This window comes from Psammomys obesus, unplaced genomic scaffold (assembly GCF_907164565.1).
Source record: "Psammomys obesus unplaced genomic scaffold, mPsaObe1.curated_primary_1811, whole genome shotgun sequence".
NCBI lineage: Eukaryota > Metazoa > Chordata > Mammalia > Rodentia > Muridae > Psammomys > Psammomys obesus.
In genome coordinates, this window is record NW_026591086.1 from 6,434,209 (window position 1) to 6,506,297 (window position 72,089).

The following is a 72,089-nucleotide window of genomic DNA, read 5'->3' on the forward strand; positions in this document are numbered from 1 at the left end:
CAAGTGCAGAACATGACCAAGGCCTATTCATCAGTCATCTCTTCTCTAGCCAGCAGAATGCCAGCAAAACACAATAATTCTTGTAGGACCCCTTTAAATAAAGATGTAAAGATATCAACATGTGTTCTTGTGGAAGAATTGGCCTGCCTTGTGTTGCTCCTACAGCATCCTAAAAGTTTAATATGGGCCTTCTGAGAGAGGACTCATAAGGTCTAAGGTCTTGCCAAAAGAATTTCCGATAGAGGTCCATCACTACTCTTCTTGGGTCTGTTTTTAGAATTTGTGTTTTCTAAATAGAATCTAGATATTTCTGGGTGACATATAAGAGTTTGAGGGGAGTTTTGTCTCCTCATTTGGCCTCATCTCCCCATGTCCCTCATGTCTGTTCTTCATGATGGTAATGACCTCCCTGGCTTTCTTTGCACAAATGTGACTCATCCCTAAGACACCAACTGAACTCTTTTGTTTTTCTAATCTGTCAAGGTTACATCATTTTGGTCTTACCCCTGAACTCTTTTCTGATTTTTACATTCCTTGAAAATTATAAGTTTCTTTCTCTCTGTTTGTATCTAGTACTGGAGCAATAATAGGATATACTGCTTGGATACATAAATCACTTTGAGTAACGTAACATTTTGCTTTCACAACAGCCACCAAACCTGAGATTTGCTGATAATACATGAGAATCCATGCAGGGTTCCCAGAAACAAAAGAGTTAAATTTAGACAGAATATAATATTCCTAAGGGCCACATACGGAGAGACTCAAAAAGAAGAGGCAATGGCCAAAAAGATTTCAGCGGTGCACACCAGAGCCAAAAGTCTCACTCTCTTGGGGGGACTTTCCTGAGGAGTCAGCGGTTTTAACAACTTCACCTACAATCTGAAGTCACAGTAAGTGAGTACTTGGAAAGTCTGGGTTGCATAGACCTTGTTGTGTAGCTTTTCCTCTCAATCGAAACACTCTCTTCTGGAGGGAGAAAGGAGCTTCATTAGATGCGGGAAGCAAATGAAGCTCACAGGACTCAGGAAGCCCCAGAATTACAAGATTCACAGCGCATCTCCCCAAGGCTATAAAAGGAATGAATAGTTGTGGGGAGAGGGGGAGGAGACTCTGGCCAGTTGAGCTGCCTGAAAGTCATACAGAAAGCTCCACCTTTAGTGAGTTGTCACCCATGCCTGATGGACCTTTTGGGGATGCAGGTGCCTTTCCGTCACCCATGCTCTTGTTATACTGCTTCACCACATCCCTGTAAGTAATCCCAATAACCCTACCGATTCACTAACACAGATGTGGATAGATTTATTTCTTTGAGATGTCATTAGAGCCCTGTCTGAAGCGAGTAAGTGTTTATTCATGTCCTTCCAGGAAAAAGTCATACCACAGCACTTTTCATTCTGTGCCCTAATATCCAGCCTTGAATGACATGCACTTACATGTTGGTAAATCTTGTTTGCGTAGACTAAGTAGAAGGCTAAGAGCTACCTTTTCTTTTTATAGAAATGATGTGAATTTAAGATGTTAAAAATCTGAGCAAGTAGTACATATCAGTTAAAAGTTTGCTGATGACTTTAACAGCTTTCAAAACTAGAATCTGAGGGCCAGAGGGATGTCACAGTAGTTAAGTTCATGGTGCTCCTCCAGAGGACACACGTTTGGTTCCCAGCACCTGCATCTGGCAGTTCACAACTGCCTGCAACTGCAGCTCTATAGTATCTAAAACCCACTTCTGACCTCTGAGCGTACCCACAGGCATGTGCTAAACACTCACACATACAACAAAAAATTTAAAAATGAACTAGACTTTTATAAAACAACTGTCTGGCTCTGGCTGTTTCGTCCATGTGTATCTTCTAATGACTGACACACAAGGATGACAGTGGACAGGACTGCTGGGAGCTGATTACTGTGTGTCTCAATTTCTAAGTACTCGTGTATTCAACATGGCAGCATAGCACCAACTTTACAGGGAATAGGCTGTTATCAAAGTTGGATGGTGAAAGCAAAAAGAAAATAAATTAGCCCCACACTGCAACCTGATGAGACATAGAAACCCCTCTAATACACTTGCTGAGGCTTCACACTTCCCTTTAAACTAGAATCAGGCTTAGCACCGAATGCCCTTACTCACTGAACTGTTTTCATCCCAAGATGAAATTTTAATAACATTTGTATTTTGTTTTCTTTTTTTTTTTCTCTTCCTTGTGATAATCAGTAGGAAACAGTCACAAGGCTCTTCATGCTCATGTTTAAGCACAGGAGAGACATAGCCCTCTCTGTGTTCCTAGTCTACCTCAGGTCACTGCCACTTGGGTTTTCTCTCTTCTTCTATGTAAGTCTATATTCCCAAGTTGGTAGTGCCTTGAGGACAAGGGTAGATTGGAACATCTGTTTCCCTTCACAATCCAAGCAGAACTCAGGCAGCACCAAGGTGAATTTCTTCTATTTCCAACCACACTTCGGGGAGCCAGTGGAAATACTGAAATATCTTTGGCTGTCATTAGCTTCGTATATAAAAAGAAAGTAGAAATAGTACCTGGTATGGTGGCACATGCCTGTAATCCTAGCACTCAAGAGGCCGAGGCCTGAAGGCAGTGAGTTAGAGGTCAGGTTGGGTTACACAATGGGAATCAGTATCAAAACAATACACACACACATACACACACACACACACACACACACACACACACACGGCGGGGGGGAAGAGGATCAGACAGAAAGACAGACAGACACACACACACACGACTCAAAGTTTGCAACACTTCTATTTCTATTAGCTTACCAAATGTAACTGCTTTAAGAAATAACCCTATACCTCTTGTAAATAAGGATAAAGAGTAATACCTATAGCATATGTATCTTTGAGAAATTAATTATGAATAAAGAAAGGTTTTTAACCAAATGGAAGTAAGTGTTAGGTATCATTAGCTTAGGATATTTTTCAGTTTTCATTTTAACATAACCATTCAAAAACAGATGTCTGAGTTCTCATAGACATTACCCTGGAATCCACTAAAATTACTAAGATGTCACTGAAGGAAGCCAAGCAGCATAGTCATTGTCTGAGTACTGCAATGTCATCCAAGATAAAATCCTAAGAACTGTGTCTAATTAAAAGAGTAAATCATGTTAGAGCATCTTTGAGTTATAACAGAAGCCTTGGCTCTAGCAGCCCTCTGTTAGCAGTGTTCCTTAAAGCAACACCGGGCATCTGTCTCCAAGAAAAGACCTTCACTGTTAGACTGCAGTCAAAAGCAGGCTGCAGAGACCTCACCCATGATCACACAGCTGGTGTGTCTGTCACAAAGTGATGTTGCCTTGATGTTGAAGAGAAGGGCAGTTTATCCTCATTCCTGGAACACTGCTCGCTTTTCATTGCATTTATTTGCATGTGTCTCAGAAGCCATAGGGTGGCTTTTGCCATCACTGAACAGTTGCCATTTGTATATATCTCTTTGTTGTATGTGTATGTATCTGTTCTACTCTGGCAGATGAAATCTCTCTAACACTCCATCTCTAAAGCTGGATGGACTTACACATGCAAATAAATGTGCATGAAAAATCCACCCAAGCAAGCTGGCATGGTGGGTACTGACTCCCACCTCTGTGACTACTCCTGACTCCTTCCTGTTCGTTCTGTTCACTTCAGCCAATTCTTATCAAGTTTTAGGGCTCAGGCTGCCCTAAAACTTCTCTCCCTCAGCCTCTGCTTTGTTTCAGTCACAATTTTAGGTTGGCCTCTGGCACTGCAGAGCTTTCATAAAGTCTGAGAGCTTGCAGTGACTCCAGAGACACAGCCCCTCAGTCTGTTCTCCTAAATTCTCCATTAGGGAAAGCCAACTTTAAGTGATAGGGAAATAATCTTTAATAAGGGCTAGAAATATTCCCTCTTTTCGAGTTCCAATCAGGAAATAAAAACAGCCAGCTCATATCAAAATTGATCATTACTTACTCATTTGTATGAACTAGGACTGCAATTTCTTAATTTACTAGGTCTCATTACTTACCTCCTTCAGAAATGTTTTATACAAATTACACATAGTTTAAAGTATCAAATAACAGTAAAGTATTTCTAACAAAAGACATGAACCTCTGCCCTATACGTTCCTCCTCTTCGTTCCCTTTTATTATTTACTGCACAATCAAAACTTTTAGGGTTTTTTTTTTTTTTCACTTTCAGCTCAGCCCTTATCCCTAAGTAAATTGCTACTACTTCCACCTCTACTCCAGATAATTTTAGGAATTATTTATTAAATTTCAATTAAGAAAAAGACTCTCCCTTTCACCTCCTTGCACCTTCCCCTCCCCCAATTGTTATAATGCAACTGGAAAGTCGACAGCAAAGATAATCAATAAAGAAAAAAAAAAGTAGAAAAGGGAAACCCTTAATCGCATACACATTCAGTGAAACCCTGAGCAACATACAAAAATTTATTTTCATTTCATGCACGTCTGTCTATATGTGTGCACGCGAGTGCAGTACTCACAGAGATCAGGAGAGGCTTTCAAGCCCCTAAATCTGGAGTTATTGGCAATTGTGGGAGTCACCATGTAGGTGCTGGGAACCCAACTTAGATCCTTTGGAATAGCAGCAAGTGCTCTTAACTCTGAGCCATTTCTACAGCTCCACAAACAGCATCTAAAAGTCATGTTAGAGTTTTTAAAAAATATCATGTCCATAAAGAACCTAATTCAAAGAAAATCCAATCAAAACCAGTTCAAAACTGACTAAGATGTTTGAATTTTCAAGCTGCTATTTAGCATAAGGTGTTATAACAATACGAAATGCGCTGAAGTATTTATGTAGAGATGTGGATTAAACACAATTAAAGTTTACTCTGAAGCATTAAATCCAGACAGGGAGACAAGTAATATTCTGTTGGATAGATCTGGATGAGAATATCACTGCCTTCTAAAATAAAATGTCCTTATCCCTTCTGGGACCTTTTTTTTGGGGGGGGGGAGTTCAGAAAAACAGATACAGTAAGGCCTAATGGAAGAGAAAATCTGTGCACCTGGGAACACTTATAGAATCTGCCCTGCCCTGGCAATTTTTTTTGAGGATGAGCAGAGAATATGCACTGTCCAAGAAGCCAGGGGAAGAGAACCCTGTTTCTAAGATTTCTGTAAATATTTAGCTATTTTCTACTTATTTAAACTCATCGAGTTTTCTTTTCTTTGGTTATCAAAGCAACACATTTCATTTACATCTAAACCAATATTAGTACATTTACTCTGTATTTTTGTTATGAAGGTTTAGGGAGTCACCTACTGACATAGCATCCGAGTAAGAGAGAATACACACATATACATATATATGTATGCTAGGTTTTACTTTTATGGAGTCCTTCTGTCCAGTTGATGAAAATCTTAGCATAGGTGAAATGTGACTAATGGACAGATGGACTCATTTGTCTTTTGCATTTTGTGATGGTGGCTCAATATGGAGGAATTAAATATCTTCATTCTGTTGCATTTGAGGTTGTCTTTTCCTCATTTCTGCCTGTTCCAAGAAACAGTAGGCTGTGGTTAGGGTTAGGATTACGATTTGTGTTAGGGTTCTGTTTAGGATTAGGATTAAGGTTAGGTTTAACATTAGGATTTGAGTTAGGATTGGATTAGAGTTATGGCTATGGTTCTTATCTCTTGAATTCAGGGTTAAAGTTAAGATTTGAGTTTTATTTTAAGGTAAGCATTAGGGTTAGGTGCAGGATAGAGTTAGGGCTATGTGACTTTTGCACCTCAAGACTAGGGCTAAGACTAGGGATAAGGGTTATAGTTATTTTAGTTCTGGAACTCAGGGTTAGGATTAAGGTCCAAGTTAAGGATAAGGTTAGGTTGGCCATAAAATTGGCCTGAATTCTGAAATTCTGGAATTCAGGATTAGAGTTCATGCCTGGATTTTGGTTAGGTTTGTATTCTATTAGGTTTAGGGTTAGGGTTTTTGTTAGCTTTGGGTTTGGTTTGATGTTATGATTTGCCTTATTGTTTGTACTAAATTAGGATTACAGTTATTGTAAGGGTTAGGTGAGTTCTAAATCTCATGGTTATGTGACATTTGTAACTCAGATTAGGGTTAGAGTTGTTGTTAGGGTTTCGTTGGGGTTAGGGTTGGCATTAGATGAAGTCTGAGACTGAAGGTGATGGTTAGAGGTAAGGTTTGGTTAGCTGATATCCTGTAACCTGCAACCCAAGGTTAGGCTTAGGGTTAGGATATTGGTTTCTGTTAGCATTAGGGTTAGGTGACCTCTGGAACTCAGGTTTAGGGTTAGGGTTAGGTGGAAAGTTAGGGTTAGGATTGTAGTTAAACTGAATATTAGGATTGGGGTTAGATTTGGATCAGGATTAGGGTTGGGTTACTTTTGCAATTCAGGGTTAAGAGTAAGTTTAGGGCTGGGCTTGGCGTTAGGACTAGGTTTAGGTTTAGGTTTGGGGTTAGATTAGGGTTAGGTTTAGGGTTAGATGTCTTCTGGAACAGATGGTTAGTGTTAGGGTTAAGGTTAGTGATAGTTTTACACTTATGGTTATTGTTGAAATAATGTTAGGGTTAGGGTTGGGCTGGGGGTTAAGATTAGGTTTAGGTTTTGGTTTAGATTTTTTTTTTGTTAGATTTTGGTTAAGGTGTCTTCTGAAACAGGCTTAGCATTAGTGTTAGGTTAGGGTTAGAAATAGTCATAGATTTGGCATAGACTTATGGGTTATGATAATGGTTATGGCTATGGTTAGGGTTGAAATGAGGTTGGGGCTGGGGTTAAATTTAGGATTAAGTGTTAGTTATTTCCAGAATTAGTCAATGTCTCCTTCAGAGTGAACACGAGAGGCCTTTCAGGGAAGATTGAATTCATGTCTAGGCACTTTTTTTTTTTTCATGAACTTGACATTCTGTAGTTCTGAATCAGGGTTTTAAGGGAAAGGAACTGCAAACTCAGGATGTGCCTTGTCTCTTTGCTCCCCACCCTTAGGTTTGACATCAAGATGCTGGTGCTATGGATGTGAGGGGCATTCTTTAAATGTGGACGGCAGTATGATTCATCTCAAACCATTTACCCTTTTCAAGAGAAAAGCGGTGACTTTTGTTTTCTGGAGTCCTTCCAGAATGGCAGTTAACCATTGACATCTATCTTTCCTCTAGGCTTGACTCTAACAAGCTAGAGAAAATTTGAGGATGATATTGATATCTTACCCCTTTGTGGAGACTACAAGTGGTGTAAGGAAAGGCTGCTATCTACTGTCAATTGCCTCCCAGATAGCTACTTTCAGGACGAGCGCTTCTATCCCCAGGGTGACACCCCTAGGGCATTTCATGGCCCTGGGAATTGTGGTCACATCAGTCAGCTCAGGCCTAGGGTAGGTAACGGTTGCAATTATAACTTTGGTTTGAGCTCTGTTCAGATTTCTGTTTTCTCATTTGTCAGCGGTGAGCTGGCATTTCCTACCTGTGATCACAGAAGGCGGGGCAGTCCTGTGGATGGAAAGTGAGACTGAGAATGAAGTATATTCATTTTATTCACACAAGTCTGAATTTGGCTGTGTGTGTGTGTGTGTGTGTGTGTGTGTGTGTGTGTGTGCTGTGCTGGGCACACACATGTGTGTTTTGCCTCATCAAAACTGTATGTCAGCATCATAGGACTGATGTAAAGCATGCTCCTGAGGGCTAGACTTCTGAGTTTGAGAAGCTGATTGTACCACTGATTGGTAGTGTCTTGGTGCACTAATTTGACTTGTTTTGCTATCATTTTTCTTAAGCTAGCAATTGAAAATAATGATTAATTTGTAGAGTCATTTTTATGTTACCTAAAATAATGCAAATGAAGTGTTTAGAGTAAAGTCCTACATGAAGCATATGCTCAGAAAACGTGTTTGTTCCCAAGGCAAATCTCTGATAACCTAAAGTAAGCAGTTTTGGCTTCTGAATTCACTTACGTAAGATTCTGTAAGACAGTTCTTACAAGTTTCTCCCCAGATAGCATCCCTGTATTCCCAAGAACCTTTCTATACCTTTTGTCTGTGAAGGCCCCTGAAACCTTTAAGTTGTCTATATCTCCTTTTCCTAACAATCAATATCCATTACCCATAGCTTGGGATTACAGATGTCCTGGTCAAAGACATTAACGGACTCTGTCAAGCCCACAGCACAGCTGTTTCCTTACAGAAAGGCTCCTGCGTCTTCTAAAAGCCTGACCTTTGGTTAGAGAGTGATCAAGAAGTTCTCAATGACCCTGAGAATCTGATCGATATATCTCATTCTTTGGCTGTGATTAGCAGAGGGACATCAGTTGTCACCAACAATCAACCCCAAGTCAGATAAACCACGCAAATGTCCAGCTTTTCCTCCCATTGACCATTCATTATACATCCTTGGGATGAGGGCAGAGGGGGCTCTGCAGGCTTTTATAGCATCAGAGGGCTATGCTAACTAGCTGGCCTTCATGAAAAATAAATGAGCTGATAGTATACAGTAAAAAAAAAAAAAAGAAAAAAAAATCAAATAAATAACTTCATCTCCATTTTCCCCTCCTTCTCCCCTATGCAAGTCTGTGTTATTGGGATATGTTATGTTCCAGTGTCAAGAACTTCAGAGCTGAGCATGAGTCCCTTCCTTTTCTAGCTGGATGTCAAAGGTGTCACTCTGCAACTATTTCTGTGTCTGTTTGATTTAGGTGTATATCTTCCCTTTGACCTATAATCTCTGCAGATAAGGAAATGGGGGCAGGAAAGAAAAATCCCACCCATTTCCGTTTCTAAGGATTGAGAATGACGTTAGCAAATTTTTTGGTAAGTTTATTTCAAGTCATCACTTTGAAAGTCTGGTGATGTCTGGGTAAAGGCTCACTCTCCTGAAATTTCGCTAGCTATGTCGCCATCTTGTGTTCCTTCTGTGAACTTCATTGCCGGAAACCATTCTCTCTGTGAGAAATGTTGAAAAGGTAGCTTTTCGGTTTCAGCATCTCTAACGTGGTTTTTGAATTCTGTAGTTAAAAGAAAAAAAAAAAGAGCAGGTTTTTGTGGTTCTTTGAGTCATGAAGATATTGTCACTGATCACTTCTATAGTTCATTTTGTAGCACCATCACTCTATTGCCGACAAAACTGACATGAAAATATATTTGAGATTCCTTAGCACCACAACCTTCGGAAAATAATCGTAGATTGTGCCTCGAGTGTCTGAGTGTTTGAGGGGTGTCTGGTCATTCCTCACAGTCCCCTCTGTGACCACACATTTCCTCAGTGTGCAGTCACTGCTGTGTCTGATCCTGTTTCAAGCATGAGTTGCCAGGTGTCTGCGTAGTTTAGAGGTCAGTGATCGGGACCGTGTTTTGCCTAAACCCTAGGAACCATGGCCTGTATGCAAGCTGTGTGCCGGGAGCCAAAGCTATCTACTGAAGCCAAAGCCAAGTGATAAGCAAAGGTCATTTAGTGGAGACCTAAAGCTATTTAGTTGAAGAGTTACCTAGGACCCGAAATCATGGGTGATAGATTGTGAGAACATTTCTCTGTTAGTTTTAGAGCATCCGTGGGATAGCTTAAGAAAACATCCTTGCAGTATCTTGCAGGTGCAATATTTAACCCATGGAAGCACTCTTCCTATCTCCTGCAGCAGTAAATTAACCTTCCCCCCTTTCCTGCCCTCTCCTTATATAAGTTGGGTAAAAATTTCTAATAAATGGAAGCCTTGATCAGATGAACAGACTTGGCTTTCATTCCTGCATCTCTTGTCCCCCCTGCCCCCCATTCCTTCCAATCTCTCCACCATAGGAACCCCGTTGAAACCCCGAGGGGCGGGGCAGCTGTGGAGTGTGGTCATTGTTCAGCTGGCTTTCAGATCTTACTCTCCACGCTCAGGCTCCAGTTTCTGATCACACACTGAAGGGTATATGGATGGATGACAGAGGCATTTCATATTTGGATTAATCTCAGGGTTTCTCTCCATCCAGTGATTTCATTTCACAAAAGTGCGTCTCTGTTCCTTTTTTTTTTTTTATGTGCTACGGGCTTTGACATTCGCACAGGTAGATATCTTGGATTTCTCCTACTGTCCGTTGAAGGGCAGTTAAAAGTTGTAGGGTGAGAGGTGAAGCTTAACAGCAGAATGTGTGTCTTGTCTGAGTTAGACGACCAGTCCGGAGTTAAAAATAGCAATAAACTTAGAGACGGAATTGGTTGAAAGACACTGAGACATTGCAAGAGACAGACCCAGAAGCTTCAGCTTCCTCTGCTTTCTCATAAATATGTCCCTTCTAGGACAAATGGGGTATGGTCCATCAGCAGAGGACAGGATAGTATGCCCAAACACAACATCCCAGAGTGTATGAGAGCAGTAGCGTTTGGAAGACTAGATGAAGTCACTGAGATCTGAATGATCAGTGTGGACAGTCTTTGAGAACTACAGGGAAAACATAAAAGGACTTGCCTTTTAGAAGGCACTGAGTTTATCTGAAGAAATAATATGCAGATTAGATGTTTAGAGAGATTGTCTAGTGGGGAAATAATGAAGCCGGAGCTTGGGGAAGTGGAGACTAAGACAGAATAATAGTTGTGGTAGGCTTTTTGGAAGAGCTATTGGATAGACAGCAAAGAAAACTAGAAAAACCAGGAGGGTGATCCTCTTATAAGGTACTTAGATTATACCAAAATGTGTGTGCTGTTCACCCACATGGGTAATTTTCAGAAGAATCTGGAAGTGTACTTTTCTATCAATTTGGGGTGTCCGATTATTGTCTGGTGTAGTGGGATTGAAAGAGATCAGGCTGGCCCTACTCTGAGCTGCTCTGTGCTGTATGAAATATAAGCTCAGGTTGTGCCTGGTCAGAGTGGCTCCATTTTATAAATCCACAGGCTTTATCCTAAGTTACTCCATTTTGAGTATAAGAAAGAGCCAAGAAAAAGTGACTCTACAGTCTGTTTACAAATGTAAGGCCAACCACACCAGCACAGAGGGAGGCATAGACTGGATATTTTTGCCAAGCACTGAGGACACCTGAAGATGTATATGATAATATGATCAACACTGGACCAGGCACTTATCAGTCATATCAGATGGACCTTCCCTCCCCTTATCTTAGGCCATAAAAGGAACAACCAAAGACCAAAGCATCTCAGACAAGCTGGTTACCTAGTCACTTGTTATGAACCTCATTCAGGGAAAAAAAAAATGACACAGCAAAGGACTCTTGCCTTGGTCCTCAATCCTGAGTTCAGTTTCTTCTGCCCATGACATTCAGTCCACTTCAAGCTGACCCTTGTAGCCTTCTGTACCTACATTTGACATCTCATCTGACGTGAACAGCTTTGCACCTGTGCTTAGACATCTCATCTGGCCTGTACAGACTTTTCCTGGACACCTGTATTAGCTGCACGTCTCTCTTAGAACACTGCTTCTGTTCCTTGCAACCTCATGAACCCTTTCTTTGACATTCTGTAAAATACATAACAGTATAGTACTGTGTATGATTTACAAGTTAATATTAATGATTAAAATAGAATGAAAGAGCCTGTGACTGTCAATGGCAAGGGCAGCTATTAAGCAAAATCACAGCCAATGAAATTGAAGTAGCATATGAATTTGCTGCTATTTGATGAATTCTGAAGTTGTGAAAAGATACAAATATGTTTATACTCTTCACACAATACACACAGAGCTCCATTTATTGAGCTACATCAACAGGTAACATTTTTTTTTAAAGACAAACTCTCCATATGTAGCTGAGACAGCCTTGAGCTCACTCCACAGCTTAGGCTCTCTTCAAACTTTCTAGTTCCTTGCCATTTTCTACCAGGTGTTGGGATCTCCTCTTAATACTTGTAATCCTCCTCCTCCTGCTCTTCCTCATCCTTTCTCTTCCCTTCTTATTCTCTCCCTGACCTGATCTGTCTTCTTCCTCCCTACTCCTTTCCTCCCCTCCCTTCCCCATAAGCTGCAGCCCCAGGCCAATATTCTTTCTTAAAGAGGCCACTTTGGTTAAAACCCCAGATGGAGCATCTTAGCCAGAGTCCTCCTTCCTGATTAGCTTCCTTAGGTGTACAGATTTTAGTATGTTTATCCTATATTATATGTCTAATATCCACTTATGAGTGAGTATATACCCTGTGTGTCTTTCTGCTTCTGGGATACCTCACTCAGGATGATCTTTTCCAGTTTCCACCACTTACCTGCAAATTTCATGGTTTCCTTGCTTTTTATTGCTGAGTAATATTCCATTGTGTAGATGTACCACAATTTCTGTATCCATTCCTCAACTGTGGGGTATCTGGGCTGTTTCTAGGTTCTGGCTATTACAAATAAAGCTGCTACAAACATGGTTGAGCATATTTCCTTGTTGAATACTTGAGCATCTTTTGGATATGTGCCTAGGAGTGGTACAGCTGGATCTTGAGGAAGCGCTGTTCCTGAGGACTCTGGCTAAGATGCTCAATACCCATTCAGAAAGACAAAGAAGATGGACATCGGAGGAGGGAGAAAACAGGGAACAGGACAGGAGCCCACCACAGAGGGCCTCTGAAAGGCTCTACCCTGCAGGGTATTGAGGCAGATGCTGAGACTCATAGCCAAACTTTGGGCAGAGTACAGGGAATCTTATGAAAGAAGTGGGAGATAGTAAGACCTGGAGAAGACAGATGCTCCACAAAGACAGTGACAGATCCAAAAAGTCTGGGCACAGGGGTCTTTTCTGAAACTGATACTCCAGCTAAAGACCACTCATGGAGATGTCCTGGAACCCCTGCACAGAGGTAGCCTATGGCAGTTCAGTGTCCAAGTGGGCTCCATAGTAATGGGGACTGTCTCTGACAGGAACTGATTGGCCTGCTCTTTGATCACCTCCCCCTGAGGGGGGAGCAGCCTTACCAGGCCACAGAAGAAGACAATGCAGCCACTCCTGATGAGACCTGATAGACCAGGATTGGAGGGAAAAGGAGGAGAACCTCCCTTATCAGTGGACTGGGAGAGGGACACGGGTGGGGAAGAGGAAGGGTAGGATTGGGAGGAGAGGAGGGAGGGAGGTACAGGGGGGATACAAAGTGAATAAAGTGTAATTAATAAAAAAGAAAAAAGAAAAAAACCCGAATAGGATGCTCTGGAAAGCTGATTTGTGTGATGTGCTGAGTCACCAGGGTTCTCACTGGCTCCTTCAGGAGGATAAACTGTAATAGTGCAGCGATAGAAACACCACCAAGGACAGCGAGGTCTGTTCCCCTCTGGCTTTTATTTCATTCAATCAGAAAAAAAAAAAAAAATTTAGCTTTTGAGATCTTTATTTCAGTATGAGGAAAAAAAAATAGCTTCCATAGGTTTAAGAGTTCCCAACAAGAAAACAGAGGCTGTGAGAGAGTGCCCCCACCCACAGACGTCTGTATAAAGAAGCAACCCCACTCACGGCAACAAAGGCACAGGTCTGCAGTGATCTGCAGAACGGAAATAGACACTAAGCTCTTCCGTCATGTTTCCGGAGGGCCCAGAGACCTCTCCTGCACCAAGACGAAGAGAACTTTAAAGTCTCTGTCACCTTCTGAGCTTCTTATAGAATTTTAGAAAGGCAGACCCAGAAACCAAAAACCCCTGCAACCTTAGTAATATATGATACACTTTCTGTCTATTCTGTAGTCAAGAAGGCCGTTCTTTTCTTCCCTCAACTTGTAATCATCTACCACAACTCTCTACCCTGTCCTGACCTCCCTGGCACTTCAACAGGAGATGATTTCATTTCAAGCAGATGTTAGTGATTTAGCTTGCAAATCAAAGCAGGTGCACTGTCTGTTTCTTTGTTTTGAACTTTCTGTTTGTTTGTTTGTTTGTAGTTCTGGGGGCTGAACCAGGGTGCCTTCTACTCTGCTCCACCTCTGAGCTCATCCCTAATGTCCCTAGTGCATTTTTAAAATTTCATGCTTTTGTTAGAGTTCTCACCGAGCCTCCCAGTCTTGATGTGATCTCTCTCTACAGCCCACATAGACCCTGAACCTGTGATCTCCCTCCCTCACCCTCCAGGGATCACAGGCCCCAGGCCACCACACCTGGCCTGAGAGTAAGCGCTTTTATGACCCTCATGAAGTGACAAATCACTAGCCTTGTTTGTGAGGCTCTAAATGACCTATGCCCAGGTTTTGATTCTTATGAAAGTAACAAGATTAATATGGTGTAGGAAATTACTAGAGCAGAGAGACTTCCTATTTGGATATTAAGCTAAAGCCCGTTAAGAAATTCATATACATTTCTGGAACTTATGTCTGTGCTATTGGTTGCGGATTCTATTACTCAATATTTAACAGAAAGAAGCTATTTCTCTTGAACATTTTCCATGCATGTGAAGAATATTTGGAGACCAAGATCTGTTGAGCAGACATCAAGGATGTGACGACCTGAACTGAGGATCTTCAGCCTAGTCTTGCGCAGCCGCTTTGGATGTCCAGCTTCAAATTCTAAACAGAAGCATATGGTGAAAGGTGAGTTGTTTTCCATAAAAATCTGTAAACCTCTGCTTCAGTCCCTTGTATCTATTTGGACTTAGCCTCACTGATTCTGTTTTACTACTTTAAAATTACATAATTACTATTATTGTGTATAAGAGAAAATGTGTGAGTGTCTGTATGAGAGTGTGTATGTGTGTGTGTGAGAGTGCATGTGTATGTTTGTGTGTGTGTGTGTATGTGTGTGTGTGCATGTCTGTGCATGCACACCACAGTAGAATGTACTTAGCTGTCAGGGGACAACTTTTGGGACTTGGTTCTCTCATTTCACCATGGGATCCTGGGATCAAACTCAGGTGGTTGGGTTTGCGCAGTGGGTACCTCACCCGCTGAACCCTCTCACTGTGTTCATTGTATTGCTTTTTATTCACACCTCTTAGATGGTAGCCGTGGTTGTTTATGCTTTAAAGTAAATGGGCTGATCATATCCAAACGAAGGTGATTTCATTCATGCCAGGAGGCTAGATAGCATGCTTGCTGGCGGGAGTGTCTCCACTCACTGCTCTCTTTCCCCACAGGGGAGTTGGGGGAGGGGAGTTATTAGAACATGCTCTTCTTTCTCCAACCTAGCATGCCTATACTGGCTAGAATTCTCTTCCAAAATATTCTGTGGACAAAAATAGAGCATCCACCACACTGCAGAAACGTCACAAAAACAAGTGAAAGAGAGAAAGCAGAAGCTCAAAAATATAGGCAAAAACTAGTTGTTCTTTTTCTCTTACAAAAAATAGAGGTTTTTTTCCCCCAATATAAACATAAATATTCAAATGGGCCAGTGGCTCTCATCTGCGGCTGTCTGTTGACTTGGTAAGAAAAATCTTTAGTAATGGAGCAATTTGGTAAACAGTGCCATTTTGCCCTTTAAAGTATATCAAAGAATCCGAAAGCGTGGGTATGGCCAATAAAATCTGAAAGAAAACTGTCAGTTATTTCTAGAACATCTTGTGAGTCTGACACTGTTAATTCTTAGCTTGCTCCTTCCACAAAGCTTACAATTCTTAGTGTAAATATGCATTGTGGAGCACCCTATAAAAATTTCAGAGTGTCCGTCAAGACAATTTCGATCATCCTATCTTCTGGTAAGTGCAGAGGATGTCTCTAGCCAGTGAATGGGTAGGTAAGGGACACTGAAGAGTGGCAGCATTTGAAAAATTAAATAGGGGGCCACTTTCTGTGACAGGAACTTACCACATTATTACTTTGCTTGGGATCTGCAATTCTTCTTGAGTCCTTGCTGACATATTTCTGTGACACATAAGGTATGTTTTATCAGGAATGGAATTAGTTCTTTCTAGCAGCACACACATATGCATGCATGCACACGGGCACACGCACCCAGGGCAGACCACTTCTTGCTCTATGGGGAAATCATCTAAAGCACATTATGAATCATTAATGGGAGACTGAGGATGGTCGCACTTAGGGAAGGTCTCATGAGAAGCCACTAGCTTTGGTACAGCGTGTGAAACTCCTAGAACATGTTGTGTGAGAGAGTTTTCAAACATCCAGAAACCCTCTAGACACATCTTTGATAGGGGCCACACAGCTTCTGCCGGGAACGCAGTGAAAATTTGCTTCTGTTAGGCGCAGTATGAGGTCCTTTCTGTGATACTGAAGAATCCCAGACAGAACTATCTCTGATCACAGCCTCTCTCGGTCATCCATTTAGGGAGAACAGCTGGTTTTAAACTGCAGCTCTGAGAATCTTAATGAGTACATACATCTTCCATCTCTGAGTATGAAGTACCTTCATGTGCAACTTTGAAGATGCACATGGATGTGGGGAATTACTAGAGATTATGTACTAATTCTGTGTTTTCACCATCTTGGTTAATGGGGAGTCCAGAACTGTGGAGCTGATCAAGGCCTCAGTGAAAACTGTCGTTGTGTTTCTACCCCTTAAAAATGGGGCCATGATTGGGGTGATGTGAGGAAGATATTCATTAAAACAAACAAACAAACAAAAAACAGACCTTAAATAACAACAACAACAACAAAAAAGTCAATAATTACAGTGACTAATGCCAGCAAGACTACTTCCGGACAAACACCCAAAAGACCCTCAGCCCTAACATGTAAGTTCTCGGATATCCATGTGGAATATTGCACTACTCACAATAACAAGAATGTGGGGTAAGCCTAGATGCCCTTCAACAGACAGTTGAGGTAATGTAAACACAGTAATATATACAATGGAATGTTATTCAGGCCATAGAGAAAAATAAAACTGGCAGGAAGGTGGATGGATCTGGAAATTATTCCATTAAGTGAATTAACCCAGACTCTGAAGGACAAATATCTCAACTGTCTCTCCAGTGTGGAGCCTGGCTTTTAACTTTGCATTTGTGTGTAGCTTTATATCGCAAAACTAGAAAGAGTTCTTGAGAAGGGAGAAGTGGGTTTTTAAGGAAAGAGGTGAGAGTAGACAGACGGTAATATACTATTAGGGGTAAAAGGGAAGTAGTTTTTTTATTATTATTTTAAATCACAGTTAATGGTGTTTGTGACTACCCATGACCATTTTAAACAAAGGGTGTCTCCTGTGTGCAGGCTCGTTTTATCCTCTCCTGCTCTACCCCACCAGGCTAAGCACGTGCTGATACCAGAGCGAGTTAGTTGTAGTTCACCCTAATATCTGGGTGATATCACTGGGCCTTTTCAAGGAACCAGTAGTAGTTAAGTGACAGCAAAATTAAATGTATCTAAATGGACACAACCAACCAAGAGGAAGGACATACCAGTGTGATGTAGTGAGGACTTGAAAAACTGGAAGGTAGGCGCTCCAAGGACTCCGCAGTGCTCTGTGATGAAAGATATTGTTAATCTGCAACTAGTGCTCAAGAAAGGATCACTCTAAGCCCACAGAATGTATTCCTATCCTGGGACAAAGACCTAGTAAATGTGCAAATAAGGAAAGATGCAGAAACAGTAATCTTCCCTGGATTGCTGTCTTACAAATGAGTATATCTAAGATTTCTTCTTTAAAGAACACACATGAGAGATGATGGGATCTTCTTAGTATGCTGTGGTATGAATAACACCAGACGAGTCTGGTCGCCTCCAGATCTCAAAAGTCCCGTTGGAGTTCTGAAAGGCCAGAGTCACTTACATTGTTTTGAACGTGGAAGCTCTTTGGGTGCTTCCAAACTGCCTATGAATATACAGGTGTGCCCTTCTTTAATATACTTTATGTTAACTCCTTAGGAGACAGTGAAACAGCTAAAAGGCATGGCCCAGCAGAAGCAAGACGTTGGACAGGAATTTCTTCCAAAGAGAAAAATCTAGGAATCATTAATAATACATACATATATATATGATACACATATATATATATATCACCGTATATTATATACACATACACATGTATCAGATTATAAGAATAAGTAAAGCACATCAACATACACAAGACAGTTCATTAACTGTCACAAGTGAAAGTATCTCACATGTAGGGGATGGATATCTGTCAAGATTGGATCACTCCTTGTCTGATGCTCATTGGGAAAGTACCCTTTATTCTCTACTCCCTGTGTTTCTCTGGAAGAGCTGTAAAAGAGGAAATGGAACACTGACACATTCTGTGGGAATAGGCAAGTGATTATACTTAAACCACACCCAACATTTTTAAGTGATGTATAGCTTGTACCTTGTAACAATTCAAATTACAATATCTCAGCAAGAAACCAATATTTATATTTTATGAACGAGGTGTATGGTTCTCAACAAATAGCAAAGTTTGAGAACTACAGGGATAAGAATGTGGCTATGAACAGGCGTGTAAAAGTTTGATTTGGTTTTCTTACCTGAGTTTTAGTACTAGACTCAAACCACCCAGCATTGATATGTTCTGTGTCTACATAGTTGGTATGTTCTTAGTGATAGCTTCCTTTGACTAGGAATATGCAGACATACCTTTGATGTTGCTTCATCTTGATGCATTTCTGGTAACGAATTAATAATGTAACAAGTCCAACACCAATTATAACCATGACAAGCACGATGGCCATGATGGAGACATCTACACCATAAAAACAAATTAACAGGCTTTCAACTGAGTACCTACTTTAGGACTGTAGAAGGCTAACAATGGTTGCCACTTCATTTTTTTCCCTAAAGGACTTTAGCTTTCCTTCCTCTGATATGATACAAATTACAGGTTAAGTTATAACGATCAATTCTAAGATTCTATGATGCTTGAGGAAAATAATAGTCAGCAAGAAGATGTCTGCTGGTTAGTTATTAACCAGCTATAGGAAAGGCCCCATTGTGTTTTGGATTTCAGAAGTCATTAACCACAGATGGCTAGAAGATACATTAATTCTAAAAGGCAAATATGATAAATTTAGTTTGGGTCTCCCAACATGTGAAATAGTAAGATAGACTCATAAAAATCCAAGTAGAAACACAACAAGTATATGGCAGAAGGGATGTGTGTGTGTGTGTGTGTGTGTGAGGCTTAGGATGTATGTGAGTATTATATTCTAAACTGCTTACTGGTAAGGTTTAAGGCTTCTCCCCAGTCTGTAATTAGCGGTTCTTCCTTACACTCACACTCAGGTTTCTGATCATCCACCTGGAAGAGCAGTCAATAATGCCTTGTTATTGTTACTGAATGAATGATAGAAGCTATGTTTCACAGCTCACCTATGTTAATGCTAGTTTTACATCAGACCCATACATCCATATTTATATCCATGTAAATTCTAGTATTTGAAAGAGCGTTTGATATAAATCTTAATAAATTTTTAACTGATCACACTCGGTTTAGGGAAAATGTTCCACCCAAATCTGATAGTATTGACCAGTGTTTAGTTTAAAATAAATTTACAATTTGTGTGTTTTTCTAAAAGCTAATGTTTTTACAAACGAATGTTGATACTGGCATCATTTAATTGTAAGTGATATTAGGAAAAAATTAAACCTTAAACTTCGTGTTTAAGCTTCATATGTATGTACATAAATGAGTTTCTAAATTACCAATTTTACAACAGATTATTTACATGCAATATTGGTGACGTCTATTTGTAAATATCTGGGTTGGCTCTTTGCACTGATTTTATTGGTTATACATAAAATGTAAATAAAATATATCACTCTTTATAAAGATCAGCATACTTCCACACAGGTGTATGGGAAGGCTAAAAACGGTTGGTAAGGCACTATTTGAAGAGGCAATGAAATCTTACAGAGTTTTCATCACACTGGGAGGAGCAACTGGTTGAATTGTAGGCCTTTTCTATTTGTACACATTCTCCATGGCTGCAAACCTAGAGAGGAAGCAACAGGCATGGATTAGAGTGATGCAACTTAGGAGATGTGATTTTACACAGTGACATATAAAATTATACATTCCTCCTTCTGCGGCTTAATTGCATGTTTGATACAGCACTAGGGCAGGTTGCTTTCACACCCATAACACCCATGTCAATCTTTCTGTGAGGATCACAAGCCAGCTAAGGTGTAATGCTGAAAAAGTCTTGCTTTGATTTTGCCATCTTTATTTAGCTAGAAGTTATAACCACAAAGAGTTGCAATCCCTCTATGCCAATAGATGGACTAGCCTTCCCTCCCCCATCATACTCTCTTGCGTCTCTCCTCTGTTCTCCCTTCCTGTTTTTGTAATTCTCCAGTCATCTACCTTTACTCCTCTTCTTTTGCAGCTATGAGTACTGTACTTTAGCTAGGCAGATGGGAACCAAGAAGCTTTATTTTGTGTTTACATAGGAATTCTGTCTTTTTCTTTTTTCTTTTTTTTTTTTAAAGGCTTTTATGTACTCTCATGTTTGCTGAAAAGTTATTCATACTAATAAAGATATTGATTCAACCTACCTATGCTGGACAAAAACATGTGCCAGACATACAACTGAGTATAATTTAGCTGGAAAATGAATAAAAGGATGTCATTTGTGGCATCTTTAATAAGTGTGGGAGACAGGTTATGTGAGATAAGCCAGACACAGAGACAGATAAGAAACTCTCAATCATGTGTGAAAGATTAAAACATTGACCTTAAGGAAGCAGAGAACTGAATTGTGGCTTCCAGGTGCTGGTGGGTTGCCAGGGAAAGGAGAAAGGGAACTCTAGTTAATAGGTTTAAATTTTCAATTAACCAGGAAGAATAGTTTCCAGTGGTTCACAGTATAGTAGAACGATTGTAATTAACAACAGTTTACTGAGTACTTTAACATAGTTGGTAGAAAGGATTCTGAGCATTCTCAACATGAAGAAATGGTCACAGATTAAAGTGGTGTCTATCTTAGTTACTCAGATTTGGTTGTTGCTCATTCTACACATGGGCTAGAGGATTATAAGTAGGCACAATAACTATAGATCATAATTGTTAAAATCCGGAAGATACATTAAAAAGCCTTTCTTGTTTCCTCTCTGTTAAAAAAATAAATATTTCAAATCCAGCTGAAGTATGAGCAGTCACACTGCACTACTCACTGGCTTCCAGGAAAGCATTTCTGTTGGGAATGCTGTGTGTGTGTGTGTGTGTGTGTGTGTGTGTGTGTGTGTGAGTGACAATCTCAGGTATGCTTGTCTGTGGGCCGTGGGAACCCAGCCTAATTACTGAAAACCTAGGACCCCGCCAGTAAATGCGGTTGAATGAATAAAATAAACAAAGAGTGATTGTTGACATCAGTTACAGTAATCCGTGTAGAAGTTATATGATTTCATTAGATGCCTATTTTGAGATACCAATTAAATGTGTTTATAGCAATTACTTATAATTTAGTGTGACTGCAATTGAGCAAGAACAACATTACCTTATTATTTCTTTCCTGTCCCTCAATAATTACCAGAAAAGTTGCCATTGCTTTTTGTTTGTTTGTTTTTGCTTCCTCATATAGAAACAAACCCCCTTTGAAACCAATAACAGCAATGGATGGTGTTTGAGACCCTGAACCAAGACATTTTAATCATATACAAAGTTTTTCTCGTACCATTCCCTCTGCACATTTTGTTCCAGGATTAACCAGGCCAATGTCTTTAGAATTATGGTGTGAAAACACAGTTTTGCATTTGACGGTTGCATTCTGCTTCGGGTTCTTAAGGTTATAGGCTTTATCCTCTCCGAGAAGTGATGAGTGCTGGCCTCCCAGACAGTAGATCTTCCCACATTTGAGATCTCTGAAGGAAAAGTGAAATGGTCTCAGATTTAGGACTGGTAACCAAAGCAACCGTCAGAACAGAGACAATCAGCTTGGCCACTTTCCTCTAAACCCTCTTTATCAGCAGATCCAAGGGCCGGAGTAGGCTGAGATCTCTCTCAGGCATTCAAAGTTCCGACTCTAGGAACTGATACGAATAAATACAGTATGCAGAATAATCACTGATTTCCCAGGTCTCAAAACTCAGTATTCATAAAAGTTCACAAAGAATATTTGTTAGTAATTTGAACCAGCATGACTTGAATGGGAAAAGTAAAAGTGCTCTTATGTTTTGACATTAACTAATTCTGGGATCTGGGGTTGCTGTCCTTTCAGCATCTACCTTGCAGTCAGACAGCAAGCGAAGGTTTCTGAGAGGGAAGTGAGGGGATTCCTTTTGCACACAGTGTGTATGGAAACAAAGGCGAACTGGACTGAAGGTTTTGGAGTTGTTCTTTTCAGTCCAACTCCTGTTTTGTCACATGGGCTGTGTGGAATGAATGTCAGCTTACAGACCTGGAAGGGAGCTTAGATCAGCCTCACCTCCAACGTTCTTTACTCTATGAGCACCTGTCTTTAAGTGCCTTCACTGCTTTCCTTCCCTCTTTCGTTTTTCCACTTTAAAACACATTTTTCATTCCAGTTTGTCCTCTTTTGGTAGCACTCTTCTCCTCCCTTTCTTTCCTCCAGTCTAACCCTTCTTTGTTCTTTCTACTCCAGGACCCACAAAGATTTTCATTCAACCAATGAAGCCAGGGGTCTGTACTCTCCACTCTCCTCATAATTCTCAGCAAAATCAGGTTAAAAGGCATCAGAACAGAAGCCCTTTTGAGTTTTCAATAAACTTTCATAGGGATCTATTTCCATTAGGCACTTACTTCTCTTCACAAGGAACAAATGTGTTTCCCCTTTTTTTGCAGTATCCAAATCTGTTGCCTTTTTTATTCATCCTGTAGCAAAAATTGTGACTCTCTTGTGCTCCTGGAGGTGACAATTACATGATAAAATTTTTTAAAAAGGCGTGAATATTGAGAATTACAGTTAAGCTTGCTGAATCATACCACAAAATGGTGCAATAGAACAGAATCAATAAATCATTAGTATTGATTGATGCAGGACAGTAGTTTAAGTAGGAATAGAGATCTGTAAGAACAATACATGCACACCAGCTCTAAAACAGAGCCAATCATTTATATTGGAGGTAAAATCAGCAATAGAGGTTGCAGCCAAAGAAATGCTAGGTGAAACCTTGAATGTCACAAATTATATTATCTCCAACTGTACCCTAAATTCTTAGAAGATAGTAACAGAGAAGTATGGACTGTCATCTTAATCATTCATTCCTGGGGCTATCTCTCACCATCACTGAACAACTCTGAGCACTGATCAACCCGAGTGGGACACTGCCCCATAAAGCAGTAGCCTTCTCCATTCTTGCAAGGAAACCCATTGGCTTGGAACTGGTCCTTAGGACACTCAGGAGAGTATCCAGTACACACTTCAGGAAAATCACATTCATTTTTTGCTTGTCTGCATAAGGTCCCTTCTTTCTTTATCTGTTGAGGAAGAACAAATATTGGAGTCTTTAATGTGTGAGTTGCTGAAGCTGAGTATATTAGGCAGAAGGTTGAATTAATTAACTTATTTCTAAGAGACTGGCTTAGAGCTTCCTTTCCAGTGCTAAGAATTATAAATTTTAGATGCCATGACTCTTATATGATGCTGAGGATGAGAAGACAGTAGGCTATTTTTAAGGATTTGTTTGTTTTATGTATATGAGTGTTGTGCCTGCATGTATTCATTTCTGGTGTCCACAGAGGCCAGAAGTTGGCATCAGATCCCTGCAGCTGGAGTTACAGGCAGTTGTAATCTGCTACATGGGTGCGGGGAACCTAGCCTGGGTCTTCTGCAAAAGCAGCCAGTGATTTTAACTACTAAGCTTGTTCTCCAGCCTGAGAAGGTGGTTTTGAAAACTGATATCACACAAGCCTTAAGGAGGTCTGACCTGGACACAACATGGTGAAATGTGCAGGTGTTCTCATTGACATCGCTTTTCTTCATCCCTTGCGCTGGAGAAATCACTCCAGTGAATCCCTACCCATGGGGTACATAGCACAGAATCTCTGCCACCCACAGATCAGACTTTACAACATACGCTGTAACAGTCCCCTGATTCTCATTGCTCAGGGGAGTGCACAGCCACATTCTCTGAAATGTGTGGGGTCCCTAGAAAGAGTTGAAGATATGAAGATTCGCAAGCTTGCAATTCAGTGGGGCCAAATGTCAGTTAAACCTGTGGAGTTTCTGGTCTTTTTTTTTCCCCTACTCCAATGCCTAGACATCTAGTATTTATATATAATCTGCTCTCCTTTAGATAAATTATATTTGGGGATGTATAAATTTCCCTCCCCATCCTCTTGAGGTTAAACAGATTACAAGAATAGCGCTGGTCATGTGATTTCACTCCTACAAACATCAAATGAGGCTCAGCATGTTCTCTTTTCCCAGGCCAGAGAGAGCACCACCTGGTTCAAACACCAGAACGTTTCAGATTAAACACTTTTGGGTCTTTAGAAGAGACACTCCGTCCCCCGGAAGCAGCAGTGCAGGGGCCAGAGGGTGCCTTGTTGGTCCACACACCTAAACGGAGAACACAGGGATCCTTGGGATCCAAGGGCCTCACCTGACATGATTCACAGCACCCTCCTTCCACACAAGTGGACCCAGGCTTCAGGACGCATCTGTGTGCATCACAGCAAGGATTAGTGCATTCCTGGGAAGACGAAAATGTAAACATTACGAATGGGTTTGTGTGTTGGCTCCTTTTTGATGAGGTAATTATTTGTGCTCCTTCAAGAGCTCCGTAGAAACGCAGGGTCCTTGGCTTTGGCATACAGCTGGTGCTGGGGACTCCTGCTGTGTTGCCTTCTGCCTCACTCCTTCTGTACTTTCCAGCTTATGCACTCTCATTGCATAAGCAGGAATAGAGTCCACAGACAATGACCTCCCAGCCTTCTCATGACTTCATACCCTGTTGCTTCCCTGTGCTAGCGTCTGACGTGAGATAATGCAGTTTCTAAAATCTGACCTTACCTCTGGCTTGGGATGCCAAGCATTTCAACCTGAACTTTCCAACCCCCTCCTCCCTCCAACACATCATTATAGCACAACAATAAGACAGTCACTCAGGAGTGTTGCCTACTCCGGGCGCAGTTGTCTGTCTGTATCTGATCGGCCAAGGCCTCCACACATTTGAACAGAGGGCAAATGGATCCTAGTCCAAAGCCGAAAGCCTTTTCTAATTTCATCTGAGACTTTGAAGACTGGTCTCAGGCTGTCTGGATGAGTCAGCCCCACCCTCGTTATAGACTCTTTCAGTTGCTGTCCTAGTAGAGAACTTTACACTGTACTGCATCTAGAGCTCAGCAGGTTGGTGGGCGTGTAAATTGCATCGGCACTGGAGACTTACTATGCTTCATATTTTAACAGATTCCCCAGAGGTTTACACTGCCCTTGTTCATTTGCGTCATAAGTAGCGGAGGATGCATATTTATTTGATGAGTTTTGAAAGAAATGGCTTATAAAAGCAGACCAAGAATTACCTGAAAATTTACATCTAAGGCCTTTTCTAAGTGCTCTGCACTTCAATAAGTATATGAACAATTCGAAAGTTTTTTGTTCCTTTCGTAAAGAAGAGTTTTCTATAATGACAACTGCCCAGCAATGATATAGACAAGCTTCCCAAGGCTCTAAGTATAACTTGATTGACTAGGAGATGATTCCTAGGATGGCCACCACGTACTGTGTGTGGCTGAGGGATCAGACTTAAGAGTACTTTTCACAAGTCAAGACCGTTACTGTATAAGCCAAGCAAATGAAATGCTTCCTGATCTCCAGCAAGATCATCACACATGACTGGAGATTTCATAAGAAGGCTTGAAATGAGGACTGTTCCACAGCTGGGCTTTAAATGGATGATGAAATCAGCTTAATACGGTTTCAGTGAGAGTATGATCATCTGCTGAGATTCCAGCTGAGCACCCTCTTTGTTAAAGATGACATCATTTGCAAATACCTGAGCTGGCCCACAGTCACACTCTTCTCCTTCATCCACCTTCTTATTTCCACAGAACGGATAATCATTGAGTTCGTCAGAAAGTGGATTGTTGAATATGCACTCTGGTTTCTGATTCTTCATATATTGCTGGTATTGGGCTAGACTACATTTGCTGAATTTTATTGCAGGGATGCTAGAGATGAGATGAAGTGAACATAAAGATTTGTCACATAAGTGGAACTGTAAAAGATTAATGAGGAATAGGAAAATAAATACAAATGCTAACTGTCAGAGCAGAGCCATGGCCAAGTTCCTTATTACTTCATAGTTGTGTTCCAGAGACACAACCAATGAATGTTGTTTCAGTGAAACACTCTGGTTATGTGTCTTTCAACAAATCCTTCCTGAACATGCTAGTTAGTTAGTTGTCTCTGCTTCCTGTTCCTGTTTACCCTCTAATGTGTCCCACTTATGTAAAAGTAAAATTATATTTATTTTATGTTATAGGTATTTTGTCTGTACATATACCTATGTGCAGTGACTGTAGAGGCCAAAAGGTACTGGATTCCCAGGAACTAGAGTTAAGGATGGTTAAGGATGGTTGAAAGGCTTTGTGTAGATGCTGGCAATTGAATCTCAATCCTCTGCAAGAGCAACAAGTGCTCCTAACAACCAAGCCATCTCCCCAGTCCCTACTGTAAACCAGAATTATAATATCATGTATTCCTTGTAATATAAACACATAACAATATAAATCTGGTTTACCATCTCCGAAAGATGACAAACTTTGCAACCAAGTCAAAGAGGCCATTACGTTCAATTCTTTAAGAATAACCATGAGTTAACACAGTGCCTAGTATGGCATAGTTCCCTACCATGCTTGTAGAAATAAACCCCATAATATTTAAAACAACCTGATGACTTATAAATACCCCTTTTAAACCAACATTCCACTCCCCTTTCTCTTCCTTTGATTGATTCCCTTCAATGCTTAAATACAGAAGGCCTTTTAGAGACTTGAGTCCATCCAATGGGGTTGGTATGACCCTGAGAATATTACTACCTTGAAATCAGTTGCTGAGTCCTATTCTGTGACAGCCACTGCACTTTGAGCTTTAGCTATTTTCCATCATTTTAAAAATATCTATTTGCTTTCAAATTGTTGATGTGTGGGTATGTGTACAGGCATGCATAGAGCCCAGAAGAAGACCTCAGATCCTCCTGGAGCTGGAGTCGCAGGTGCTTGTGAGCCTCCCAATATAGATGCTACTAAACTTAGGTCCTCTGTGAGAGCAGTATGTGCTTGGAGCCACACAGCCATCTCTCCAGCTTCAACATTGTATCACTGAGTCAATCCGCATACGCAAGAAACCACTAACAATAACATTTTTCTTATTCTTCTTGCTACAAAGGAGTCTGAAGATGCACAGGAATGAGGTCTTGACCACAAGAGGCAACTCACTCACTGTATGTTGTGGAGTAATCTCTGTTGTCTGCTTGCAAAGGAAAATGTGTTTTCTCCAAAGGAGTCTCACTGGCTACATTGACCTCACTTAAGAGTAGGCTCCAAGACTCGCACTAAATGGCTGACAGAAAACAAAGTAAATGGTATTTTTGTGTCATATGGCTTTACTTGGCTATTTTTTGTTTGTTTGTTTTACTGGTCTTTTATCTGTATATCACGGTTTCCCATGTTGTGTTTTTTATGGGTTTGGGAGTTTTGTTTGTATGTCTGTGTTTCTTGTGTTTCTCCTCTATTTTTGCCTGTTTTCTAAAGGGAGAGTAAAGAAATAGGGTAGTTTTGGGTGCATGGGAAGGAAGTGTGTGGGGTAGGGAGAGGGGAAACTGTGACCAGAATATATTATACAAAAAAATTTCAAAAAAACATATGAAAATAAATGTATTATCTACATTCTCAGAGCCTCACCTTTCACTGCTGCTCATTACACATTTTCCCAAAGGACAGGTACATGGAAAGTCATCATGCTCCATGCCCAGGCTATGTCCCAGCTGATGCGCCATTCTGTTTCCAATTATATTTACATCTGGCAGAAGATCCTGTTTGGGGGAGGAGGGAAACAATGGAGATGTATGTAAGACATCCCAAAGTAGTACATGGGTATCACTTGAAATCGGTCCTTGAAAGGCTCTTTTTCTGAATCTTAGTATGGATTTGGGAAATCTATACTAATTATATCTCATCTATACCTCAGCCCATGACTATAACTTATAATAAAGTAGGGAAAATGGCTTTTTAAATATTTCTAACTTTATAATTTTTTAGTGTACAGCATACTCCTATCTGTTGTGTTAGTACTCATTTATCCAACTATGTAAAATCCATTAACTAATATTATTCTACCTGACTGTAGGATTCCTCCAAAACCTATATTTTGGAGTTGTAAGCCCCACAGACTTCAGTGTTTATGCCGGGGGGGGGGGCAAGGTCCCCAGCAGTGGTGTCAGTGTCCTAAGCAAGCAGGCTCAGGAGAAACATCTCTCTACAATGGGAGACAGTGAGAAGCTGGGAACCCTCACCAGATACAAGTGGATCAGGTTCTTGGACTCCTCAGCTTTCAGAATTGTGAGAAATACATTTCTGTGGTTTACAACCTACTCAGTTTCTGGTATTTTGTTACAGAAGTCCCTGGTTAGATTAAAGACCAATACCCCACACAATTTTATAAGTGGTGTTGACATCATCTCTGAGCTAGATATTCCAAAAAAGAGGTTTGCTGTTGTTTTCAATCAATCCTGACATATTGAGCAAACAATTTTATAATTCTTTTTTTAAAAAAATTTTATTAATTACACTTTATTTACTTTGTATTCCCCCTATAGTTCCCTTGGCTCAGTGGTTAAGAGCATTGCCTGCTCTTCCAAAGGATCGGGGTTCAATTCCCAGTACCCACATGGCAGCTTACAACTGTCCATTTCCAAGGGATCAGACACATTCATACTAATGCACATAATGCACATAAAATAAAATTTTATAATTCTTATGGAGATTGCTTGTGCTATGAAAAAAAAAACCTCTGAAATCAGAAATATAAAATCCAGGGTAGAATTGGTTGCTGCCTTGTCTCATGGATCTAGTTCATGCTTTAACCCCTGTATTCATAAAACATAAATCCAAAGCAGGATAGGTCATCTGGTTATTATAAAGTTAACAGAACACCTTTATTTTGTTTATTTTATTTTCCTCATATGAAGCTTCAAATGCTTCTTGGTTTGGCTAAAATATGATATTTGAAGTAGTGATAGCTTCAACGGGGGTAAAGTGAATTTGCATGCAGAACTTACATCATTCATATTCTAAAGGCGAATCTATAGTCAGAGAAGTGACTACAAAATAATAAGTGGGCGAGGTTATTCCAACAAACACTAGCTTTTAAGCTTGGGTCTCAACAAAACTAAGCTGGGGACAGCAGCAACCAAGGAAAGACAGCAAGACACAAACCTTCATGTTTTCAGGTATGTCTCCAGCAGAGTTACATGAGTAGCCTTTCCTGGAAGCTTTGAGGCTAAAAGAGAGGCCATCCAAGCAAGGAGAGATGATAGTGCATGGGTCCTCTCCTAACTGAGCATGATTGCCAAGCCTGTCTTCATATTACACGTTAAGTGGCTTGTACTTAATGGTTAAGTAAACCTGAAATGTCTTGGACCTTACTTGTCCTAATAAATAGTCATACTTAATACACAAAAGAGTTACAGCTATGGACTACATTGCTGTGGTTTCATTCCTGTATATAGATCTTTGAACTGTGGTTTAACTTTATTGTTCACTCACAGTTTTTCGGAAGACACTTTTTTTGTATTTTTTTTTCATTTGCTAAAAAGAATATAGATCTCTTTGTGACATACATTTGGAAATAGAGGTTAACTACAGATCACGTGTGGCTTTTCAATGCGATTCAGATAAATATAAATATACAACATTTGTTCAAATATTTGGATTAAACGGTACGATGTTGGGATGACAGCCCACCTTGACAACACTGCATGAATGAAGCGGGTGGCACATTTCTCCTGGGTAAGCAATTCCTTGCATAGGCGTGTAGAGCCACTTCCCACTACGAACAAGATAGAAGCAAGAATACTTATTCTCAATCTGACTGAACGGTTTAATTAACACAAATCCAAGTGGCACTGAATCATCACAGTGGCAACCCCTTTGCTCCTGAGACAATCCTCTTAGCTCTGGACAAGTGGAAGGCCCAGTTGTCACTGGGATCAGTTTAAACCTAGAGGCACTGAGAAAGCCAAAAGTGCTCTTAGAATGAAATCAGAAAACAAATGATGCATTTTTTTCCTAAGAAAAACAAATTTAAAGAGGAAGAACCTTGTTTTTATTGATTCTTCTCTACTTTATGCTGGATAAAACTTTTAAATGTCAAAAACAGACAAAAACTGCAAGTTAATTAAACTTTAAGGTGTTTGGGAGGGAAATACAGTACAGCAGATGCACTCAGAATCATGATTATTTGATTATGGTTGATAACACTTAAAATATCATTCATAGAAGGTCAGAGAGGGGCAATGGTAGTTCTAATCCAACATTTAAATGAATCCATGTGTAAAAATAAGACTATTCCCATGTTCCCTAAAAGGATAAATGTCTACATTGTAGGGATCTAATTTTAACTAGAGTTGGGCCTTTGTAAACAGAACTGCCATGAGTTAGAAGACAACACTTCTAATATCAGGAAATTCAAATACAAGAAAGGAGGTGAACTGAAGAGACCCCTTTCATCCTTTCTTTCTTTCTTTCTTTCTTTCTTTCTTTCTTTCTTTCTTTCTTTTTTTTTTTTTTTTTTTTTTTTTTTTTTTTTTTTTTGGTATTTTGAGAGATGGTTTCTCTGTGTCGGTTTGGTGTTCCTTGATTTTTTCCTCTGTAGACCAGGCTGAACTTGAACTCATAGAGATCCACCTGCCTCTGTCTCCTGGGATTAAAAAAGGCATTTGCCACCACTGCCAGGCTAGCCTTTTATTTCGTTATTTGAGAAGATACACCATGTTTCTATCTCTGTGTTCTATGTGTAAGTGTTTGCCTGTGCTTCTTAGAGCTTAGCATTCTGGACTTGCCAGCCTCTGAAGACCTTGGAAGAACATGAGAAATGTGAAGAACTAGGGAGGGTCAAGCTAGAGGCTGACTTCTCTCAAAGAACTCCGAAATTAAAGATAACACGATGACAATGCCATGTGTCTTGTCTATCTGCTTCTAAATCTTTGTGATTATAGACAGAAGATGTCTGGTACCCCAATGCATGGGAAGTCCCAGACATCATGCCCGGGTTGCAGTGAGCAGCTGTCCTCTTTAAGCCCCTGTTTGTAAACAACTTACTGAACTGAAAGTTACCCATAAAATAAGAAAAAAAATTCTTTACTAAAATAAAACGTTGTACATTGCACCTATTTAGGTAGTACTAGATGTCCTAAAATTCTCACATGGCTTTGTGAGTTAAATCGGTAGGAATAGCTGCTAGCCGTCAAGCCTGACAACACGAGTTCGATTCCCCAGGGCACACTTGGTGAAAGGAGAACATTTACTCTTGCAAATTGTCCTATGACTTCCACAGGTGCACCATGACTCATATACATATACATATACATCACAAATAATAAATACACATTTAAACACTAATGCATAAGTAGGGGCCTCTGTCTTGCTTTCCATGAACTTTATGGTAATATTTTACAATGCGTCATCCCCCCATAACTTTTGGTCATAATGGTGTATGTCTAAGCCCAAGACAGGCAAACTTACACACCTGAAAAGAAATGTTGTGGACCCATGAAGATGAAAATGAATAGTCTGGATCTCTCTCATCAATCTACTAAGTGACTAGACTGGACTCCTCACAGGCTTTAGGAACAGCTTGCTTCTGAGCTCAGGCTGAAAGCTTAACTCTAGCTAACCCTGAAAAGAGGATTCCCAGACTGGGTTTGCAGAACTCTGGAGATTTTATTGTCGTTAGAGGCAGAGAGCAGGTGCTTCTCTGACAGTGACATCAGCAGCATCAGAGGAGATACTTAAATCTACTGCTGTTCTCATGTAGCTCTCCAGCAGTGTGATGTCACTTATGAAAACAAAGGCATTTATCCCACGGTCTGTGCTTTTCATTCCTATATATACTTAATCACTTTCTTCTGAGATAAGTATAATGCTAGATATTTTGAGCAGAAGAATTAATAATTAAGTGAATCCTCTTGAACTTTTATTTACAAATAAAGAAACTAGAGTAGGTTAAAGTTATCAGGGCAGATTATCCAGAAATGGTGGAATCTTGGAGAGGGTCTGGCCCTGGGTGGTGATAAGAAATATCTATGGATCCTCAACTTAACCTTGCTTCTACAAATTTTCAATTCTGCATAAGAATATATATATATATATATATATATATATATATATATATATATATATAGACTTAGTATTAGCCAAAATATTATTAAATGTTTTACTTGAGACTTTTGCTGTACCCACAATTAACACTTTTTCCTGTATAATAACAAAAGTAAATAATTTTAAATGTTTTATGTCGTTTATTTTGTTTTACTTTCTTTTTTCATTGGCGTGTGTGTGTGTGTGTGTGTGTGTGTGTGTGTGTGTGTGTGGTTTATTTGCACAAGTGTATACACATGTGCGTGCCCATGTGTGGCCATGAGAGAACAGAAGGGAATGTCAGGGGTCCAGCTCTATCATGCTTTATTCCCTTAAGACAGAGTTTCCAATTGAGCCTGACACTGGGCTGGTGGACAGTAAGTCCCTATGGTCCTCCTGTCTCTTTCTGACTCACATTGCTGGGGCAACTGGCCCATGAATGGCCACACCTAACTTTTTACATAAGTACTTGGGATCCAAGTACTCATATTTTCATAGTGAGCATTCTCACCCACCAAAGCCATCTCCTGAGCCCTATTTGTTTTTTTTTTTTAAATAATCTGCCAGATGTGTGAAGAAAGATGGAATAATCACATACCTCAGTAAAATCGCATGATCAAAATCCTTCCTTTTTCTGAGAACTGTTTCTTGCCAAGTTGAAAAACTCAATAAGGTAGTTTCTAGACTTGACACTATTTCTATCTGGTCTCTAGCTGACCATATTTCAAGGCCAGCCAATGTCACGTGAATATTCAAGGTTTTAAAAATCTGTTCGAAGAAGCAATAATTTTCACAAAATCAAATTGTTAGAAGGTTCTTTCATTATTACTTGTATTCCCTTATATTGAAAAAGAAGCCATTCAAACTTGTTATGTAACGCATACCTAGCACACTTCTTGTTTTATAAATTGATATTCTTAGCAATAATGCAGAGTATTATATAGAACACTGGGGGAATTTTCATGAACTCCAATAAAGAAACTAATATGGTAAAACTATGTTTGAAAAGATCATAATTTCAGCATAGAGATGGAAACAATAAGTATGAATGAAAATACTATAAAAATTATAGCCTTTCATGAGCACATTAGAAGGCTACAAATAATCAGGGCAAGAATCCTGCTGGCTCAACAGGAATTATCCAAATTGAAATACAAAGCACTGAAAGAATGAAGAAAAAAAAAAAAAAAACGAGATCTAACACTGTGGCAAAGAGCTAAAATAATATGCACATTCTGTATGACCTAGCATTCCAACTTCTTAATTATTTATATAAAACAAATGAGTATGCACAGTTGTTTAAAGCAGTTAGCAAAAATGCAATTAGCAAAATGTCTTTCAGCCGTTGAATGAACCCGTGCACTGCCACTAATCTAGAAGGGCCACTCCTCCCAGCATCTTCCTCTGCATCTTCTTACTCAACTCATGGAGCAAGGATGTGTTAGAGTGGTTCAGCAAGGGAAGATGTGACCACCCAGAATTTGTCGTAGTAACGGTTCTTATTCATGAATGCTTAGATACGCTAACAGTCTTAATAGATTATAGTAAAGTTGTCTCTGACTTCAATGACAAAGCATAGACAATAAATGACAGCATCATTTTTTTTTTTTTGTTATACATAGGGACAGAACACTGATTTTGAAATAGTGTGGTCTAATACTTACTTACTTGGTTCTCCAATTGTCCATGCATTGTTTCTTAATTTTTGCGTGATCAGAGGTTTTTAAATTGTTATTACTTATTATTTTTGTGGTGTGGTGTGGTGTGGTGCTGTTTGTGTGTGTGTGTGTGTGTGTGTGTGTGTGTGTGTGTGTGTAGTTAGTGAGACGCTTCCCTGGTTCTAATGTAGTACACATCTTCTTTTGCTGAATTACTAACACATTCTAGGTCTATTCATCAATCATGGAGACACAAAAGAAGATGCTGGTTTGAAATTTACTTAGAAATTAAGTGTAATTTACTTAGCAAACCAAAACTTCGGTACTGTGGTTTGTTGCTGTGATTGTTTTGAAGACATTTTTACTAACTAGTTGACCTGATAGGTCTGCAGTTGGTGCTATTTCAATGTCACAGCTATTATTACGGTTCTTTCAAAGACCTTTTCATCCATTTATATTTTCAGGTTGAAAATATAAATATAATATATAAATATAATTCAAATTATATCCAAACTTACCATGTTGACAAAATTGACCATTCCCCAAATTCTTTTTCTTAGCTTGTTTTGGGGTTTACCGTTCCTGCGGTACTGAAAGCATAATTATGGCATTTGTTATTTATTAACATTGAAAAAAAAAGTCCAGCAAAAACTTCACTTACTATGAGATATTGTAGAAAACAAAACAAAACCAAACAAACAACAAAACAAACAAACAAACAAAAACCCACCACAAATAGACAGCAATGGAAGAGAATTCTCTTTCCAGTTAGCTAAAATCTAAACAAATTATGAAGACATGGTAGTTTCTAGAAAATAACTAGACACAATGGTCCCTGAAGCTGTGCTCTGGCTTAGCACTGCTTTAAGGTTTTCTTTTGAATTTTGGTTTTGGTTATCTCCTTTTCAAATTATAATACATTACATTTATTTGTTTTTGTAAGCAACTGCTTAGTATTCTTCAGAGCTCATTTCTATTCCCAGGCCACTGTTAAAGTTATACTGCAGTCATCCTATTGCTAGCATCAGCAAGTTTACTCCTCATGATCCCTGACTACCTGGAGGTAACAAATCAAAAAAAGATACACAGTCAACGCAGACCCTATGAACTACAGGGGGACAGGAAAGTGGCCATCCCTTCCCTCCTGGTGGGAGCTCAGAAGGCCAACTAGACTTGACTGCTCTGACTTAGATTCTGTTCTTATAACTGCGTTTCTTATACTAGTCATTACTGAAATGTGTTGAACAATAGGGAATAATCCTCTGTGCCAGCACACACATGCTCATGTTTTGTTCATTCTAAAACTCTGTGCCAAGAATGCCCTTCTGGAAGTCTCTGGAATTCTTTTCTATAGTCCACAAGTGTCTTCCTCTTCACTGAACTGAACACTTGCTTTTCATCTTTCTGGGCACCTGGTCCATATGTACTGACCAGTTTCTCTTTCAAGGCGTTTCTTTACATCTTGATTTCTACTACCATCTACTACTGTTTCCTTTTTTCCCGCAATACCTTTAAATTCTAGAGAGGAAACATGATTCCTAATTCTCAGTTGAGGTAGGGGAGATGTCTAAAATACTTTGTAGAGAGAAAGCCTGAGGCTGTCTGGGAAACCATGAAGTTAAAGTTTGCAACCCAAGGAGAATAGAGGACATTGACGGGTATGAGCCTTGTACCTTTACTCCCAAACTTTTACTCAGTGTTTGCTGTTACCCAACACTCATACACAAGGGTCTTTCTTTTCACTTGAAGTCGTTAGGTCTGTTGTACCACATGTACATAAGTATGATTTCTTTCCCACAATCCTTTAACTGTCACTGCCAGATATTTTGTGCCAAATTTGAGCATAACAATATTTTTTACTGATATTTTAAATGTAGTATCCTAATTTTCTATGGCTTATAGCAAATGAGATATAAATTAGACAGTTAACCTAGGTCTTTTCTTCAACTGATTTGAAAAATATATTCCCTCCTTATCTTTACTGTTCTGAATTTTTCTTATATTGCTATCTGATTTAATAGCTCTTTATTTCTGGAAGACTCTTTAGGATTGCTTCTCAAATACTATCAAATACATCTGGTTACCTGCATGCTTGTTCATCCAGTTTTTAAATGTCCATTGCCTCATTCATAGCTTGCATTCTTTACTTCTCTGATTTCCATGCTTCATTCTCTGATTCACATATTCTCTCTTAATGTGTGTTTAATGTCTGTTTAATTCACTTGAAGATAAACACTTTTTTCTTTTACAAATGTTATGGGAGTTTTCCCAGAAACCTATCACTTTATGTAGTCTCTCTTTTACCATTCTATTCATTTTACTTTATTCATTTTCTTATTTTCAATGACTTTAAATTTATGCATCTCTTATATAGTGTAACTGAAGTATCATTGGCTGATTGACAGTTCTTGGAGACCTAACCCATCTTCTATTACATTGGTTGGCTGCCTCATGAGGTCTGTTTTTATCTAGCGTGTTGAGATGGTTTTGTTGGGAAATTTCTACTTGGGTTCTAGCTTGTTTACCAGATCTCCAAGCAGTTCTTTATTTTGAAAGTTTTGCTTAGCACACCAGTAACTGAATATTTGTGCTGGCATGTCTGTTGTGGAGCACAACACGAGCCTGGGGTCTGTCTTCCCATGATTGCTGTTTTCCCTGCTCTGGCTACAGGAAGTTCTCTCTATCTTCTGGGATCTTTGTGGAGCTCATGAGTAGAGGCAGCACTGAGAAGAATTATCCATTCTTTTGTTAGAATGGATAATTAATTCTGTCTTCCTGTATGCTCTAACTACAGGTAACACAACCTCTAAATTTTACTTCTCATTCTGATGAAGATTTTTCTCCTTAAATTTTTAGCATTTAGAAATCTTCAATGCCTTCTGTTGAGTTTAATTCCAGATTGTTTATTTGTATTCAAGCTTTCATAAATGATTCAAAATTTACATTAGTCATAGTAGGAAGGGAGGTTCCATTTTAGATTAATCTGTTAGACTAAGAAGAGACTAAAGAGTTTCTTGTATGCATCTGTTTTGAGGAGCTAAAAGCAGGAGTGTGAATCCAGAAAGGAAACTCCTGGAATTTCTTTCTTTCTAAACGAGAGCAACAACTGTAGTTTTACATAGTAATAAGGAGTATGATGTCCATCTGAGAACTTACCACATATTCATCGGCAACAATGAACAGCTCAATAAACTTTTCTTTGTGGAAGCCCTGAAAATGTACAGAAAGTTCAACTGAACCTCATACTAATTTAATAGAACTCCCCCCAACATTTTCCTGATAAGAAATGTTCATACTACTATGTTTAAAGGTGAAGTAAAATGAATGTATCTGATATGTATATCAACTTATATTATTAAAACATCTGGACATTACATTTTCATAATCCTGAGCAGCATTCCATATTTGACTGTATTGCTTTTTTTTTGTTTAAACGTCCAGCTCCAAATAAGAGTTATAAATTATTACAAATTAGGTATTTTTCTATTTTGGGTTTTTTTTCATTTACAGACAAAACAGCTTGTAATTAAGCTCATGTGCTACTTGCTCAGATGTTTTTATATTAATATCTATACATACAGTCATATGTATATGTATACAAACATGTGTGTCAGAGAAATAACTGCCAAGAATGCCCCATTCCCTCTACTTCTCTCCAGTGCCTCCTATTCTCAGTTCCAAGGACATCTATAAGTGCTGCTATAGGCCTTTTCTTTATAGGAAATACAAGCACCAGGACACTCTTCTGAGTTTTTAGCTCTCTGGGGCAAATGCATTTTCTGAACAGTGCCCAGAGACACTCTTCAAAGATTTAACTAAGTCATTCTTTGCTGAACTATGTCATTATTTATTCATTGAGTTACACATCCAAGAAATACCTGTGAGGCATAGAATGTTGTTGGCACCCACTGCCTAGACCATGAGCATAAGAAGCAAAACAAGCCTGCAGCCTTCCAGCTAACATCTAGGGGAAAGTCAAGGAGATAACACCTGGTTCGGTGGAAGCCTAAAGTCATTGATGATCTCACAAGCATACCACCAGAAACTGAAGCTGCTATCATCCTTGGTTGTCTTTTATCATAGTGCTGGTTCTGATGTGAGAGGTGAGCTTCTTCTGTAACCAACAACTTTCCCCCAAAGCAGTAAAGAAGACAAGGAAAGCCAACATCTAACATAGGATTCAGCAGAGAGCAAATTTCCCTTTTCCAGTTGCTTGCAGCCTTAGTGTTGTTATTCTATATGGAGGATTGGGAGGCTTTCCCTTTATTAAAACTGATGGAACAAATTGAGGTTTACTGAAGAGAATAAATATTTTCTACAGAGACATAACAAAGTCTGAAGTTCAGCTTTTGTCCGATGAGTTTCCAATTCAGAGTAGGACCCACATGTCACTAGCTGTGTGCATAGGCTTTTTCTTGAGAGATCATAAAGGAAACCAGAAGAGTCCCCCTCCCCTGCTGCAAGGTAAAGAGAATTTAGAACACTCACTTCCACTTTGTGCTCTTCTTTATACTTAGCATCTATCAGTACAGACTCCTTAGTCAAATTGAGCCCCGAACAGAAGTAACCAGTAGCATAGGGTGCCTTGGCATTGTACTTGAACACCAAATGTTCTCCCTCGTCGGAGTATTTCACTGGCTCAATGAGAAACCGTTGGTCATTCACCCTGAAAAAGCCCCTGCGGAAATGGCAACATGACATTATTCACATCTGTAGTTATCCCACTCTGTTTTATTAACATTAGCCTTTTCAAGAAGGGAAACTACTGGGGTCAAGACCTCCTGAGCTTGTAGCTGGGTGATTTGTGTAGCAAACAAGTGACCTGGCATGTGGCCTTTGACTGAATTAGTACCACTTTCTAAGAGTCAATTTAACCTTTGTCTTCAGAAGCCTGTCAGCATGATTTCTGCTTGGAGCATAGGCAGAAAAACAGTTTTCTCCCTGGTTGCCTCAAAATTTTTGCACAGGTTTGATAAACTCTTCATGAACTAACTTTAGAATAAGTATCTAAAGGTACAAATCATATAGTCAGGTACTTTTGTCATAAAAGAGGTTTTCACTCATGAAAATTCTGGGAGTTACTCAAGGAAAGTCAAGACAAATGCAAGCAAGTTTTTTCTTTCTTCTACTTTCCGTCTTTCCTCACATCTTCCATTTTTTTTATTCACGTATAATAAGACTTACAGAAAAATTATGACCTTTATTTCTGACTATATTTTCGAAACCAGAGTGGGCCTGCCATAAAATGGCTGGAACAGCCGGTTGTGGTGGCGCACACCGGTAGGATTTGCTGAAGGAGGCAGAGGCAGGAGGATCACGAGTTCGAGTTCAGCCTGGGCTACACAGTTTAAAAAAAAATGGCTGGAACAGTAGCATCAGAGGAATCCACAGACCTCAGAGTCAGGAGACCTGTGCTGCTGAATCAGTCCAATACTTGCAACTTCGGTGTTCTTGAGCAATTGTGTAATTTCAGCATCCCAACTTCTAACATGAGTGTACATGCTAGCCAGTGTCCAGGAATCTTCCAGCTCTGAAATTCTTCCATTCTGTGCTGAAGACTCACTTTCTAGAGGGCTGTCTTTTAGGTTTCTTATTGTTGAACATGAGCATAAACCACATTCACCACTGGAAACACACAGAGTCCCCTTCCCACTAACTTTTATCTGTGCTAGCATTTGTGAGAAGAAATCAGTAGTCAAATGGTTATCATTAAAATCTACAGGAAATGAAGTAGGAAGCTGATCTGCCTTACCTCAGACCGTTACAAGTGCTGATGCTGGCAGCAGAATCAAATTCATGTATGATGGACCCTTGGTAAAAACAGTGATCCTAAAACAGAAGAGTTTTAAGGCAGGTGAAAATATCAAGATTCTATAAATACTGATAGTTAATTAATTTCTGTTGAGAATGAATCAGTATTTCATAAGTGACATTTGCCATTAATTTATTTGTGACACTCATTTAAGACATTTGAAATGACTACTTTGTGTAAACCCATATATAAATTCTTCCCTTGTAAGTTTGTCTATTAGGTGATAAGACCAGTTTCATATATGACCCTTTTAGCATAAATATGGCTCCTCTACCCATCCTTTAACCTTGAAAAATTATTGTCATTTCCCCAGGTACCTAGTAAACCAAGGCAAGCTTTTGATGTTTCTAGAATTAGATCTTGTTCTCCATCCCCTCATGCCCTTCACACTTGGACTCTGCATTTCTCTACTCCTTTATTTTAAGACCACATGGTGACTTAGATATTTTTTAAAAAGTTTAAAGCTGCTTTATATAGAGGGAGTAGAATTTCAAATAATGCTTTTGGTGAGAAGGAATTCTCTTATTTAAAGACTGTAGAAAGCAAGTTCTACAAAGGTGATGAAGGAAAAAAAAAGATTCTATGCCTCTGGAATAATAGTAATGATTTATGCAAAGCTTGCTCTGGAGAATGAAGAAGAAACCCTTAATGTTAGTGTATCAGAAGGGCTGGAGAGGGGTCACAGACCCACATAAGAGCCCATTCACTGTAGATCTTGGTTCATGTATTTAGATTTTATCCATTTTATTTAATTACAACTTCCTTGAGATGTAATATTGGCTCCTAATTCACTCTTCCTTCACTCACCACCATCATGAATATAAAGAAACCAGCCGAGGAGAGAGAGAGAGAGGGAGAGAGAGAGAGAGAGAGAGAGAGAGAGAGAGAAAATCTTTGATCAGCGTCCTAAGAAGTGATCAGCCTGTTTTAGGGTTCAAAGGGTCCTGTTTGCCATTCTACCACAATTATTAAGAGTAGTCAACTCAGAGCTAGTTTTTTTTAAAGAAGTTTTGAAACAGTTTGTGAATCTAGTGTTTGCTACTTAAAATCTTATCAGGAAATAAAAGTTTCAGAGTAGATCCAACATAAGGTTTTGTAAGATACCAAGATCTGAGGATGCTTGGTGATCATCTCTCCCTTTGCATTGTAGTATGTCTCACTGTAATTTGAGGTGAAGAATTCCCTGAAAGAGAGGAGAAGTAATGAGATTATTAACTCTAAACACCCCCAAACACACACACACACACACACACACACAATTATATGGTTGAGCAGCCTTGAAGAGGTCCTAAATCTCAGCAGTCCTCTCATGTTTAAAAAAAATAGAAAACCCGAATCTCATACTATTATACATGCTACAGAAAAGTCAGAAAAGATTATGACAACTCTAGCAAAGCAGTGTTTCAAAGAATTCCGTAAAACAATTTATAAAGTACAACTAGTACACTCGCCTAGACACACAAGGATAATCCAAAGTTTAAATCCACAAATGTAAATCATCCTGTAACTGCTTCAGAGAATACATGATTCAGATATGGCCCTAGTGTTTATAAATGTGACTCCTTCCATCCGTCTTCAGATCTTTGACACACTGATCCACTTGTGGTAAGACAAAAACAAATCCCAAAACACTTCTCAGTGAACTTTCTTAATGTGATGAAGTAACTCCATGACATAATTTTGGTAGTAAGTAAATGTAGTCATAATATGAAACCTATTGACTTGCCAGCCAGATATTTCCAAATTGATTTATAGATTCAATAAAGAACAAAAATTTATTCAGGTGGTGTCGTCAATTGACAAGATGAACCTAAGCGTACACAGAAATGCATCATGACCTTGAACATGTTTTTGTTTTAATTGTACACATTCCATATGGATATTGAGAAAAATGAGAAACAGCATTGAAGAAAGATATGCAGAAATTTCTCTTTGAATATTAGCTTTCCTTATACTTAGAATTAACACGAACTCAAATAAGTATCAATGTACTAATATTCTTCTCAGAGAGAATAGATGGTTCTCAAATGCTCCCAAGAAGCAAAATAGGAAGAGTAAATTAGTAACCAAAGAACAGAATCTATAGTCTTTTTGCTACTGAAATGTGATGGATTTATACTTGAAGAGGACAAAATCATGAAGACTTGAGGAGTTCACATTATTAGCTCTACAAGGACCAAATATATCCTGGCACAGGGTCTTTTCTGAGACTGACACTCAACCAAGGACCATCTATGGATATAACCTAGAACTTCTGCTCGGATGTGGCCCGTGGTAGCTCAATAACCAAGTAGTATTCCAAAGTAAGGGGAACAAGGACTATTTCTAACAGGATCTCAAGGGCAGGCTGTTTGACACCCCCCCCCCAGGGGAGGAGCAGTCTGTTAGGCCACAGAGGAGGACTTTGCAGCCAGCCCTGAAGATATCTGATAAAACAGGGTCAAATGAAAGGGGAGGAGGTCCTCCCCTATCAGTGGACTTGGAAAGGGGCAGGGAGGAGACCAGGGAGGGAGTGTGGGGTTGGGGAGGGAATGAAGGAGCGGGATACAGCTGGGACACAGAGTTAACAAAATGTAACTAAAAAGAAAAATAAAATTAAAAAAAATAAAAAAATAAAAAAAATAAAAAAAATGGGAAGATCATATACACCCAACTCTATAACATATGTGGCTACAATAGAACTTACCTTGATCTAAGCTGAGCATGGTGATGAACTCCAGTAATCCTAGCACTAGAGAGCCAGAGGCAGAAGGATAAGGAGTTCAAAGTCATCCTCTTCTACATAGTGAATTTGAGAATAGTTCGGGCTACAGGAGATGCTGTTTAAACAAATAAAAACCAAAACAAAACACCTTACCTTGCTTTCAGAAGGTGAAGGATTAAAGTTTTTTTGCCCAATTTTATTTCATACAACAATTCTTCTTCATATGCCTCCTGAAAAACAAGATCCTGTTTATGAATTCCACATCTACTTAGGGTAAGGGGCTGGCTCATGAGGCTATGACCCACTTACATCTCACTGCATACAGCATTATAAGGATGATTTTTACCAATTATATCTCTGTTAAAAACATATATTTCTACTAATGAAATAACATGATTTTAACATTCAGGAACGTACAAGTAACTTTATAGTCAAACCCTCAGATTTTTCCCTTTTTGTGTTTAAAAATTTTGTATATATACTCCATATTCTTCCTCTCTCCTTCACACATCATTACCACTTCCTATTATAAATAGTCTCATCTAGAAGGTGTTTTATATTTGTCACACATATTGTGAAAATATTTTAATTTACTTAATCTGTATTGATTATCTGAAATTTAGTTTGGATGCTCATTGTCTCTAGAGCCGCTGTCCACAAGATGGATGAAATAAGTAAGGTTTTGATACACTGATGCATACTGGCAAGATGGTATGAATCGAAGGAATATAGACTTAAAATTTTACCAACAAAATCAGTGTCAACTCGTGTTGGATATCCTGACAGTAGTATTTAGTCCTGACAGGTTGGCTTATCAATTGTAGATGCTTTCAGTGATGGATTATGAAATTTTAGCTTTCTCTTTGGCATAGTTGTACAGCTCTTTCAGTTATTACTATTTTGCTGAACTTCTGATTCATCCCATTTGGTTTTTATACTTTATGAGAATTCTTTATAATCCTGCATCATAGTTATTCATATGCTCTGCCTACTTTTTAAGTGAATTATTCATTTGTTTGACAAAGCTGTTACTTCAGGCACAGTGATAATTAGATCAATAGAGTAGGTTTTAAAACTATTTGAGAAGATATTGGTAAGTTTCCAACTAAGCTTTCTATTATCAACATAATACATAGTTATAATATGTTTTTACAACTCATTAACCAATATTGGGTTATCATTGAAGTCTCTTTATTTTTATTCTCTAAATTTTACTAGCTATCTTCTTATTCTTGCACAATCCTAACCCTGATGCCATCCTCTCAAGCCCATAAATTTCCTGGATTCTCTTTATTTTGAAGGATTTGCCATTTTTGCCTTGTACTCTTCAGATGTCCTATAGGATGTCTCTTGGGTTTTGAATGATTTTCTTAAGACTAGATACAGTTATGGTTTTCCCAATAAAAACCAATAAAGACAGTACCATTGTGTTACTGCAAGAGTCTATACTGTCAACATGACCTCTTATGGGTGATGCTGATGTTGGTCACCTGGCAGACATTTTATTGAATCACAATTTTCTCTGAAAAGTGACTCTTTATTTTGCCCTATGCTTCACTCTTTGGAATGAAATTATAGTAAGAAGCCCATGGTTAAGGGACATACTCTATACCTTCTGAAGAGGAGAGGATGGATAGAAATAATCAATTCTTCTGTAAGAAAAAAAAAACACTGAGCTATCCTCTCATATATGTTCATTTATTCTTTTATTTACTTGCATCAGCAAAGCCTCATGGATCCTGTTGGATAATTTATATTGCAGCAAAAATCTCATCATTTATCTTATTATTTGTATTATCCCATATTTTCTCTTGGAGGCTTTTAAAGTTGTCTATTGATATGTCCCCCTAATAGGAATTTAAAGTCAGGAGGGGCAGTCTTTTGTTGCAGATGGAGCGCTTCTCAGCTCTAGGTTCATCCTGTGTAGGTCTCCCTGGCCCAACCTAATCTCACTCAATCACAATAGAGCTCCTGATATAAAATTTGACTGTTTTTAAGACAAGTCTCCACACAGTGGATGGTAGGAAGCTGGTTCCCTGCTTGGCTAGGTAGCCAACCTTTTAACTACATGAAGGTTTGAGAAAATGCAGGAAGAACTGAAGATCAAAATAATATTTACAAAGAACCTTATTAGAGAAAAATAGCACAGCATTGCCCTCAGAAGGAAGAGAGCAGAGAGCTGCCTCTGTTGCATCAAGCTGGGAGACTATGTGAGAAGCTGACATGCAGCTTTTTAATGACGGAGAAATCTAACAAGAAAGAGCATGGAAAACTAGCTGTCATTGTGGGAAAGGGAAGGAAAGTCATGGCACCAGAAGAGATTTGTATTTTGTTCTTGTCAGGGCAGAAGGCCTGTAAGCCTTCTGTGAGCCCAAGTTAAAATCCTAGGCTATAAAATGCAAATTTCTAATTATAACTATCTAAGGACCCCCATCTAAAAATCTTTATAATCTTGGAAGCTGAATAAAGTATGATGTTAAATCTTATGTATATATTGTATATCTTCTTTAGTAAATATTCGTTTAGAAATAATATTTTAGGTATTTTCAAATGTTAACACTTAAATGAAAACCCTTGTAAAGCCAAGCACTTTTTGTTCCCATGAAAGTTGCCCCATTGCACGGCAGAATCTGTAAAGCAAGTAAGCCTGTGTACTGAAAATCTGCAAAAGCAAAATAAAGGCTAGAGATTGTGTTCCTGGTTACCGGCTCAGAAAAATTGATGGTACAAAGATTCAGGGAAACTCCTCACTGAAACTGAAAAAGTAGGTACCCCAAAGCTTGAGCTCTTTGGTTTGTTAACCCACTGAGGGTCAGTTACCCTAAAGCATATGTTGTAAGCCAAGTGAGCGGTCTGCTACAGAAACTGAAAACCGTATTTTCTTCACATTTACTCCTGCTTGGAGCCAGGGGAAGTTTTCTGCACATTTGTGTAAAACCATTAAGTCATATTTATTAGGTCAAAATGTATACCGGTATGTCAGAGTCATGGATGTGTTCAAGATCCCGTTTCCGTATCAGGGGAAGCTTTTTAGGATAAACCAGTTCTTGGCCCTCTGTCCCAACAATCACCTTTTCTATAAGAAAGCATAAAGGGAAAATCCATGTGTTATTATAATCCACCCTCTAGTGAGTGACAAATGGATTTTTGCTGCAGTAGTTCGTGTGTTTCCAATTTCTAGCCATGCACTCACATCGTCCTTAGCTTGTAATGTGAGAAAGTTGAGATGGCTATTTACAGATTAGAAAGACACAAGGAGGGAGGCAGTCAAAGGCAAAGAGTCCTTGAGCTATTTTTCACCTTGCTCTGAATTCACACCTTTGTCATTTTTGTTCTCCACATCTCTCTCCAGATGCTGCCTCCTGCCAAAGTCTGTACAGAAATGACCTATTTCAACATTAAATAACTCTTGTTTTTATTTCCTCAGTGAATTTGCATTAGAAGCCTTAAATCCCACAGGTAGAGTTCAAAGCTTCCCCTGCCCAGCTAATCTTGGGGGCCCCATGTCAATGCGAAACATTTTTTTTTATCATGTTCCATCACACTGGCAGTCAGGTGTCAGTTTCTTCTGGACCGTATATAGCCATAAAGATAGAATAATATGGACTTTTAGAACTACTCAGATATGAATCAAAGCATCACAAGTTTATGAACTGTGTGACCACTGGTATCGTCACATCTAATCTCTCTGATCTGCAAACGGTATTTTCATATTCTTTAGCACTAAAAGGGGTAATAGTATAGGATTTTAAATCTTCCGACATACAAAGTAGCTAAGGGCTAGCACAGTGTCTATTCTTCTACAGTTTTTTTGTAAGTGTCCATTCCTTTCTCTTTCTCATGATTGTTAAAGGGTGATGACGGGTTTTCACAGACTCATTAGATCCCAAGATCAACTGTAACACAATCTAAGCCCAACAGGATATCCTCAAGCAAGCCACCAATGCAGGTAGAGTTTTATAACTTGCAGTTTAAATATTGGTGCTAAAGAAAGAAGGTGTTGGGTGTAATAAATAAACATTACAGAGAAAAAAACACATACCTTGAATCTGAGAAATAAGTACAGTCATCCAAAATATACCTGTGGGAAACATTGTGAATGGCTATCTGAGAAAAGCTGTGCCCTCCTCCTTGTTCTTGCTTCCACTGCAAGGATGCCCAACCAGGTAGGTAGACAGGCAGTTTTGATCCAACAAGTGAAACACGCTTAGACCCAGTTACACAACTCATTTGGGGCTTGAGGCTAAAACCCAGGGATGGACATCATGTACTAATTAAAGACAACAGTAGAGAGAGTGGGGGTGGAAGTGGACTTGGCAAGGACTCTACTTCGTGTCTAATATGATTATAGATGTATTAGAACTTCTGAGTTGAAAAAATTAGGAGTGTTGTTGGGAAAAAAAATCATTGAGGTCTATTTGTATACTCTTTGGTTGAAGTAGGTGAAGTAGAGGACCACATATGAAAAGCACTTGGGAACACTGGGAAAAAAGGCAGAAAAATGTTTAAAAAATGTATGCATGATACAAATTATATATTGATTAAAATAAAAGACATATTAAAGAAAGAAATAAGTAGCTTTATGACACTCTTTCCAAACTAACACTGAAAACAAAGCACTGACAGATCTTGAAAGGGTCAATTGATAAAGCCTTTTTATACATTTGCGTTATCTTAAAATATCAATGCATCCCCTTTGTTTGCATTTGGGATCCTGTCCCCTCTTCCAGTACACAGCATCTCTCTAATATTCTCCTGCTGTTCAAGTTCTTTTGATTTAAGCAAACTCATTATATTCCCAGAAAGTTCTATTCTTTCTGATTGGTATTTTAGTCATTGTCGGTTTTTTTTTCCATCCTCTTTTCAGTTTAGCTTCCTCCCAAACATATCTCAACTTCCTTGTATAGTTTTCCTCTCTTTCATTTATCTGTCTAAACTGACATCTGAATTTAAAATCCTTAGAAAAAACATTCTTCACTTGAATGTCTGATTTCTCAAATGTGAAAGCTGGACATCTACTCTGACCCTTCCAATTTGGTGTCCTCATAGTTTCTTCATAGACCCTCACATTTTTTTCAGAAAAATTTATTATTATTATTTACAATTTATTCACTCTGTATTCCTGTTGTAGCCCCCTCACTCATCTCCTATCTGTCCTACCCTCCCTCTCTCTTCCTCCTCTATCCCTCTTCTCTAGTCCACTAATAGGGGAAGTCCTTCTTCCCTAATGTCTGACCCTAGCCTATCAGGTCCCATTAGGACTGCCTGAATCCTCTTCCTCTGTGGGCTGTCTGGGTCGCCCCACCAGGAAGAAGTGATCAAGGAGCAGGCAACCAAGTTCACACCTGAGACTGTCTCTTCTCCTCTTACGAGGGAACTCAAATGGAGACTAAGCTGTTTATGAGCTACATCTGAGCAGGGTGTCTAAGTCCTCTTTATATATGGTCTTTGGTTGATGCATCAATCTCTGCAGTCCTCCCTGGGCCCTGCTTTTTTTGTGTTTGTGTGTGTGTGTGTGTGTGTGTGTGTGTGTGTGTGTGGCTTTGTTTGTTTCCTCGTGTGGCTCCTGTCTCCTCCGGTTCCTTTTATATCCCTGTTCTTCCATAACACTCCCTGCACTCTGTCCAAAGTATCTGTGTCTGGTTCAATCCCCTGCTGGTTGGAGTCTTTTAGAGGACATCTGTGGCAGGCTCCAGTCCTTTTTCCTCTCTTCTACCATTTCCAGTGTCTATCCTGTTTTCCCTTCTGAATGAGCATCTTTCCTAGGCTACTCCTTGTTGTGGCTTCTTTAGGCCTGTAGATTTTAGTATGTTTTCCCTATATAATATGGCTAATACCCACTTATAAATGAATACATACCATGGATGCCTCTCTGCTTCTGGGATGCCTCACTCAGGATGATCTTTTCTAGCTCCATCCATTTACCTGCGAATTTCATGATATCCTTGTTTTTAATAGCTGAATAGTATTCCATTGTGTAAATGTACCAGAAGACTGTTGGAGCCTGAATAGATGGCACAGTGGTTAAAAGTGCGTATTTCTTTTGTAGAGGATCTGAGTTTGGTTCCCAGCACCCAAACTGAATGGCTCACAGCTGCCTATAACTTCAGCCTCAGATGTCTTCTTCTGGCCTCCATGACCACAATACTCGCGTGCACAGACACCCCCACCCCCACCCCCACACAGCTACATATAATTGAAAGATTAAGATAGAAATGTTTAAAGTAAGCTATACTCATCTTAGTAATTAATCATTAAGAAGCTAAATAGTGTAGTAAATAAGCATCTTCTCAGAGTCCTATCTTGGGGATCAACTTTGAGCATCCTGTTTTGTTGTCTTCTCTCTCTGAGCTCTAGGGTCTCTCATTGTTTCTCCTCTCTGACACGCTATTGAAGAACCTCTTGTTATATTTGTCTCTCTTTCTCTACCAGATAATTAATAAAATATGCAGTGATTTCTTATTGATTAAATTTGTTCTCTAATAGTTCTCATACATGTATATAAAATATTCTGGTTATTTTCTTCCAACTCTATGCTTTCTTCCTCTGACCACCATAAAACCCTCTCTATCTCCACTTGTCCCTTTCCCAGACTCAGGTCTTTACATTTTAACTTGTGACCCATTTAGCTTAACATGGGCCATCCACAGTATCCAAAATAATCTAAAGTTTTGAAGAAATTCATCTACGCGCCAATGATACTTTTCACAGAAAATAGAAAAATAATTCTAAAATTCATACAGAACTGTAAAATATTAGAAAAAACAAGGCTAGCTTAACAAGAAGAACAAAACAGGGGGTCAAATACTACTTGATTTAAAAATATTCTGCAATTTAATATAATCTACTCATAACAGTATGGGATCAGCATAAAGCAGAGAACAAGAACAATGAATGACACTAAAGAGAGATTCTATAAGCAAATACAGGCATGCACAGCCAAGGTTACAGGAACACAGGCTAGGCAAAAGTCATTTATTTCAGTAAATAGTGGCAAGAAAATGGGCCATTTACATACGAAAGAAAGAAAGTAGGCTACTATCTCTCATCTCTTAGAAAAACCAACCTGAAGTGGATCAAAGCTTAAATCTGTGACCTGAAACCATGAAGGTTCTAGAAAAAAAAACAAAGAGAAAGAATCCAGAACGTTGGGATGAGAAGACCTTTTCATGAGTAAGTACCTATAAGCACAGGAGACAAAGAAGATTAGAACAAACAGGACTCCATAACATGATAAAAGTCTGCACCAAAAAGGAAATCAATATTAAAATGGAGCAATAACCTTCAGAATTAGAGAGATTATTTGCAGTCTAACAGTGGGTTAAAAAGAAATATGCTCTCTCTGACTTGAAAGTAAACAAATTAGCTCAAACCCTTACTAATGAAGGTCTGCCTGCAATTTTCTTTGTAGGCACAGGGGCCAGTTTCAGCCTATTAATTATGTTTTGAGTGCACCAAAAAGAACATCACATTCAGAACTGGGAGCTGTGTGTTCTCCAGTCACTGAGTCACCTACCCTTGGAAAATCATTTATTTCTTTAGGCTTCAGTGTCTGATTTATAAATAGGGGCTGTTATAATAATGTTTAACCTTGAAAAGTCTTTATCATTAAGATGCCATGTTTCCCTACTTTGACTCTGCATTTCTTCTACTGAAACCTATTTTGAGTAGAAAGTGCCACTTGAAAAAACAAAAAACAAAATAAAAAATATTAGTGAAAAATTAAAAATTATTATTTTGTTGTTGTTTTTGTTTTTTCAAGACAGGGTTTCTTTGTGTACCCCTGTCTGTCCTGGAACTCACTCTGTAGACCAGGCTGGCCTTTAACTCATAGAGATCCACCTGCCTCTGCCTCCCAAGTGCTGGGGCTAAAGGCATAGAGCAGATGTAGCAGAAACTAACGGAATGCCCAACCAAAGACCCACCCTGTGGGAGAGTGCCAACCCCTAACACTATGAACAATACTCTGCAAAGCTTGCAGCAGGAGCCTGTGGGAGTTGTCCTCTGAGAGACTCTACCCAGAACTGCCTCAAAACAGATGCTGAGACTCACAGCCAAACATTGGGTGATATGTAGGGCATCTTGTGGATAAGTAGAAGGAAAGAGAAAATAATCTGGAGGTGACAGGAGCTTCACAAGAAGACCAACAGAGTCAACTAACCAGGGCCCAGAGGGGATTGCTGAAAGTGAAGCATCAACCAAGGACATGCAGGAACTGGACCTGCGACTCCTACTAAGATGTAGCATATAGGTAGCTTTGGCTTTATGTGGGTCCTATAGAAAGGGAAGTAGATGTCTGCATAGGACATGGACTCACTTGCCGTCTTTTTCATCACTTTCTCCCGGCAGGACTTCCTTGCCAGGTCACAGAGGAAGAGGACATTCTCATGCAACTGGAGGAGCTGGGCTAGATGGGAAAGGGAGCTCCCCCTTTTCTAAGGAAAAGGGGAGGAGGTGAGGGAAGGTGGAACTGGGAGAAGAAGAAGGATGGCACTACAACAAGGGTGTAAAGCAAATAAAAAATTTTTAAAAAAATATTTTTAAACATTTCACAAATGAGGCAAAGATGCACAGATTTTTCTATTAACACGCATAGAAATTGTCTCATAATAAACACAACAAAACGGGTAAACATTAACACATTCTGATGCCCAAGGGTACAGGGTTATACGGAAGGCTGAGAGAACAGAAAATGTACAGTTACCTCTAATTCTAGTGGTCTCAGTAGTCATCTATTATCACTCCGGACGATTTTCTTCATCTCTAAGCACATTTTGCTCAGTCTCCCGAGGATATACACTCTTCTCCCACTCACCAGTTTTCAACATTCTCAGAAAGAATTTTTACCCATCACTATCCCAGGTTCTCCCATTTTCTCCTTAAGGCACCCCTCAAGCCCTTTTCAAGCCCTTAAGGCACCTACTCTACACCACTTCCTCTTCAAGGTCACCAGTGACCCTCAGACCTTAAAGGCAAGGACCTTCCTTTCATTTATTCTTCATTTATTGACCACTTCTCTTTCCAAGCTTTTGGACATATTTTCTTTTCTTGACCTACAGCTTAGGGTCTCCCATATTAGTGTTTTAATACTCTTAACCTTCTCACACATTTCTTTTCATAATCTAGACTCGTAAACACTGGAAAGGCTGCAAGTGTTCACTTTTTTTCTGCATCTTCTGTCTACAAGTACTTGGTTATACACCTCACGAATTGCCTATCCTAAAACCTACTACGATGTCATTGCTTGCCAAGTTCATGTAATGCAAAAATATTTTAATGACTTTGATTTTGTTTTCTGATTTTATTTTTAATTATTTTACTTTTTATTGATTATAGTTTATTCACTATGTATCCCAGCTTTAGCCCCCTCCCTCATTCCCCTAAAATCCTACCTTCCCTCTTCTCCTCCCATGCCCCTCTTTGAGTCCACTGATAGGGGAGGTCCTCCTCTCCCTCCATCTGGCCCTAGTTTATCAGGTCTCATCAGGACTGGCTGTATTGTCCTCCTCTGTGACCTGGCAAGGCTTCTCCCCACTCAGGGGGAGGTGATCAAAGAGCCAGCCACTGAGTTCATGTCATAGACAGTCCCTGTTCCCCTTACTAGAGTACCCACTTGGACATTGAGCTGCCATGGGCTATATATGTGCAGGGGTTTTAAGTTATTTCTATACATGGTCCTGGGTTGGAGTATCAGTCTCAGAAAAGACCCCTGGCCTAGATATTTTGGTTCTGTTGGTCTCCTTGTGGAGTTCCTGTCCCCTCCAGGTCTTTCTATCTCCCCCTTCTTTTATAACATTCCCTGCACTCTGCTCAAAGTTTGGCTAAGAATCTCAGCATCTGCTTTGATACCCTGCTGGGTAGAGTCTTTCAGAGGCCCTCTGTGGTAGGCTCCTGTCCTGTTCCCTGTTTTCTCTCTCTTCTGATTTCCATCCTGTTTGCCTTTCTGAGTGAGGATTGATCATCTTACCCAGGCTCCTCCTCCTTGCTTAGCTTCTTCAGGTGTACAGATTTTAGTATGTTTATCCTATATTATATGTCTAATATCCACTTCTAAGTGAGTATACACCGTGTGTGTCTTTCTGCTTCTGGAGCTACCCTACTCAGATGTGCCATAGAAAATATATGAATTTTCATTCTGAAAATTCTTCCTCCAAATAATTTTCTTCTCTCAGGAAAATGGATACTGCCAGTACGACTGGCAAGCCAAAGACATTGAAGTCGTCTGGAACACCTGGATTTTTCTCATGCTCTACACATGACCTATGAGAAAATTCCAGTGTCTCATCTCTTATCACATACTCAGAACCTAAGCACTTCAACCTCTTTCAGTGTGACCATTTTGAGTAAGTCCACAATTAGTTCATGCTTGGATTTCTATAGCTTCTTTATCTATTCCATTATTGACACATGTTAAGTCAGTAAAAGACTGAATCCTACACAATTATAATGAAGCTAAAAATCCCCATCAACAAGATGTAGCCCATGGCAGTTCAGTGTCCAAGTGGGTTCCATAGTAATGGGAACAGGGACTGTCTCTGATATGACTATTTTAAAGAGTACTCCTGTCTACAAACAAACAAACAAAAATAAAAACGATGTTCATTTTAAAACAGCATAAAATAGTATTTTATGCCATGGCAGCAATATGCTGGTGTGTGTGTGTGTGTGTGTGTGCATGCTGATGTTTTCACAATGAGATGCATATCTTGGATCATTAAATGATGTATGAATATTTGCTTTTGGTCGATTCCTTAAATTATAATATAGATTTGTGTCAGTTGATATCAAACATACATAGTAGACTCTCATATGCAGTAGATGTCTTCAAATTCTTCTAGAACATTCCTCATTTGATTAAGGATTTGTCCTTATAATTTGTGTTTCATTGTCAACAACCTGGCTATTATAAAAGTTAATGGGACCTCAGACCCTTTATTTAGCTACCTAGAATTTCCTAGTTGCCATGGATACAAGAATACTTTGGTTGTCATGCAAAATATTTTTTGACTCTTTCTTTTTCTATTCTTTATTTCCTTCTTTTTTTTTCCCCGCAAAATATTTTATAATCATCAAACCAACAAACCGACAAACCAAGGGCTTTACTTTTAACCAACTGATCTTTTCTTTGGTTGGCCTACTCATTTCATGTAATCCTCATCTCTTTTATTGTCCCACCTGTGTTTGTTCTCCTACATAGCTGCCCTTCCTTTCATCTTCCTACAGCTTAGCTCAAAGAGCCTTTCAAGGTTGAGTAGATGGAACTGAGAGAACCAATTAGTCTTTGGTGGCAAAATCATATTCTTTACTTGATGCCAACTTTCTCCTTCATCTTGGCAATGTGATAAGTCACTCTGGGACATGGGGTTCTCCACTGTACAGTTCCCAAACCCACACACCTGGCACCACATTCTTCATGGTGATGTTGCCTTTTCCTGATCCCTAAGCATTGACCACCTCTGCCTTCCTGTCTGTTAGGATGTGAACACCTGTGAACTTATGCTAGTAAGGCCTGTGGTGTTTGGTAAGTTTCTACATTGGTGTTGAGTTGGGACCTAAACAAAGTGATGTGTCTGAAGGTGGAAGTCATTTCCCTGTGACTGCCCTCAAATTCTGGGAATTCTAGGCATATTTTTTCTTTCACTTTATTTTTGTAAACAAACAAGCAACATGTTTGACTACTCTTCATTTGCTCCTTGAAGATTCTCCCAGCCACAGAACAAGAATACTGTGGAGGTTTGGTAGAGAATAATTTAAGAATTTGATTAGTTGAGGATGCCGCAATGAAACCCATTGATTTGTATGCCCATAAAATTTGTATGCCCGTAAGTTCAAAAAGATACTAAGACTTAAAAAGACTTCAGTAAGCTTACTGTAATTCTTTTGTTGTATTTGGTTCAGAAAATAGTTGGCAGCATGTTATTTGCTATAACTGAAGTTCCTTCCACAAAGTTCAGTTTTTAGGTCTTTATATAGTGACACAAGCTTGCTTAATGGCCATACACTTGCCAATGGATAAGAGATATTCATCAACTCTCAAATACTCCATGCAAGGCCATATTATTTTTTCTTTTTTTAAAAAATTCTTTATTAATTACACTTTATTCACTTTGTATCCCCCCTGTGGTTCTCTCCCTCCTCCCATCCCAATCACTCCCTTCCTCCACCCTCTGCATGTATGCCCCTCCCCAAGTCCACTGATAGGGGAGGTCTTCTTTTCCTTCCTTCTGATCCTAGTCAATAAGGTCTCATCAGGAGTGGCTGCATTGTCTTCTTCTGTGGCCTGGTAATGCTGCTTCCCCCCCAGGGGGAGGTAATTAAAGGGCAGGCTAATCAGTTCATTTCAGAGACAGTCCCTGTTCCTATTACAATGGAACCCACTTGGATACTGAACTGCCATGAGCTACATCTGTGCAGGGGTCTTAGGTTATCTCCATGCATAGTCCTTGGTTGGAGTATCAGTCTCAGGAAAGATCCCCGCGCTCAGATTTTTTGGTTCTGATGTTCTCCTTGTGAAGTTCCTGTCCTCTCCAGATCTTACTGTTTTCCAATTCTTTCATAAGATTTCCTGCACTCTGCCCAAAGGTTGCCCATAAGTCTCAGCATCTGCATTGATAGTCTGCAGATGCAGAACTTTTCAGAGGTCCTCTGTGTCAGTCTCCTGACTTGTTCCCTCTTTTCTCCTTCTTCTGATGTCCATCCTCTTTTCCTTTATGGATAGGAATTGAGAATTTTAGCAAGAATCCTCCCTCTTGATTAGTTTCTTTAGCTATACAGATTTTAGTAGGTTTATCCTATATTATATGTCTATATGAGTGAGTATATAACATATGCATCTTTCTGCTTCTGGGATAGCTCACTCAGGATGATCTTTTCCAGATCCTATCATTTACCTGCAAATTTCATGATTTCCTTGTTTTTTATTGGTGAGTAATCCATTGTGTAAAAATACCACAATTTGTGCATCCATTCCTCTACTGAGTGGCATCTGGGCTGTTTCCAGCTTCTTGCTATTACAAATAAGGCTGCTACAAACATGGTTGAGCAAATGTTCTTATTGTGTACTTGAGACTCTTTTGGGTATATGCCTAGGAGTGGTACAGCTGGATCTTGAGGAAGCGCTATTCCTAGTTGTCTGAGAAAGTGCCAGATTGCTTTCCAGAATGGTTGTACAAGTTTACATTCCCACCAGCAGTGGAGGAGGGTTCCCCTTTCTTCAGCATGTGTTGTCTCTTGAGTTTTTGATCTTAGCCATTCTATGGGTATAAGGTGAAATCTTAGGGTCGTTTTGATTTGCATTTCCCTGATGGCTAATGAGGTTGAGCATTTCTTTAAGTGTTTCTCTGCCATTCGATATTCCTCTATTAAGAATTCTCTGTTTAGCTCTGTACTCCATTTTTTAATTGGATTTCTTGACTTTTTGCTGTTTAACTTCTTTAGTTCTTTATATATCCTGGATATTAGTCCTCTGTCATATATAGGGTTGATGAATATTCTTTCCCAATCTGTAGGAACTTCTTTAAGAGGAATGATTGTTCCTCCCTCAGCAGCTATCAACTGCTAACAGCTCATTGGCAAACAGTAGGCCTAGAGAACTTCTTTTTTTTTTATTATAATCTTTTATTTATTTTTTATTAATTACACTTTATTCATTTTGTATCCCCCCATAAGCCCCTCCCTCCTCCCCTGCCGATCCCACCCTCCCTCCCCTTTCTGCATGCATGCCACTCCCCAAGTCCACTGATAGGGGAGGTTCTCCTCTCCTTTCTGATCTTAGTCTATCAGTTCTCATCAAAAGTGGCTGCATTGTCCTCTACTGTGGCCTGGTAAGGCTGCTCCCCCCCCCCAGGGGGAAGTGATCAAAGAGCAGGCCAATCAGATTATGTCAGAGGCAGTCCCTCTTCCCATTACTATGTAACCCACTTGGACACTGAACTGCCATGGGCTACACCTGTGCAGGGGTTCCAGGTCATCTCCACGAATAGTCCTTGGTTGGAGTATGAGTCTCTGGGAAGTTCCCTGTGTTCAAATTATCTTGTTCTGTTGCTCTGCTTGTGGAGTTCCCGTTCCCTCCAGCTCTTACTATTTCCCACTTCTTACATAAAATTCCATTCACTCTGCCCATCAGTTGGCCATCAGGCTCAGCATCTGCTTTGACAGTCTATACTGCAGAAGCTTTCAGAGACCCTCTGTGGCAGGTTTCAAGGTGGTTTCCTGTTTTCTTCTGGCTTTCAGAGGCCCTCTGTAGCGGGTTCCGAGGTTGTTTCCTATTTTCGTTTTCTTCTGATGTCCATCCTCTTTGCCTTTCAGGATGGAGATTGAACATTTTAGTTAGGGTCCTCTCTTTTGCTTAGTTTGTTTAGATGTACAGCTTTTAGTGGGTTTATTCTATATTGTATGTTTATATGAGTGAGTATATACCGTGAGTGTCTTTTTGCTTCTGGGTCAATTCACTCAGGATGATCCTTTCCAGGTCCCACCATTTACCTGCAAATTTCATGATTTCCTTATTTTTCGTTGCTGAGTAATACTCCATTGTATAGATGTACCACAGTTTCTGCATCCATTCTTCAGTTGAGGGGCATCTGGGTTGTTTCCAGCTTCTGGCTATTACAAATAAAGCTGCTACAAACATGGTTGAACAAATGTCCTTGTTGTGTACTTGCGCCTCTTTTGGGTATATGCCTAGGAGTGGTATGGCTGGATCTTGAGGAAGCGCTATTCCTAGTTGTCTGAGAAAGCGCCAGATTGATTTCCAGAGTGGTTGTACCAGTTTACATTCCCACCAGCAGTGGAGAAGCGTTCCCCTTTCTCCACAACCTCTCCAGCATGTGTTGTCCCTTGAGATTTTCATCTTGGCCATTCTGATGGGTGTAAGGAGAACTTCTTAATCTGTGCTAGAAATTCAGCTGAGCTGATCCTTCACTTGTAACCACAGACCCTGTGAATTCAAGAGTATCAGGACCATGTCATCTTCAGAAAATAGCATCTCAGAACGTTCCCTCCCATTCTTCAGCCCTTCCATTCTTTCCACACCTTCTGTAATGTTCCCTGAGCCTTGGTGGAGGGCAGCTTAATTTCTATGTCCCTTTTAAAGATTAGCACTCTTTTAGAGATTAGTATCTTAGTCTCAGCACTCCATCCAGTTACAGATCTCTGCCTTGAGTGCTGCCTACTTCCAAAAGAGGCTTCCCTGACAAAAGTTGAAAACATCCCTTGTCTATGACTACAAAGGCAAATATCTCAAAGGCAGTCTGACAGCATAACCATTTGTGATGGATAATCTTGGTTTCCAACTCAAGCACAACAGGAAAGAGGGAGCTGAGACTGAAGGACAATGATCCAGTCACATAAAAAAAATGAATGCCAGGCAGACTAAATTCTAAGGAAATATGTATCAAATGTAAGTAGCCATACAAGTCTTAGCTTCAGAGTAAACTCTAAAGCAATGAACTTTGTGCAGTTTCACAGTAGCCATAACCCAGTGTTTTTTTTTTTTTTTTTAATAAGGAGGCACAATACTTTCCCAAAGATGTGTTTCTTTCTCAAGGCATTTATTGTCCCTAAAAAGTATATGTATTATATATTTTACCTAGAAAAGGTGAAGTAAGAATAGGAAGAAGAGAAACGAATGAAAGGAAATGGGTAAAAATCCTCAAACAGCCAAATACAATGGGATATTGTAGCCACGGGCAGTTCAAGTGAACATGAGAGTAAAAGAAAGACTGCTGGACTATTTCCTACTAATAGCTGTGGGGAAAGGAGCTGCCAGTCATTTCCTTCAGTTGTGCGCCCACTGGTAACTCTACCAGCTTCTAAGAGACAGTCAATTCAATGGTCAGACATAGGGCCCCAGTTAAGCTAAATGGGCCGTAAAAACAAAAGCAAAGTCAAAGATCTCAGAAAGAGACAGGTTGAGAGAAGGGAGTATTTATATGAGTGTTGGTGGGGGGTAAGAAAAGGCTGGGGGACAGAAACCAAAATGCATTATAGGCATGTATGAAATTGTCAGAGAGCCAACTCATTTAAAACAGAAAGAGAAAAAACAAAAGAAAAAAGACACAGGAGGAGATCTTGATATTAATTTTCGTGCAAGCTGACGCCATAATGTTTTTATCTTCTCTCCTAAAATATCTGACTTTGTAATGACACGCCTAGTCACCACTTTCCCTGGACTCTAGAGCACAGCTCTCTGTTGAATGTATGTGGCTGTTTGTGTGACATTATGTGTATGGCAGAGTACAATGCACAGCAGCATGGAAAGACTCTGGTCAAGTACAGCTTAGGTCACTCTCTTCTGAGTCAGAGAGATAATAGTGCTGCAGAAGACTGTCTTTAAAAACTATTAGTTACAGTTTATTAACTTTGTATCCCAGCTGTAGCTGGCTCCCTCACTTCCTCCCAATCCCACCATCCCTCCTTCATCTCCTCTCTGTCCCTTTCCAAGTCCACTGATAGGGGAGGTATCTTATCAGGTATCTTCAGGACTGGCTGCAATATCCTCTGTGGCCTAGCAAGGCTGCTCCTCCCCCTGGGGGGAGATCTAAGAGGCAGACATTGAATTCATGTCAGAAATATTCCTCTTACTAGGACACCCGCTTGGATACTGAGCTACCACAGGCTACATTCGAGCAGGGGTTCTAGATTATATCCATACATGGTCCTTTGTTGGAGAAACAGTCTCATAGAAGACCCCTGTGCCCAGATATATTTGGTCCTTGTGGAGCTCCTGTTCTCTCAACGTCATACTAACTCCCCCTTCTTTCATGATTCCCTGCACTCTGCCGAAGGTTTGGTTATGAGTCTCAGCATCTGCTTTGATACACTCTTAGGTAGTCTTTCAGAGGCCCTCTGTGGTAGGCTCCTGTCCTGTTACTTATTTTCTCCTACTTTCATGTCCATCCCATTTTCTTTCTAAGTGAGGATTGGTCATCTTACCCCGAGTCCTCTTTCTTGTTTATTTTCTATACGTGTACAGATTTTAGTATGTTTATCCTATCTTATAGGTCTAGTACCCACATATAAGTGAGTATCTACCGTCTGTGTCTTTCTGCTTCTGGGATAGTTCACTCAGGATGATTTTTTTCTAGAGTCCACCATTTGCCTGCAAATTTCATGATTTCCTTGTTTTTAATTGCTGAGTAGTATTCTGCTGGGAGCCAAAGCTATCTACTGAAGCCAAAGTCAAACAGTGAGCCAAAGCTATCTAGTGAAGACAAAGGTATCTACGGAAGCCAAAGTCAATTAGTGAGCCAAGGCTATCTACGGAAGCCAAAGTCAAAGCTATCTAGTGGAGACAAAGGTAGTTACTGAAGCCAAAGCCAAGTAGAGAGCAAAGGTCATTTAGTGGAGACCTAAAGCTAAAGCTATTTAGTGAAAGTTATCTAGGACCCTAACTCATGGGTGATAGACTGTGAGGACATCCGTTTGTTAGAGCATCCATGAGAAAACATCCCTATGGTATCTTGCAGGTACCCTATTTAATACATGAAAGCACTCTTCCTGTCTCCTGCAGCAGCTAATTACCTTCCCCCCCTTTCCTGCCTTCTCCCTATATAAGTTGGGTAAAAATTTCTAATAAACGAAGCTTTGATCAGACAAACAGACTTGGCTTCCTTCCTTGCGCTTCTCGTCCCTTCCCCCCATTTCTTCCACTCTCCTCCCTTAGGAATCCATGTTGAAGCCCTGAGGGCCTGGGCAGTATTCCATTGTGTAAAAGTACCACTATTTCTGTATCCATTCCTCCATTGATGTACATCTGAATTGTTTCTAGGTTCTGGCTATTATGAATAAAGCTGCTACAAACATGGTTGAGCAAATGTCCTTATTGTGTACTTGAGACTCTTTTGGGTATATGCCTAGGAGTGATATAGCTGGATCTTGAGGAAGCACTATTCCTAATTGTCTGAGAAAGCACCAGATTGATTTCCAGAGTGGTTGTACAAGTTTACATTCCCACCAGCAGTGGAGGAGGGTTCCCCTTTCTCCACAACCTCTCCAGCATGGGTTGTCACTTGAGTTTTTCATCTTGGCCATTCTGATGGGTATAAGGTAAAATCTCAGGGTCGTTTTGATTTGCATCTCTCTGATGGCTAAGGGCGTTGAACAGCTCTTTAAGTGTTTCTCTGCCATTTTATATTCCTCTACAGAGAATTCTCTGTTTATCTTCTTATTCCATTTTTAATTGGATTGCTTGATTTATTGATTTTTTAACTTCTTTAGTCTTTTTTATATATTCTGGATATCAGCCCTCTGTCAGATATTGAGTTGGTGAAGATCCTTTCCCAGTCTGTAGGCTGTCGTTTGATTCCGATGGCAGTGTCTTTTGCTTTACAGAAGCCTTTCAGTTTCATGAGGTCCCATTTATTGACTGTTGCTCTTAGAGCCTGTGCTGTTGGTGTTCTGTTCAGGAAGTTGTCTCCTGTGCCAATGAGTTCTAGGCTCTTCCCCAGTTTTTCTTCTGATGGATTTAGTGTATCTGGTTTTAGGTTGAGGTCTTTGATTCACTTGGACTTTAGTTTTGTGCAGGGTGATAAATATAGATTTATTTTCATTTTCCTACATGTAGATATCCAGTTGGACCAGCACCTTTTGTTGAAAATACTGTCTTTTTTCCATTGAATGGTTTTGGCTTCTTTGTAAAAAATCAAGTATTCATAGGTGGGTGAGTTTATTTCTGGGTCTTCTGTTCAGTTCCACTGATCCACCATTCTGTTTTTATGCCAATTATCACACAGTTTTTATTACTATTGCTCTGCAGTACAGCTTGAGATCAGGGATGGAGATACCTCCAGATGATATGTTGTACAGTAATGTTTTGGAAATTCTGGGGTTTTTTTTGTTTTGTTTTGTTTTTTCCATCTGAAGTTGAAAATTTTTCTTTCAAGGTCTGTAAAGACTTGTGTTGGTATTTTGATGGGAATTGCATTGAATCTGTAGATTGCTTTCGGCAGAATGACTATTTTCACAATGCTAATCCTACTGATCCATGAGCATGGGAGAGCTTTCCATCTTCTGATATTTTCTTTAATTTCTTGAAGTTTTTTTTTTTTCAAACAGATCTTTCATTTGCTTGGTTAGAGTCAAGTGTACTTGGTTGGAAAGACTCTGGCCAAGTACAGCCTGGGTCACTCTCTTTTGAGTCAGAGAGAAGATAGTGCTGCGGAAGACTTTTTTTTTTTTTACTCTAGTTACACATATGTTCATTTTTTTTAAAGTTTTTTTAATTTTATTAATTACACTTTATTCATTTTGTATCCCCCCATAAGCCCCTCCCTCCTCCCCTCCTGATCCCACCCTCCCTCCCCTTTCTGTATGCATGCCACTCTCCAAGTCCACTGATAGGGGAGGTTCTCCTCTCCTTTCTGATCTTAGTCTATCAGTTCTCATCAAAAGTGGCTGCATTGTCCTCCACCGTTCACCCTTGTATTTAACATCTAGATTTATTTTTTAAAAAAAGTCTTCCTGGCAGCCTTACCAGGAAGACATTTTTTTTAAAATAAATCTAGATGTTAAATACAAGGGTGAACAAAGAGAAATACAATGTCTAGTACTAATGCTTGCAAATATTATCTTCTGTTCATTTTGTGCTGACTTATCTGATACAGGTAGCTAGGCAGTAATCTCTATGCACTCTCCTGAGAACTACTCAAGAACTATGATGCCCATTCTGGGTCTTCATCTATGTAGTAGATTAGGTATGGGTCAATGTTGCAGATGAGCAAACCTGCCTCACTTTCCATTTTCACACAGGTAGCAGCTGGCAAACTAAAGACTCTATTTCAAGATCATTTCCTACAGAACCAATATCCTTCATAGTGATTCTATTAGAGATAAATGATTATTACTTTAATCTTGTCTTTTTCTCCAGCCAAAAATTATCTCAAACAGCTATAATTTTCACTGTAGCCATAGGAAAACTGAAAATTGCTAATACATACTCCCGGAGAAAATCAAACCATCACTCCTAGGAATCAATATGTGCTCTAGTCATGACTTATTCTAAAATAAGCTCAAAATCCATTAAGGTTGTAGAGACTGATGGTGTCTTTTGATTCTAAAATTCTCTGTTATTAATAAAAAAATCTGACCTCAACTGCGGGCTCTGGGGAAAAGCACTTTATCTGAGAGAGTGGAGTTACTGAGCGAGCGCTTTCAGGCAGACTAATGAGCTCCCCTCTAATTCCCAACAACTATTTTGGTTTTCTAATTCCGTGGATCTTACTTTAATTCCCCAAATGGGAGTCAAACAAAAGCAAAGCAATGTAGTTACAGGATTTTTTTTTTTTTAAGAAAAAAAGAGATTTTCTTTTCTCATTTGTTTTCTATGTGTTTCTGTTACAGGCCTGTATGCAGCTCTATTTAATCCTGAAGAGAGTCCATTAATACGGGACTAGCTAATTTCTTGGATTTACTAAAAAGTGAAAAGTTCAAGGACTTTGCTAGGAATACTTGCCTAATCTTGTTAATATTAAGGGCTCTTAACAGTTTAAAAATAGTTTTACTGTATTTTACTTGTTTATTTTGTGGGCATGTGTGGGATGCTGAGAGTGGTCACATGGCGTGTGCATATGTGAGGTCAGAGAATGAGTTGCAGGAGTCAGTTTTTCTTCCATCATGTGAGCTCTAGAAACCGCGCTTAGGTTGTCAAGCTTGACAGCAGGCCTCTTGCCATGTTATTTTTATAGAATGCAGAAAATTGTTTCAGTGTCTGAATTCTTTTCTGAGTCAAATTTACCACCATTTCCTACCCTGGTTAAAAGCAAGGTTTAGAATATTAATCCAGTAACAAAAGTATAAATGGTAGAAATGATTCAGAGCATTCTACTCAGCCTTGAAGGTGAGTGCTTATATTCTGAGGTAGAATGGGTCACACATCCTTGGAAACAAGGTTAAATTACCAAAGGGGAAGGCATTGAGTTTTACTGTGTATGCTTCTATCTAAAAGGTCAGGAAGTTTGAGGTCTTTTTGTCCTTTACACTCTGGAGAAATAATGCCTATGTCTTTCATCAACATATGAACATAGAAAAGCCATTTTCCTCCATTGTCTCAAATAAGAGATTGTTTTCCAAGCGCCTTTATTGTGTTATCCTAGAGTAAGTACTATAGAAAAGGAAGTAAGGGTCATTATGGAAATACTGGTATCTTGTATTTGATACAGGACACTTCCTGTGCACACTGAGGATAAAACTAATAATGATGACCACTGAGAACCCAGAGGCTCACTTTTCCTAGCTGCAAATTTATGCCTGCTTCTTATACAGCGTGAATAATTGTGAGTTATCATAAACCTTTTACACTGTGCAGTGTAGGAGTGGCTAGATTTGTGCAGGTAGGCTAACAGATCTGTTCAGACATAGACACACAAGAGAGGGGAGAGACAGAGAGAGGGTAATGCATTTGCCTGCGTAAGTTTCCTTGCTCATTGAGCTCACTGAGAGGCTGGTTGTGGAAGCTGGGTTCCTCACATCTGCCAGGCGAACACTGAAGACCCAACTGTGGGTATGTTAAATGTCCATCAAGACCCCATGCATAGAGGTGGGCCAGCACCGCTAACTGTGACAGGGAAGGAAGGGAAGAGCGAGGCAGCCAGAGTTCAAGTGTGCCACCGAGAAGAGCTAGAAGCTGAAGCGTTTCCAATGGAGGAGGTTACGGTTCTTCATCCCGTGGTATAAAGGTGCCTCCCACTGGAAAGAGAAGCCAGATGCTGGGCAACTGGAAGTTCATCCAAAGAGAGAGAGCTCATTCGGGAGCTCCAGCTGACTGTCTCAACGAGATTTCCCACGTCCTGTTCGGCTGGATGTTGGAAGCCCTATTCTGCTGATGTTCTCTTTCGGCTCCTATTTGTTCTTTTCCTTGGACGCCTCACCAAAGGGGACATTGCTTTGCCCAAGACATGCTCTCTCAGGAGCTACAGTAGCTTGTTCTCTCTCTCTCTCTCTTTTCTTTTTCTATTTATAATCTTTTTATTTTGGCTTGTTTTATGCTTATTAAACCCACTCACTCCAAAACAAAAATGTAGCTATCCCAGCTTATTCTCCAGACTGCGTGAAGATGGGATCAAGTAGCAGCCATGGATAGTTACTTGTTTTTCAGCAAAGAATTCACTTAACACAGAGATGTGGTAGTAAAGTTAACTTAAAATTTCTGGATGGCAAATTGAATCCTTGGCTCTAATAACTGGGGAATCTCATTAATATTTGGAGGAAGTGCAGCAAATATTCCAGGCCTTAATTGGAATGAAATAAAATGTTTTTGAGAAGGAGACTTCATTAACAAACCAGCAGCTTAATATGACAAAATGTCCTCATAGACAGTGAATGACATTTTTAAATGTGCATTTGACATGTTCATGCACATACCAAATCTGTTTCTTGTGGGTTATTATATATGATCTTAGTGGCCATCACTAGGAATTGGAAATTAGCTTAATGTCACAGGTTATGAACAATGATGTTTAGAAAGAATAAATAACCACGGCATAGCATTTGGCTAAAATATAAAATCATCATGAGAAAAACAAACCAACAAGCAAATGCGCAAACAGACAAACAAGAAACAATGACAATAACCCCCTCCCCCCCAAAAAAAATCCTGAAACAAGCAAAGAACCACACTAAATGGAAAACTAAAAAGAATAATGAGAAATAGTTCTGGTTTCCCAGAGAACATGAACAAATTGGAAACAGTTACCTATCAATTCCAAAGCTAAAGCACTATGTTATCAATTAATTTTGTTCCTCCCTTTCCTTAACAATGCAAATGGAGGAGTGATTTTTCTGAGTGGGACAGAGCCACATGTTCATAAATCTAGACAGACTTAAAGGACTTTCTCATGTTTATAGATAAGAAAGTGGGGCTGGAGAAATGGTTCAGTGGGTAAGAGAGCTTGCTGTTCTTAGGACTGCCTTAGTTTATGCACAGTTGATAACAGCCTTGTGCGGCTCAGAGATGCTTGTGGTCTTTGCCAGCTGGAGTTAGCAGAATTCTGAGGACTCAGGGAGAGTATAAGTAGCAGAGCCCAGAGAGAGGAAGGGGCTTCAAGGAGACACATAGAGGAGGAAAAATGCTGCTGGTTCGTCCTGCTGCATTTGCCATTTGCTGTTGCTGTACTGCTAGACATCCTGGTGGCAAAGATTGTTATTTTCCCAAAGAACTCCCAAAAGACCCTAACCAGCCTAAGTCTAAAGAGGTTTACACCCTCTTTCCCTTCTGTCACTTATCAAGCATCTCTATCATATATATATGACTACCAACTGTTTCTATAATCTATTTGTCTATTTTTATCTAGCTTGTCTACCATCTACCTTTATCTATTATCTATACCTATCCTTCATTTCTAACTATCATTTTTTTCTGTCTGTATCTGTGTATCATCTATCTGTCTATCTCTCTGTCTCTTCTATCTATCTGTCTGTCTATCTATCTATCTATCTATCTATCTATCTATCTATCATCTATCCATGTCTGCAAAACCACCAAAGAAGCTAGGAAGGAAGAGACAATGCTTTCTAAACCCCCTAAAGTGAGTGAAGAGCTGCAAATATTTGTGCACCTAGTGGTCACTAAATTGCTCACCACTCACTCTGAGAAAAACATCAAGAGCCAGGAAAAAGATAGGCCTAGTGCTGCCCACAAAATTTGAACCCAAAAGTCTACTTGCTTAAAACTGGACTTTCAGCAAGGAGGGGGAAACTGACTGTTACCTGCTTCACCTTTCTTTAGAAGTTCCCAACACATCTGCCTTTTCATTAAGAATAGCCCACTTTTGACTAGATGTTAAGTTCTTCACTTCTGACAGCAGATGTCACAATTGCCTAACAAAAGAGAAGCATGGCATGTGCTTCTTAATTCAAAAGAGAAAGTCCCCTTCAACATACAGCCAGCCACACCACTAACACGTGGATATTGCTGTAGGTAGAATGCCTAGCTGCCACGCACAGACACCTGGGTATGATGTTTAGTGCTGGGAAAACTGGTGAATCTTCTTTGATGGAACAGCAGCTCTATATCTACTGTCTACAAATATCTGGGCCAGGAAAAGTACCCTAGTATATATCCCATACATACTTGTTATTTATTCTATACCTCAGTTTATCCAATGAAAACAGTGGTTAATCCCAATTAGCAAGTAAACAATAGGTTAAGAAACAAAAAAAAAAAAATCAGTTTTCTACTAGTAATAAATGTGAGTTATCCCAACAAAAACCCACCTCCTCCCCAGGTTAAAAAGCTGAAAGATCCATTCTGTACATTGAAATGGTGAGACGAAATTGAAGCCTGAGCAACATTTGGAAGATGAAGTGCGGGGATGGGGGTGGGGTGATGTTCATGACAATCTTTTGCTGGTAGGAGGATGTTCTGAAGACCCAGATAGTCACTGCATAACAGGAGCTGGCAAAGGCAGGGCATCAGGATACTGACAGGGTCCTTTGCTTGGATCAGGAGGGAAAGGTTAAGCATGGCTGCACAGCCAAGAGATTCTTTCAGATGTCAGGGTGTCCAAGTAACTTGACTAGTCATCAGAGCAACTGGAAGAACCAATAAGGACATGAGATAGACGCATAACGAACAGATGAGAAGAACCAATAAGGTCATGAGATAGACGCATGAACGAACAGATGAGAAAAGATGGGCCAGAAAGGGATTCTTACACACATTTTGACCATACACCAAGAGAAACGGGGCTACTTAATCTTTCAACAGCAGTCCTAGAAATCTGGCTGCGTGTGTGGAAACAATGAACACTGGCCTTTAACTGTCACCGCACGTGGACATTTATTTGAGATGTGTCACAGACTTCAGCCTAAAATGAAAGGAATGTGATTTCTGAGAGAAAGAGCAACGACAAGTCTTGGCAGTGAGGGGGAGCAAAGCTGCTCTGGTTCAGGGAAAACACACATACAAGGGGGAAACGACCCTTCAGATTTCATTAATGTAAAAATCTCCAAACCTTGGAAAGATGGCATGAAGATAGTATAAAGGCAAGTCTCAGCCCGGGGGGAAATCTCTTATGGGCATGTGCCTGATTTGTCTGAAATGCTGGGGGTCTGCTTTCAAGGCAGAGGACTTGTGTCTAGAACACTAGTCAACAAACGTTCAGTTGGCAGTAAGTTCACAGGTGGGTGGGAGGCCACGCCATGATCAAAGACCCTGTCTACAGAAGAGAAGAAAGGCAAAGAAAAAAGAAAGGCAAAGAAAAAAAAGCTGCTCCCTCCTTCCCACTTGAAAAATAGAAGAGATTTTTTTATTTTTATTTTATGTGTATCTCGCTGGCCTGTATGTATGTGTTCCATTACATACATTCCATGTACGTTATCTGCTTTCCTGCCCATAAGAGGGCCGTAAGAGGGCATAAGACCTCTTGGGGCTGGCCTTAATGGCCAGTTGGGAGCCACTACGAGAGTGCCTAATCTGGGTTCCCTGCAGGAGCAGCAAGTGTCTTAATTGCTAGCTGCAAATTGACCCCACCCCTCTCTACCCATCCATCCTCACCCAGGATTGATTGCTCTTTGGAATGTTGTTTGGAGTATCCTGGAACTTTGTGGGTAGCCCAGGGTGGTTTTGAACTTGTGATGCTCTAATCCTGAATTGTTTGGCTTTAGGCTGAGGCTGGAGGAATATGTACAACGTACTGAGTTGCTTTCCCCTTGAGTGAGAACCGGGAGAAGAAAGTGAACAAATGCGGTCAGTCCCTGGTTAGACTAATTTTAATTCTCAGAGTAGACAGCAGTGTTACTTGGACTGTGCTTACTCTGATAAGGGAATCGGGAAGTCGCACGAACTGGAAATCCCCCTTACATGGCTCAGCAGATTTTCTTGCATCTGGTTGTCTGGTTTGGGCAGGGAAAAAATGCAAAAGCCTAATATTTTGAGGAGGAATTCTGGTCATGTTTCCCCACAGGAAGTGATCTGCTCTCCGAACCATAGCCCAGATGTTCAGTTCCTCTGATCTACTCTTTTTAACTCCATGTGCAATATTTGACCCTTTCCTTTCACTCTCCAGGCTTAGAACAAAACAAATGAACATCCCAAACAAAACAAAAACAAAATAACAACAACAACAAACCCATCATTTTGTGTTTTCTGGGCTGGGCTCACTTACTTTCTGCTGTCCAACTGTGTCAGTTCATGGAGAAATCCCTTCTTACGAACACATCATAACGACTGCTTCTCTAAGAAAATCTATGCAAAGAGCTACTCCAGGAAAACAAACACTTAACTGAACACCTAATCATAGCTAGAAATAAGTACTACTACAAAATGAAGACCTGCCCGTTATAGTTTGTGGTTATCAGCTCTGTGGCCACCTGTGGAAGGCATGAGTGCCCAGTGGGGGTGGGGAGATGTAAGTTCAGAATGTGTGTACATGTGAGTGAGTGTGTGTGTGTGTGTGTGTGTGTGTGTGTGTGTGTGTGTGTGAATGTTTGACATTATCTGTGGACATTTGTGCTTTGAGCTCCTGGGCAGTTTCTAGTCCTATCTGGTGCTCTTAGAAATCACCACACATTGTCAGCACCAATCATTAACTGCTTTCCAAAGGCTATAGGATGGGCCGTCCATCTCTAGCGAGAATTCCATCAAAAAGAAATCAGACAGTGGACATTCTAGGTTTAAGGTTTAGAGCATGAACACGCACTTTATACTTACTTTAGGTTTTCAATGAGACCTTAGACAAGTCACTTAGACTTTTTGAGCACAGATTCTCCCCCATAAAATATTTCCTGGCATAACTTATTCATTTAATTAAGTACCAAACTAGACAAAAATATGAAAGTACTCTGAAACATGTATGGATTTTACAGAGGCATGATAGTGTTTTGTGCTGCGGGGGGGTGGGAGGTGGTGGTGGAAATAGAATTGTGTGCACCAAAAGAAATTTCTTAAAAGTACGGCACATAGAATGAAATTGCATGCACATTGGTAAGCACCAAAAGCAGACCCTGCAGAAATTTAGTCTTGGAACATGTCACCCACTCAGAGACTAACAAAATCAGCACTTACTTCTCATACTCTGCAATGATTCTCTGAACAGTTTTATGACCCTAGCTATGACTACCTGTCCTATGCAATTTCATAGAAAATATTACATTGTTGGTGGTGCGACATGTCAATTTTGTGCTGTCTCATTACTGTCCAAATAGCTAAGTTCATTTTCTGTAACAGCAGATGAGGAAAAGGCCAAGAGGCCTCAACTCTACACAAACAAATATAGGCAGGAGAGTAAAGCTGGGGGCGGGAGAGGTGGGCCTGCTTAGGAAAGACCACATCCATTGCTTGGGCAGTCCCAAACAGTCAGCCCTGAAAACGTACGCACAAGAGACGTAATATGGATTCAACAGGCTGTATTTACTAATGTATGTGCATATACAAATACTTAAATGCATGCAATAATGATTGATTAAAAAAAGGACACCACAAATTTGAAGAAGAGTGGGGAGAAGTATATGGGAAGGTTTGGGGGCGGGAAGGGAAGGGAGAAAAGTAAAATGCAGTCTTGAAAATACACAACAGAAAAGTGGAGCTTTTCATGATAAAATTTACTCAGCAGTACATTCTAGTCCAGCAACTTCTTAGAACTTAGATTTTAAAACCGTTTGGGGCCCTTTTGTGAAAATACCCTCTCTTGGCTTTGAATTTGTAAGGAGCTTCCTTCTTTGCCCCCTCCCCTGCTGCCCACATCTATATAAAGCGTAACTATCTGAGGCAGATTATTTTTAAAGTAAACAATAACCAGGATCTTGACTCATGAATAAGTTTGAAAATATTCCTTTTAAAAATGACCACACAGGGGGACTGGAGAGCTGGCTCTGAGGTTAAGAGCACTGTCTGCTCTTCCAGAGGTCCTGAGTTCAATTCCCAGCAACCACATGGTGGCTCACAACCATCTATAATGAGATCTGGTGCCCTCTTCCCATGTGAAGGTGTACATGCAGACAGAACATTGTATACATAATAAATAAATAAATCTTTTTAAAAAAATGACCGCACAGAATTCATTGTTTTGTTAGTAGCATGATTTATTACATCAACCAATGAATGAAGCCTTACCTTTCCATTTCCTCTAAGAGGCAAACAACACAGACCTCTCACAATAGATAAATGTGTGAGCAATCATCTTCGCTCTCATAGAAAGTGTTTGAATGTAACCAATATCCCCACAAGACAGAAAAGCATGGGCCCATATAGGATGTTAGACAAAATGGGTGTTGAGGGACAGCCAGGGCCTGTGACTCTGCTCTCTTTTCTGCTACCACCCTCCCTCAGTAGGTGGCATTTTTTCTCCCCACTGTTCACTAGCAAAGAGATTTAGAGCTAAATCACTTTTCAGTTTGCGATTTGATGTTAATTTAATAATTCAATGGAGTGTGTGGAGTATTTCAGCAAAGGTTCATTTCTTTTGTTCTCCGAAGATCGAAACACTTTCAGGGTTCTCCTATTCACACTGCAGATAAGACATGAACGTATAGACAGCATTGCTAAGTGCAGCTATTGACCTGTTGGTTGGGCTGGTAGAAACACAGAAAGCAGAATGGAAAGAGAAAAGCAAAGGTCTTGCTTCTGTGTCCACTAGGGACTGGCTCCAGGACCACACATATAAAATCTCTGGAGGTCCTTTTTAAGAACTGGAGTATATTTACAAACAGCCACTGAAATTTTTCTAAATATTTTGTCATCTCTAGACTACTTCTAACACTGAAACAACAAAAGTGCTATGCAAATAGTTGTTATACTGTATTATGTAGGGAATAACGAGAAGAAAATGTCTACTGTCTACATAATCACTACAGATACAAGCATATTTCAGGATCTTCTTGTTTAGTCATTGAATCTGTGAGATGCACACAGAACACGGCATACAGAGGCCTGTCTATACAGAAGCACAAAGTGAAACTAGGAAGTTCCCTGGGGTAGTCAGGTTCTTGTCCTGGCAAAGTAGCTCCTCGGTGAAGTAGACACTGGATCATTTTCTAATTAAAGAAAGACATAAAATCAAAAGCAATAATTATTATACTGATAAAATATTATGTGCTGACACAAATGGAAATTTACAGACTTTCAAAAGCGCTAGCAACCAAGAGAACACATAAGTTCCATGGAACAAGAAGGAAGGGAATTAATTCAGTAACTTGTCTTAAACCCCACAGTGTTTTTCCAGAACTAAGACTAGAATTTAAATGTCCAAACTCAATGTTATTCCATTGATCTTGGACTACCCATTTTACACAGAAAAGGGTATAGTTACCTATCATTCCAGCCCTCTAAGGAACTAAGTTTTTTTTTGTTCTGCTTTTTACTTTTAAAACTCTGCTTCGTGTCTGGGCATGATTTCCAGTAATCTCTACCAATGAACCCACATCATAATTCACTAAAATATTCAACACTACTTAGTAAATAGATAAGGAATCTTGACTCTTCTTTGACCTTGCTCCTTTCCTGAGGAACTGATACTGAATAGTGTTGGGGTTGACCATTTTATTTCACTCTTGTTGCAGTTTTAATTCCAGGAAATGTCTGAGAAAGGAGCACAGAATAAGGCATGTCTCCTGAATCCCAGCTTTCTGACATCTGTTGCCGTTATAGACTTTATATACAGAGACTATTTTACACTCAAACAAAAACTTAATCTCAAATGCCAAGCCACTGGTTTCCCTACCTCAAATTACACTTGCCTATAAAGCACCCCAAAACAACACCTGGATTGTATTCCACTGAGACACTTTAAAGGGAATAAAACTGTCAAATTTTACATTGAGTTTTTAAGTGCTATTGATTTCCTGACTACCTTAGAAATGATAACTAACATCTCTAAGGGGAATGAATTGTGCTGATCAATCAAGGCTTGTCAAAAATATACTTTAGTTCTTTT

The 72,089-nt window shown here is 39.7% G+C and overlaps 2 protein-coding genes across 2 annotated transcripts in view; both read right to left on the reverse strand.

Moving 5' to 3' along the window:
* Positions 1–14,365: 14,365 nt before the first annotated feature.
* Positions 14,366–46,316, reverse strand: Adam7 (ADAM metallopeptidase domain 7). Its single transcript, XM_055609920.1, has 23 exons — positions 46,265–46,316; positions 45,195–45,298; positions 42,376–42,452; positions 40,623–40,701; positions 39,459–39,535; positions 38,195–38,384; positions 36,863–36,916; positions 34,225–34,296; positions 32,647–32,816; positions 29,655–29,739; positions 27,594–27,724; positions 25,685–25,859; positions 24,293–24,382; positions 22,970–23,165; positions 22,488–22,590; positions 21,403–21,589; positions 19,642–19,722; positions 18,950–19,028; positions 18,368–18,473; positions 17,902–18,001; positions 17,197–17,259; positions 15,647–15,703; positions 14,366–14,410 (listed from the first exon to the last, which is right to left on the reverse strand). The coding sequence occupies exons 1-23, from the start codon at positions 46,314–46,316 to the stop codon at positions 14,366–14,368; spliced, it is 2,373 nt and encodes a 790-aa protein (XP_055465895.1).
* Positions 46,317–70,213: 23,897 nt separating this feature from the next.
* The window catches only part of Adamdec1 (ADAM like decysin 1), a 21,975-nt gene continuing 20,099 nt past the window's right edge, over positions 70,214–72,089 (reverse strand). Inside the window, exon 14 of the mRNA XM_055609832.1 lies at positions 70,214–71,190. Within this exon, the coding sequence (XP_055465807.1) occupies positions 71,184–71,190 (7 nt within the window). The 3' untranslated portion in view covers positions 70,214–71,183. The remainder of the gene's footprint in view (positions 71,191–72,089) is intronic.

What these genes read in the sequence shown, in the direction of transcription:
- Adam7 (XM_055609920.1), bottom strand. Translation starts at nt 46,316, where the DNA reads ATGTTTCCCACAGGTATATTTTGGATGACTGTACTTATTTCTCAGATT. An exon ending in ATTCATGCAGTGTTGTCAAG is followed by an intron (nt 27,725 to 29,654) that starts GTGGGCTGTCAT and finishes TCCCCCAAACAG; the next exon opens with GATCTTCTGCCAGATGTAAA. An exon ending in CAAAATGTGCAGAGGGAATG is followed by an intron (nt 19,723 to 21,402) that starts GTACGAGAAAAA and finishes CTTCCTCTCTAG; the next exon opens with GTTTGCAGCCATGGAGAATG.